Source organism: Ascochyta rabiei, chromosome 1 (genome assembly GCF_004011695.2).
Source record: "Ascochyta rabiei chromosome 1, complete sequence".
NCBI lineage: Eukaryota > Fungi > Ascomycota > Dothideomycetes > Pleosporales > Didymellaceae > Ascochyta > Ascochyta rabiei.
Window position 1 is genome coordinate 2323138 of NC_082405.1, and position 60948 is coordinate 2384085.

Below are 60948 nucleotides of genomic sequence, written 5' to 3' on the forward strand. Positions count from 1 at the left end.
TTTTTAGTCCCCCCCTTGTTTAGACTTTATGTTACAAGTATTCTCCCCACGCCGGGAGATACCTCAGCCAGGTCCTAGGCTAAGCCTAGGGACCTACCAGCCACACACGTATATAATATTCATAAACCTTAAGACTTATCTATTAAGGATTTGTCTTATCTCTTAAATATTACCCTATTATTTGTCCTATCTTGCTCTGCTCTATTACCTGCCTATAGTGCCCTTACAATTCAAATCCTTTATACTCCTCTTAGAACAGGCAGCTAATTAGTAGCAGAGAAGCGGGAAAAACCTAGCTATTATAATGGCAGGAGGACAACGTAACCTCTGCTTAACCACTAGCAACATAGAAGAGCTACCCCCTTGCAATAACCTTAGTTAGGAGCTGGACGCTTAATAACGTAATAATGCACTTAGGGTGTTGCTATTGCCTATAGAGCCACTACTTAACCCTTATATTAGGGGCAAGTTAGACGCTACAATAGCAGGCGTTACAACACTAGACGTCCTAACACTACGCTCCACACAACCCGCAATAGAGTTATTACAAGCTTCTATCCTGTTATTACTAGAAGCACTTAATAAGGCAGAACTGTCTAGTGCTACTAAGCAGGAGATTAAAATCTAGTAATAACAATTTAACTAGGCAGTTAAAACCCTGCAACAGACGCATGCTGGACAAGCACTAGGTAGCTAACACCTAGCGTTTAATAAGGCTAGTAGAATAATGCAAGTCCTTAATAATGTTTAGCCTAAGCTAAAACTTAGGACAGATAATAAGCCTCTATTAACCTAGCAGGTAGACTAGTAGATTAAGGATATAGACACAGCGTTCTAGTACACTTAAGTACTTAAAGACTCTGTAACCTGTACCTACTAGATTATAGGCACTATCTACTATAGTGTCTACTAGGAATTAATTTAACAATGTATTAATAAGGGATTAATCTAGACCTAGGCTAACCTCCGCGTAGAAGAGGAGCAGCTTGTCTAAGACCTAGTCTTTACACAGTATAAAAACTATAACAAGTACTTTAACTATAAGTAGAAGTCTAACAATTTAGTTAATACCTTCCTAATAAAGTTAAATAAGCAGGAGTCTCTACTGCCCTGTAACTTTATAAAGTTTAAAGACAGCAGTAACAACTATAAGTTTAAGATAGCATTTATGTAGAGCCTTACGCCCCCTACACTCTAATATAAAATCTAGCAGAACAGTAGTCTAGAACACATTACTAAGTACGCGGAGTTTAAACAGGCCCTCTAAAACGCAGAAACCTTAACAGTCCTCTTAAACTTAGGGTTGCAGACTAAAAGTAGCAGTAGAAACAAGAGACCTCTTTCTTTAGACGTTAGGAGAAAGTTTAAAAGGTATAACAGTTAGGCGTTAACCCCCACTAGGAGCAACACTAGGAAGCACCTAAGAGACCCCTAGCTAACAACTAGTGCTGCTAATTTATTAGGCAGAAGATGGAACCCTAAGGGAAACAACTATTAACAATCCTAAGGTTAACTACAGAACTAGGGATAACATACCTAGGGATACTAGCAGTAGGGCTATTAGAGAGGCCGCAGAGGCGGCTAACAACATTCTAGTAGCAAGCTAAACCTAGGAAATAGCAAGCTCTAGTTGCTAACCTGTCCTACCTGCAGCTAGGGTTAGAAACTAAGAGGAAACAAACCTGCATAATAGTTACAGTCTAGCTTAACAACGCTAACAGCAACCCTAGGACCCTCTAGGCTCTGTACAACTTAGGCTTAGAGCTAAACCTTATTACTAAGGATATAGCTAGGGACCTAGGGCTTAACCTAGCAGGCACTAACTAACAACTAAAGGCCGTAGTCCTAGACAACACAGAGCTGTCCTTAACTAACTAGTACTAGTTAACAGTAGTCTGCTACAACAGCAAAGGAGTACCTAAGACAATTAGACTAACTAAGTTCTAGTCTATATTATTTGTTAGGTACAACCTAGTCCTAGGTTACCTATAGCTAGCTAAGGTAGACCTGTATATCTGTTTCTTAGCAGGAACCTACAAGTAGTTTACTAACAACGCTAAGAGAGTCTAGCTATTAACAGCCGAACAATTATTTAGTAAACTAGGTCTAGGTAAGTAGCTATATCTGCTATATTCTAGAAGCCTAAAGATAGGCAGTCTAACGGACGCCTACTAGGCAGACGCCAGACAGGCGTTAGAAGCAGCCTATCTTGCTAAATAGTTAAGAATCATAGCAGTAGGACTTAACAGCAGCGCTATCCTAGATAATAACGCTCTAGATGTAGAAGAACTTAAGTACATGCCTAAACACCTCTATTATAAGTAGTTTGCCTTTAGTAAACAATAGATAAGCGTGCTAGCACCCTACTAGGAGTATAACTACTCTATTAAGATTAAGGATAGAGCTAAGGTTCCTAACCTCCTAATCTACAACCTGTCTCGCAGAGAGCTAGACATCCTCTAGGACTACCTTAAGACAGCACAGGAGAAGGGCTAGATCTGTCTAAGCAAGTTACTAGCAGGAGCTCCTATCCTGTTTGTCCTTAAGTTAGACAGCACTATAAGACTATGCGTTAACTATTAGAGATTAAATAGGGTAACTATTAAGAACTAGTACCCTCTACTGCTGGTTAGTAAGATAATAGACTACCTGTTAAAAGTAAAGGTCTTTACTAAGCTAGATCTACGTAACGCCTACTACAGGCTCTAGATTAAGGAAGGTAATAAGTAGAAGACTGCGTTTAAGACACAGTACGGTTATTTTAAATACCTAGTAATGCCTTTTAGCCTAGCAAACGCGCTAGCCACATTTTAATCCTACATCTACTAAGCCCTAGAAGGCCTACTAGATAGGACCTGCGTAGTCTACCTTAATAACATCCTTATCTACTCCTAGGACAAGAAGGACCACAACAAGCACGTTAAGGAGGTCCTAGATTGCCTAGTTAAGTAGGGGATGTTTGCGAAGGCCAGCAAGTGCGTCTTCTCCAGCAAGTTAGTAGAGTTTCTAGGATTTATTATTACACTAGACAGTGTAGTTATAGACCCTAAGAGGGTCTACACTATTACTAAATAGCTAGAGCTATTAAGCTATAAGGATATTTAGGTGTTCTTAGGCTTTACTAACTTCTATTAATAATTTATTTTTAACTACTTAGGAATTGTCTAACCGCTTATAGACTATATAACAGCCGCCTAGAACCTAACAGAGGACTAGGGGGTCCCTAGTCTAGAAAAAGGGAAGGTAAGACTAAAGAAAAGCTAAAAGGGACTAAAAAAATAGTACAAACTATAGCACTAGCTAGAGAAGGCCTGCACAGCGTTCCTTATAATTAGGGAGAAGTTTATAAAAGCCCTAGTGCTATAACACTTTAACCCTAATAAGCCTATTATTGTTCTTACAGATGCGTTAGACTTTGCTATAGCAGCTATCTTATTATAACCCTAGACATCTAAAGTAGTAACAGAGCAGCACTAGAAACTAGTAGCGTTCTAGAGCTAGAAGTTCTAAGGTCTATCTATTAGATAGCATACCTATAACAAGGAACTCTTAGTAATTATTAAAGCTTTTAGGCAGTAGAGGCATTACCTTAAACACGCCCCTGTAACAATCTAGGTACTCTTAGACTATAATAACCTAAGGTACTTTATAACAATAAAGGAGCTCTCTCTAAAACAAGCCTGTTAGGCGGAAGAGCTGGCAAGGTTTAACTTTAAAGTTAAATACAAGCTAGGACTAGAGAACGTAGTAGACAGTCCTTTAAGATGCCTAGATTACGCACAAGGTCTTAAGGTTAGGGAATAGTAAGCCCTTAGGGACGCTATACTACCTACCTTACAATAGAAGCTTTAGATCTAAATAATTTAAAAGTCTAGGGCTTAAAAAGATGTATAGGTAACATCTAGGAGTAATATACCTATAGAAGACCTAGCAGAGGTCTAACAACTGCCTAAAATTATCCCTAAGGAATTCTGCCAACATTAGATTAGCCTTAGAGACTTGTCTTCCTTAGCTCTTAACCCTCTATCTAATAGCTATTAGAGCTAGGGTCAATCTAAAGACACTAAAGCCAGAAGACCAGACTTTAACGTCGCAGAAGCTCTCCTTTGTAGCCTAGACAACAGAGTTAGTGCTCCTACACACCTTACAAACAAAGCTACGCAGAGAGATTCTGCTTACGCCTTAGAAACCCTAGAACTCCTAATAGATTTTATTAAGCAAGTCTAGCAACAGGACGCAGCATACCCTGCGAACTAGTTATTAACAGCCTAGACAGACAGCAAAGCAAAGAAGGGATAGCACTACTAGGAGGTTAACCCTAGTAGGACCTTACGCAGAAGTAGGAAAGTTTAGATTCCTAATAATATTACACTGCGCTAAACTATCCTTTTAAGGAATTATAATAACCCTATAGGAGGTTACTACAGTATAGATAAGACTGCTAAAGTACTTAAGAGAAAGCACTACTAGCTATAACTAATAAAGGACGTACATAAGTACATCTAAAGGTGTCCTACATGCTAACTACATAAGATTAGAAGGTATAAGCTGTAGGGATTGCTTACACTACTACTAGTGCTAAACACAGCCTAGCAGTACTTCTCCTTTAACTTTATAACAGACCTACTAAAGTTAACAGACGCTAAGGGGAATAAGTATAACTCTATACTAGTCCTTATAGACTACTTTAGTAAGTACGTTTAGTACCTACCCTATACTAAGATAATTACTACCTAACACCTAGCTAAGCTACTTATAGAGCAGAGCTTTTTAAAGTAAGAACTACTAGATACGTTGTTGTTAGATTAAGGTTTAGTGTTTACTAGTTAATTCTGGTCTAATATATGCTACTACCTTAAAATTAACCACTAATTAAGTATAGCTTTCTACCCCTAGACAGATAGGCAGATAGAGTAATAAAACTAGAAGTTAGAAACGTACCTCCGCATATACATAAACTACTAACAGGATAACTAGGTAGACCTCCTGCTATATGCTAAGTACGCCTATAACTCTAAAGCTTACTCTGCTTATAGAGAATCTCCTATAAAGGTTGCCTTTAGCACAGACCCTAAAGGATTTAACAGGATGCCTAATAAGCACTAGCTACAAAAACCCTAAACTGTCTAGGATAAGGACAAGGCGACACCAGAACTACGCTAGCAGGTTGCTAGCTACCTATTAAACTAGTATAAAATGTAGAAAATAGTAAAGGAGGCCTTAGAGTATGTATAAAAGGGCAACGCCTAGTAGTATAATACAAAACAGTCTAAACAACACTTTGCTAAGGGAGACTCTGTTCTCCTTTAGGCTAAGAACCTAATAACAAGTTATCCTTTAAAGAAGTTTAACGCTTAATACCTTAGGCTATTTGTAGTAATTAAGAAGGTAGGTAAGCTAGCATATAAGCTAAAGCTGCCCCTATCTATAGATAGAGTGCACCCAGTATTTAACGTATTACTTCTTAAGTACTAGAGGGAACCCCTTATAAGTAGTAGGTTCTAGCTAGGTCCTATTAGTATACTAGAAGACGTCTTACCTAGTAATAGGTTTAAAGTTAAAGGTATACTATTACACAGAGATACTACTACCTAGGGAAGGGAGTACAGGGTTAAGTAGCTAGGTTGGCTAAATAAAGAAGCCACCTAGGAACTACTTAAGAACCTTGACTACTGTAATAAGATCCTTTAGGATTATTACTAATACGCTTAGGCAGGTAATCTATTAAGAGTAGGCCGCCCTATAACTAACAGACTAGTGCAACTAAAGTAAAAGAGGGGACGTTCTTAGAAGTCCGCCTTATAAACCCTACTCTAAAATAGCTAATAGGAAAGTGAGGATAGATAGCCCTAGGACTTATGCAACTAGAGGCTAAAGGAGGCCTAGCGTCTATCTAATATATTACTAGCAAAGACTAGCACATTTATAGGAGAGGAGAGTTTTATTGTTATCTACTAGTCTGTTAAGAAGTATTACAGGAATAGAGGGTCTTTATAACTACAACTGCAGCTTAAGCAGCTCCTCTGCAACCCTTAGAAGGGCTTATCTCGTAGGAGGGGCTGTAATAACAACAACTACCTAGGGTAGGTTTAGTTAGAGACGACGAAAACCGCTTAAAAGGAGCTAACAGAGCCTAAACAGCAGAAGGCAGGTCAGTACTATAATAGTACTACCGCTTTTCTGCGTTGTAAGCACTACCTATCTTCTAGAAGTAATCCTTAATTATACTGTTAATTACAACGTTGTTAGGAAGCTTTACACTAACAGTTCTAATAGCAGCCTATAATAAGTTAGCTCTGTATAAGAAAGAGGAAGAGGAAAAACACCTATAATGTACTACTTAAGGTTGTACAACTAAGAAACCTAACAGGCTTAAGCATACTTAGTCTTGCTTAGACTAGACTTATTAATACAGTAACAAACTATAGTATTGTAGGCAACAAAGCTGTTATAATAAGCCTTAGCGTAGTTATAGGTAGTTTGCTAGTACACCTACGCCTAAGTAATTATGTTATTGTTAGTTGCCTAGTTACCTTAGGCAACTGTCTTATTATTTGTCTTACAGAGGGCACGCTTAATTAAGAAATTAAGCATGTTATAGGCATAATAGAAAACAGGGTTAATCTATAAAAGTTAGCAGGAGTAAACACTAGGAAAGCGCAGGAGATACCTTAACACACCTCCCTTCCTTTAATTAGACGCAGCAGGGGCATACACTAAAGTTGTCCTTACAAAGCCTATACCTACTAGGCTAACAAAAGACACAGATAAAGGATAAGATAGTGCTATTAGGGTTACTCTTAGATAAGGTAGTTAAGTGCGTAATGCTAGTACGGCACTAGTACTGTAAAAGCAACAGCTAAGGCTGTATACTCTTAGGCAGCTAGTAGATGTAGTTAGGTAGAGCCTTACAGGAGATATACGTTAGAGGGGGCATTATAGTGTAGAAGGTAAGGGCTAGAAGGTAGATATAGATAAAGGTGTAGGGATAATAAGGCACTGTAAGTAAGCAGATACAGTTCTTATATACGCTAAATTCCCTCTACCTAGCAGCTCTCTAGTAACAACCTAGCCTCTTACTACTCTCTTACCTGTTACAATCTACTACACAGGAAGACAATTCTTGTTATAAATATCTAGGCATAGGTCTATTAACTACTAGAAGGGTAACTAGTAATCTTACCTAAGATTTACGTTATAAACAAACGCTAGAGCCTAGACTATACTGCGTAAGGGTCTAGGTAAGGCACTAGGTATAGCAAGGCTAATAGCTTACTGTTACTGCCAGCATGCAGACAAGATCCCCTGTAAATAAGCAAATCCCAGGCTAGTTCGCGCAGGAACAGGGCTGCAGGGGCTGCTAGCGATCCTCTTGCAGACGTTACTAGTTAGGGACTTACTGCTCTAGCCTACAAGGCAGACAACGTCTAACCACTTACGCCTTTAGCAGCCTTAGCCTTAGGATTAAGGCACCTAATTACTTAGGAGATTGCGGAGAGCAAACAGCAGGCACGCCTAGGGCAACCCTTAGCCTAGTGCTAGGCGCCGCGTACGCTATGTAGGGAGTAAATAATGCCTCTTATATATTACCTATTTAGTATATAATTATTATACTCCCTATAGCCTTAGCTATATAGGTTTTAGAGCTAATAACTACTAAGGCGTTGTTTACAGTAACATCTAGCAGAAGCAACAGCTTACTAACCAGCAGCTAATAAAGGCACAAGGGAAGACTTAGCCTTAGCTAGTCTCTTACAAATAAGACTTATCTACCTAGCTGCGCAGCAACACTGCCCTAGTAGCTTACTAAGCAAACGTTAGGAGGATAGGATTACTAGCGTCTATTACGTGCTAAACAGCTTTCTATCCCTACAGACGCTAACTAATAGACCCCTACTAGCGCTGCATTTCTCCTACTAAGTTTTTCCCTCTACAGGAGGTTTTTCTAGAGCTTAATAATGTTGCTAGAGACCTCTCTACAGTTTAGGACAAACCTTTAAAGAGGGGGGGGCTATTGTTATAAGTATTCTCCCTACGCCAGGAGATACCTTAGCTAGGCCCTAGACTAAGCCTAGGGACCTACTAGCCACACACGTATATAATATTCACAAACCTTAAGACTTATCTATTAAGGATTTGTCTTATCTCTTAAATATTACCCTATTATTCGTCCCATCTTGCTCTGCTCCATTGCCTGCCTATAGTGCCCTTACACTTTAACCTTAACATCTTATTACGCAGTCTAAGCAGTCACTTTATAATTTTCTAGTATTATTTTAGCGCTTCTTTAGAAAGATTTGTGCTAATTTCCTAGGAATTTTCTAAGTTAGGGAATCTGTTCTACTTAATAAGGTATTCCTACTATCTATTGTCTAGTTACCTCCTGTTAAGGACTTTTTCTATATCCTACACCTTCTCTTCCCCTTTAACTATAGGTTCTTATATTAGTTTCTATATAATTAGAAGTTAACTTCTTAGTATATATAGGTCTAGCAGTAACACATGGAATACTAGATAGATCTCTTTTATTCCTAGCAGGTCTACTATGTATGTACTAGGGCTAATCTAGGCTATAATAGTCCTAGGTCCTAGGTATTTCTAGTCTAGCTTCTTTTTTAGGCGTACTGTCCTAATGTTTTTACTAGAAACTAGTACTTTGTCGCCTACTTTAAAGGGTGCTAGTAGTCGTTTCTTATCTAAGTGTTTCTTTTAATACTTATTTAACTTTTCTATGTTTACTTTACAGGTAGCCTGTAAGGCAATAACTCTAGCAGCTAATTCCTTTATAAGGGGAGATTCTCTACCTTTTAATGCTAAAGTAGGCTAATCTTTGCTCCTTAGATCTATACTATAACAGGCCTAGAAAGGTCTTATATTTATAGATGCGTAAATACTATTATTATACGCAAATTCTGTAATTAAAATCTATAGGGCCTAATTGTCTTATTCTAAAGTATAATAGCAACGTAGGTACTGTTTAAGAGTCTAATTTTACCTTTCTATTTGGCTATCTGTCTAGGGATAATAGGCCAACGTTAAGACTTGTCTTAAGTTTAAATAGTAGTTAAAGGTTTCCTACGTCTTTAAGTTTATTAGCAGCCCCTAATCTAAGATAATTTGTGCTGGCGCGCTGTGTAAGCAGATAATTTCTCTAATCTAGGTGTGTGCTAGGTCTTTTCTATCCTAATTAGCCCTAGCTAGTATGTAATGTAACATTTTAGTTAATTTGCATACTACTACTAGTATTAAGTTGTACACTAACCTAGCCACCTTACTAGAGGGTAGTTCTGTAATAAAGTCTATTATTACGTCCTCCTATAATTAGCTTAGTACTAGTAAAGGTTATAATAACCTGTACAGTTTATGTTAGGCAGTAGTTAATCTCCTATATACTAAGCAGTTGTAGTAGTAGTTAGATACATCCTTATTAATGCCCTTTTAGGTATATCTGTGCTAAATCTTCTCTAAGGTCCTTTATGCTCTAAAGTGTCCTAATATTAGGTTATTGTAACGTTCTTTAATAACTTACACTTTATCTTTTAGCCTTATAAGTAGGATACGCCTCTCCTTAGCTATATTATCTTTTTTTAGGTTATTTTGTCCTATTCTAACATTACTTAACTCTTTTTTAGTGCTAGAGAGTTTGTCTGTGTTGTCTAAGTCTGTTGTTAGCTCTGTATAACTGTTCTCTCTTAATTCTTCTCTTTTAAGGTCCCTTATGTCCTTTCTTCCTTTTACAGACAAATAAAGGGTTATAGCTGCTACTAGGAGAGCATTAGGGTTCCTTCTAGTTAGGATCTTCTAAAGCAGTTATATAAAAGCCTTATTATACTTTTATAAGGGGTCTTACACCTCTCTTATATAATTAGGATACTGTAAGGGTCTATCTGTAGGGTTTGTAGACCCTAGGTAATAAGTAATTACAAAGTTAAACTTAGATAACACTAAGTATGCCCTTACTTACTAATAGCTAAGAGTCTTTATCTCTATAAACTATTTTAGGTTTTAGTAATCTGTTAAGATCTTAAAGAAGGTACTGTCTAAGTATCTTTGCTAATGCTGTAGGCTCTAGACAATTGTAAGAAGCTCCTAGTTATAGGTATTATAGTTGTACTCTACTTAGATTAACTTCTTTAAATAGAAGTCTACAGGCCTCTATTAGGCTAGCTTCTCCTCCCTAGGGACTAGTTAACTAAGGATTCCTGAGATAGCGCCTCTAGAGGTATCTACTTTAATCCTAGTCTGTCTCCTAGGTATAAAATAAACTAAGATAGGTACATTAATAAATAAATCCTTTAGATTCTAGAAAGCTTATAGGGATTCTTTGCTTAGCTTAAGAGGCTACCTCTCCTTCTTCTTTATTGCTTAACTAGATTTAGCTAAATTTAGCCCTTTCTAGGTTAATTAGGTTAATAGTAAGGCTAATTTCGATAACCCTATAATAAACCTCTAGTAGTAGTTTATAAAGCCTATAAATACTTAGATATTGCAAACTGTGTGCAGGATTAGCTACTCTTAGATTGTTTTAACCATGTCTAGGTTAATGCCTACCCCTTTAGGTAAGACTATGTACCTAAGGTACTTAGTGCGTTAATAGTGCTATTTACACTTGTCTAAGCGTATATAGAGGTTTGCTTTGCAAAGCCTCTCTAAGACCTCCTTAACATGTCTAATGTAGTCTTCCTCTGTCTTAGAGTATACTAATATGTTGTCTAGATACATAATATAAGTTATATTAACTAATCCTATTAGTGCCTTGTTTATATAGGCCTAAAATTAGATAGGAGTATTTATAAGTCTAAACAGCATTACTGTGTACTTAAAATGTCTATACCTAGTTTAAAAAGTAGTCTTCTACTTATCCCCTTCCTTAATTTAGATACAGTAATACACCTTATATATATCTAGTTTAGTATAGAACTTAGCTTGCGCTAGTTATTCTAGTAACTCTTTAATTAGTAGTAATAGATAGCAGTTTTTAACTATTATCTTGTTTAGGCCTCTATAGTCTACACACAGTTGTAGGTTACTGTCTTTCTTCTTTAAAAAGAGAATAGGCGCCCTAGCTAGCCACCTTAAGTGTTGTATCTAGCCACGTTATAGATATTCTACTAGATACTTCCTAAGTATCTCTAATTCTGTTGCAGATAGTCTGTAGAACAGTTAGTAGAGGAAGTAGCTTCTTCTACAATATTAATTACTAGGTTATGCTCTCTATGCTCTAGTAGGACCTAAGCATTATCCTCTAATCCTAAGTGCGCATATTTACAATATACTTCTAGAATTAGGCCCTTTTTAGCAGATATTAGGTTGTGTATACCTACTTAGTTCACTATACACATATAAATATCTACTAAGAGACTTCTTATAGTGCGTTTAAACTCTTTAGTATCTTCTAACGCTATTTTCTCTAGTTTAGAAGAGTCCCTATACTTCTTCCTTTAGAAGAGTATACACTAGCTTAAATAGCTTAGCTTAGTGTTTGTCTAGTTAATCTAGGGTAATCTAAGGTATATCTTGTACCTTTATAGGTCTGTAACTACAAGAGGTATCTGTTAGACCTCCTGTCTTCTACATAAGTTAATAATAGATACTTTAGCTGTAGTTACCCTATAGATAGGTAATTCTGCTCTACCTATACCTTTAGCTACTATTTTATTTAATAGTATAACCTCTAGATCCTACTCCTTTACTAGAAGAACTAAAATTAAGTTTAGTTATAACCCTATATCTATTAAGGCTTCTATATTTTCTGTATTACCTATAGATACTTTAACTATAAGTAGGTATATATATTCTAGGTACACTACCTTATAAAGAGAGATATTCTCCTTCTTCTCCTTAGATAATTTAATATAGGCTACAAGAGAGGAGATTAGCTCTTAGGGCTCTTGTCTTTTCCTAACTTATCTAGAGTAGGGTCTTTCTAGTTTAACTTTAGCTTTAGGTAGTTAGGGCAGTAGTAACTAGTTTCTCTGCACTTAAGGTATGCGTTTTGTGTCTTATGTAGCACGTCTTAGCCCTTTTTGCCCTTTACTAGCTCCTTACAGAACTTCTTAGACTTAAATAACTTTTTTAGGGTTTTTATATTCCCTTCTAACCTAGAGTTACTAAATTAGCGCTTCTGTAGTCCTTTGTTAGTTATCTTGCCCTTAGCTAGAGTCTTCTTAGGTAGCTGTTAGCTATGCTAACCTAGTCTCTAGTTAATAATATTAGCTTGTTCCTCTACCTTTAGGATTGTGTCCCTTTAATTATAGGGGATAAGAAACAAGTCCTTTTATATGCTAGGGAGCAGTATAGTAATATATTCTAGGACTTAAAGCTCTAGTATATATAGGTTACCTAGCTCCTCCTATAGTAGACGTATAAAATCTAATAGATCTATAGGGGACTAAGATTTCTACTACTTATATTACTTTAAGGATTTATACGCTGCTTACTTATATTTAGCTAGCGTTTCTAGAGTATCTAGTATAATTCTTTTTAGCTCTTACTATGTTAGTTCTTAGGTTAGCTAATTACAGTAGTTAGTTGTGCAGTAGGCCTGCTACAACGTCTTTAGGTTCTCTAAGAGGTACCTTATACTAAAGTTAATCTTTTATTCCTCTATAAGGAAATTAACTAGGGATTAGAGGAAGTATCCCTTATAATCTCTCTCCTAATAGTTATATTTAGCGTAGTTACGCTTTATATACTTCTATAGGGGTTTAGGTTATAGAAGATTTATAGATAGGAAAGATTATAGTTTCTCTACCTCTTCTTGTACTTTTTAGAAGGATAGGATTATTACTAGATCTCCTTTATTATATTTATATCTAAGTTTATAAAAAGAAGAAAGTTCCTTATAGTCTTTTGTCTCTTACAACTATTTATATAAGTTTTCTAACTCTTATTATCAATTACCTACTTCTAGGCTATTCTAGCCTTCTTTAGCTAAAGCTGCCCTATAGATATAAATTCTAGGGTAAGATATACTGCCTAGAGGACCTATAGATCCTCTTAAGGCACTATAGACACTTAGTGTCTGTTAAGGTATCTTCTTATCTGTAGAGGGAGGTGTTACCTTACGCTCTACCAGCTCTCCTACAGGTAGGTTGTCTTAGTTCCTCTCTAAAGACAGTACGCCTAGATAATTTAGTTTAAGACTTATAATAGCTTAAGTCTATCTTTAATTATAATATAAGAGTAATTAGAATATAAAGAGTGTATAAAGTAATTATAAGGGAGGATAGGGTTAAAGAGGATAGCAGGTGTATTAAGGTACGTAGTATGTAGTAACAAGACTAATTGCTAGAGTATTAGTAATAACCTCTAACACCTTTATATAGTCTGGGCTGACTAGCCCTATAGTAGCTTGCTAAGACTAGCAGAGGTACCCCTAGGCCTAGCGCCTAACAGCTATTAGGTTATCCTTTTCTAATAATATAGGCGAACAAACACATAAGTAGGAGATTTACTAGACAAATAAAAAGTAGGTACCTAGACTTACCTTAGCTGTTATAGTAAACAGATTAGGTTACATATAAGGTTCTTTCTTAAAAGTCCTAAACTAATAGGGCTTTAGGAATTAGTTATAATAGCCTTAGATGCCTAAATGCTAGAGTAAGCGTAGTTAGGTGAATACAAACTATTAAGCAACAGCCTAATAGACTGCTAGGTAGTGCTAGGAGGTTGTTTAAAGTAAAGAGGCTTAGAGGCAAATACTAATAGGTCTCCTGTTAGAACAGACAATAGAGCTATAGAAGGGCAGAACAACAGATAGAGGCAGACGTAAGCTTAAGGGGACTAAGCTCTTAGGGTAGAGAAGATGTGTAGTAGAGTAAAAGTACAGGGTGAACTAGTAAGGGCTTAGAAGGCTATTAGGGTTTAGGTGCACGTAATTATTAGGGGTATTAACTAGCAATGGCTTAAAGGGCTATTAGGGATTAGAGGCATGTAATTGTTGGGAGGGTATATCAGATAATCTTAGCGAGCCATTAGGGCTTGCTATCGAAGACAACCACCTTCTTGCATTAGGCAATACTTTCACCTACAGCAGCTAGCTAAGAGGTAAATCCTTATGCGTCTAGCTTAAGGATAAACTTAGTTTTTATATCTTTCTTAGTCTAATTTATATTCTATTAATCTAGGGTATAATTAGCTTACGTGGGTTGCCCTGTGTATTAAGTGTGTAGTGTACTGTAAGGTGTGTTATATATAGCTGCAGCGCGTTATAGTGTAAGTGTTGCATCTTGTTAGATAGCCTAAAGCGCAAGCTGTATTACAGCTTCTCTTAAGGGCGTATATTAGTGTTGTTATTAAGGCATTACGTAGTAGGGTGGAGGTTTAGTGTGGTCTTGGCAGAGTGATCCGCTCGATCGTGTGATCCGCTCGACTGTGGAGTACGTTATCTAGGATAATCTGCTTATACAGGAGGGGGTAGTACAACGCACTAGTTGTTATGGGCTCAGACAAGGTCTGAGCCTTAAGCGAGTTGGGATGGTCACGTGCCCCACAGACATGTTAGAAGGACACGCAACGTGTTACCCCCTTAAGAGATACAATACCATATCGACCCCACCAAACACCAACTTTTCATAGTTAGAGAAAGGTCGATTTCTATCAATTTTTTATCCCAATATTACAAACATGCCTTCCTAACATCTATTTCTAGCGTCTGTTTTGTAGTGTAGGTGTTGGAACAGGCGCGCTGGCTATTGTAAGCTGAACAGAGTGGTTATCTGGTCTCAGTTGAGATGAAATCTCTGCAATAGCCTGTGCGTCTGAAGATGTAGACAGATTAAAGGCAACAGTAGACTCCTAGCTATAGCTATTGCCTGCCTAGCAATTGCTACACAGCTATTACTTTATTATAAATACCCCCTATTATAACTAGCTATACTAACCCCATATACCTAGACAAAATTAACTAAGCAACAGCTTAAACCTACTCCTAATACAAACACTATATTAATAAAACAACAGCTCTCTCCTTAGGCCTATAGATACCTACTGCCTTAGTAAAGTAGTAGGTCTATATGCCTAGCTACCACCTATACAAATACCCCTATTATAACTAGCTATACTAACCTCCTATACCTAGACAAAATTAACTAAGTAACAGCTTAAACACCCTAGTAGTCTATTACTAGCAATAGTAATAGACAAACAAACTCTTTACAACAAGAACAACAGCAACAATAACAACAATACAAAGACTGTCTACCGCAAAAGCAATAGCTAGCAATAGACAACAAACAATAACTGCTAGATTACCTACTTGTAGGATAGTTCTACACAACCCTGATTTAACAGGGCAACAGCTCTTCTTAACAACCTAGGGCACAGGCCCTTACTATTGGACTACAAGCACACATTTACTATCCCTTTAAACAAACACACTCCTTAAATTACTAGAGCAGCTTAACTGCTCTCGTCTTATATAGTCTTAGACTCACACAGAACGTTAAACTTATTAATTTATTAATTAATCAATCAACCATATCGACCCTTATTGCATCCTACCCTAAGGCTAGTCTATAACACTAGTCCTTCTAAAGGTTTCTGTCCAGACCTATACCTAACTTATCTCCAATTTAGTGCCTTTATATCCCGCTTCTATCCTACTTCCTACTTAGCACATTTAATTCTTTCTAGCACTTATAGGTCTAAAGATAAAAGGTATAACAGGTGTAGATAGTTAGTTTTTAAATATTCTTTTGTATAAGACCTATAGGAATAGAACAATTCTCTGTGTAACTATCCCAGTGCTCCCATACACCTTGTAGCGGATACCCACGCCTATTAGAGACTTCTATCATCCTGCGTCGTTACAGATGGCCCCTACCCCTACCCTACCTACCCTACCCAAGCCAAAGCCCTACCCTACCCCTACCCAACCCCCAACTTATATATATATTAAGGAGGTTTATTGGTTATATAATCTTGCTGAAAAAGCATCTAAGGTACATAGAAGAAGCTTAGTTTTAAAGGAGCGGCTTAGCTCTGGTGGCCAGCTCTACCAAGGTAAGAGCGGCTTAACACGGCTAATACGCTCTGACCGCAAACGAGCCTCGTATGTGGGTCCACACGCTCGCTTGCGCGACACTATGTTACCTATCATAGTGCTTCTATATACCTCGCAGCGAATACACACGCATTCTAGAGCCTTCTATTATCCTATGTTGTTACAGTTACTGCATTAGACAGCTATCTACTAGACAGAGTAGAGGTTAGACGGGTACAGGAGTTCCTTAGGAAAGTAGAAGGCGTAGAAGCGTAACTAAATAACTATCGTAAGACTATATTCTACTCAGTAGTGTATCTATATATATTTATATAAGAGAAGAGAAGTTTTCTCACTTAGCTACTGATAAGTGTCAAGTTCTTAACACCGCCTCTCTGTTCATTGCGCCTTACAAATACCGCCATTACTCACTCTGGAGTCTGAAAAGTAAGCACCGCGGGCCGGGATAGTGCTTGTTGCTACATCACGTCAGGCAGACTGCTGCGTGTCCATCAGCAGACTTCTCAGAGCCTGATGGAGCTTGATGGTGATGTCTGTGATTAAAAAAGTGCTAGCTGCTATCTCAACGTCCTGTGCTTCCTAGGCTAGAGCTGGCTAGCGACAGAGAGTAAACTGTGGGATGAGGGAATAGGCAAAGGGAGGAGAGGAGAGGAGAGGTGAGCGGGGTGATAGGGCTAGTTACCACATAGTGAATGAAATGGGTATTCATATATGTGGACTGTGGTCGCTCTTGGTTCTGTGGTATTGCTTACGTGGATGTAGCGGTATTGCTATACAGGGGTCTGTCGTGCTTGTAAGAGAGTGGAAGAGTGAGGGATAGTGGCCTGGCTTGATGCTGGATAGCGTTGCGTGACTATTGAACTTCTCTGTACATCATGCATTGCATCCTGTGGCGCTTTGTGCTGTTGCAGATATCGCAGTGGCTTGGAGAGAGTGGGGAGTTACTTTCTAGCGAGGATTATGTGGTGAAAATGGTCTGGAGAGAAAAGCGTATTTTGGCTAATGGCTATACATGGGGATGAGTCGGGTATTGGGCGGGAAGAGGAGGTCAATCTAACAGGCTCTCACCGATTGTGTAGAGGTTGTCGGAATCCGAAGTCGGCTGTGCGCATCATGCACGGATTGATGTGAAGCGAGAGAGCAGGGAGTCGATCCTGCTGGACAGGTTGCTTTCCCTTGGGTCCCTCACAGGAGTGGTGTGGGAATGGCCTCGATTTGCAGCGCAGCGCTTTTCGTCTCCAGAACCGAGGCGTCGCCGGCTGCGGAGAGGAAGAACTTCTGCCACTCGCCTATCCCCTCAATGAGTTCCGGCCCTTGAATTACCCAGCCTTGCGGTGAGTGGAGGCGCGCCCGCACGCCGTACGGAGCCAGGATTTTCAGCGCGCCGTGGCTGTTGGCTTCGTCAATGTCGAGCTCGACGCCGATGCGGCCCGTGACGGTCTCCAGCACGCATTTTATGTTGGTCAGGCCGGCAAGAACTGGCGCAACGCTGAAAGACTTCCAGCCTGGCGAGGTGGGCTGCAGGCCGGCTAGGTACCGCGGCATCAGCGAGACGGGCCATGTCGACCACCCGTGCATGAGCGATGTGTCGTGGCCATGCGGTGTCCCGTCTGGCTTCATGGCTTCCCAGTGGCCGCCGGAGTAGTTTGGACTTGCGGTGTCGGCCATTGGACCCCATACGCGTTCGAGTAGTTTGACGGCTTCTGCGCCCCGATCGCGAGATAGCAGGGCTTCAACTGCAAAGCCGGTGGCGTAGGGACTGGCGACGTTGGCTACGTCCCAATGACCGAGGCCGCGAAACGCGCGAGGTAAGCCCGAGTCTGGATCGATCAAGTGGTCGAGGTCGTCGCTGTGGTACGGCAGAAGATCCAGTGTTATGGCATGGGCCTTGATGTCCTGACAGATCCCGCTCGCTGGAAGGCTTTTGTCGAGGTGGTAGACGCCAGTGAAAGGATCGTAGAAGTTTCGCAACATGTTGACCTTCAGGCTTTGGGCTTGCACACTGTATTTGCCTTTGATGGCCGCGTCTGTGGACAAAGTCGTCATTGCCCGCAAAGCCTCGTAGTATGCGTTGTTGAGAGCGCTCGATGCTCCAAAGACTGGACCGCCGAGAGGGAACCAGTGCACTTGATATTGTCAGCTGCTGAAGGGGTCTAAATAAGAGGCCTGCTCACTGGAAAGAGGCGGTGGCGCAATCACCACTCCTTGGCTGACGAACTGTTCAGCGTACGACATGAGATTCTCTAATGGCTTCAAGCACCGCGACCGTATCTTCTCGTCGCCCGTATGCAGCCAGTAGTCTTTGATAGCAACGATCAGGAGCAGTGCGTACGATAGCGAGTAGAACGCATACGTTGGTGGCTCTTCCTTGGTGTCGTGAACGGGCGCTTGGATGGGGCACAGGTTCCCCAAATAGCCATCGGCAGTTTGGTGGCTGGTCAGTAGTTCGATGCTGCCGGCAATCGCCTTGAAAGACATTGTGGAGTGCGCAATCGAGCGACCCATAACGTAGAGGTCTCCGCCGAAGCATGCTCGATCGCGCTTTGCACCGTCTATTGTACAAGCCAGCGCATTAGTCCCGACTTGAAAGTCGACTAGTGTTCGCTGTTCATCCTTGCGTAGGAAGTCGTTCTCGTACAAAGCATTCCCTTGTGAATCGTGCACGCTGAGTTTGCGGTATCGGGAGACCCATTGGCAAGGACCGCCAAATGCGACGGATCCAGTGTTGTTTGGGCTTCCGCCGAGGATGGGTCTGATATCGAGGTTCTCAATAAAAGCAAGTTGCCGTCCTTGCACGGAAATAATAACAGTGCTTCCACGCGTGGCCGTTTCGACTTCGAGCCAGGCGTCCATATCCAGGTCGCCCAGTGCCCATCGCCCTTTCTCCGCAACAGGAAAGATTGTGGCCTCAGTCGAGAGCCCTTCACACGCGTACAGCACTCTCTCGACAACATCCAAACAGAAGATCAAGCCATTCGCGACCATGTGAACTGCCCAGCTCGCGCCACCGGACTCAATCTGAACTTGAAATCGCACTGTTTTGTCTGCCCAGCGTGTGCCAAATCGGCACGGCGCCCAGTGCTGGCCACGGACTCTGGTTCCTTCGTCGGTGACTTCCCAAGCGGAGGATGTCTCACCCTTGGCAACGGTACACCTATCCACAGTCCTGACACCGTCTTGCCAGATGCGATTCAGAAGCTCGCTCGAGCATGTGAACGTCGATCTTGGGGGCGCGCTGGGCCGGATGCGCTCAAACGCAATTTTGGTAAACGTGATTGATGCGTTTGCTGTAGTCAAAATGACCTTTTGGTATCTTTGCGATCGTTGGGCATATACCGCTCGAGTTGTCTGTGGGTTTGTTTCCGCAGGAACGGTCATGAAGGTATTCCGGTATGTGTCCATGGCATTGGAGAAGAGAAAGAATGGCCCGTCGCCTGCTTGCTATCAGCGCAGTTTACTCAATGTCTGAGTTCGCGTGTTTACCAGTATCATGATCAATGCCCTCAATGCCTTCGCTGTATATTATGTTTACCCCAATAGAGGTAGCACCAGAAGCACATGCAATCTCGAAAACGGGTATCCCTCCCTCACATCGTTGGTAGTCGAGGACAACTTCTGCCCGGGTTGAGATGTCTCCCTGGTTTTCAAGGGTGAAGCTTGACGCGTTTGACCCGAGTATTACACGTCCAGCGTGTCGCAAGATGCGCGCAGGTTCAACAAGAGGGTTCTCGAGCATCGTGATGTTCCGCTGTGTTCAGGAAGTCACTTGTCGCCGAGCTTCTGAGCGTGCGCTGTCAGACAATGATGCGCGAGGCATCCCCAACATCTTCAAGTCATCGACGCGACTCTGGCGGAACATTTGGTACACTAAAGCTCACGCGGTGCAAAAGGGACCCCCGGGCAATGTGTTGTACGAGGTGGACATTCAAGGTGGACGTTTAAGGTGGACATTCAAGGTGGACTTCAGCCGAGAGGGGCTAGCGTCGACCTGCCCCCGCTTTCTCTGTCCTACTTCAGGTGGACATTACCCGTCCACCCGCCATCAACTCCACGACTCATCCCTGAACAGAGTGCATCCGATGCCCAATGATGACGGTTCTGCGGCCAGCACCAGGACGCTATCTTGTCAGCAATGTTACAAGCGCTTTACTCGTCCCGAGAATCTGGCTCGGCACATGAAGACACGTGAGTCCTGTCGACGCAGAGGCAGTCGTTCATCGCTGATTGAGTTTTGGATGTAAGACGACTTGATCCAAAAATATCGCTGCCAGACATGTGGGAGGAATTTCACGCGGAGCGATCTCCGTAAGAAGCACGAGCTGTTACATCAACGGCCTACGTCGGCGAGAGGTATTTCGAAACCACACCAGCGGGGCCCAAGAGCTGCACCAACTTGCGGAGAGTCACTGTTGCCGCGGAACCAAAATCCTATTCCGGATCCATCACCTCTCGATGGCCAAAGAGCTACCGGTACGATGATTGAGGAGAACTTGCCAGATGCACGGCAACCAACAAACATCGGGCTTCACACCGAGCTTGACGAGATGCTTGTGCACAGTCCTTGGCCTAAGCCAGTAAGTCACTACGAGCCTTACTTTGACTACGCGACCTTCGCGAGGCCTTGGAACTACCACTTGGATCATACTGCAGACACCTCTGACTGGTTCTCATCTCAATTCTTCGCTGCGTTGCGTGAGACAGATCTTGCGTGCAGCCCACTTTTCCAGACATGGAATAACACCGGCTATGAACCTACAACCTTAGACATTATGGGAGCTTTGGACCGTGGCCACGATATGCTTCCGCCTAGTGTTACTGTGGACGAAGGCGCAATCTCGCTTCAGACTGGTGATGATCTGTTACAGAGCTCGCAGGTCAGACCACGACCAAACGAACGCCCAGAAAGTCTCCCAGGCCGTGCCTCCCGTGTCGCTTCGCCTCCAAATGAGTCTTCGCACGAGGATAGGCTACCGTTTGCGTGGGACCCTCGATCAAAACCAATCGCAAGAGCGAATCCAATCGTGCTTCCTATGAATGACCCAATCTTCGCAAGTATCAATCGGGCAGTAGAGATCTCTCAAACTACACTCTCACGAGTTAGCGCATTTTTGCGTCCTGCAAACCCTGTCAACGGCGAAGACATTTTCACCATGCCAGAGTTGCCTCTGGTAAACGTTTTCATCAGTTTGTTCTTCGGCAAGTTCCTTCCTCAAGTACCAGTCCTACACAAACCAACGATGAAAATCGAAGCGTTTCCGCCGGCACTTTTGTCCATCATCATTGTCATTGGTTCCTGTTACAGCCGTCTACGCCATACACGAAGGTTTGGTATCATTGTCTTCGATCGCACCCGACAGAATCTGTTGGCTTTGATAGAAGAAGATAATAGTCTCATGCGGGATCCTCTGTCCATCTACGCAGCTGCATTGGTATGCTACATGGGCCTCTGGTGTGGCAACAAACGTGCGTTCGAACTTTCCGAGGCTCTCCGTGCTGTAGTGGTAACGTACATCAGACGTCTACCAAACGACCATAATCAGCAGGTTCAGCCATTCCATGAGATGCGCCACACCACCACTCGTGGGCATACGAATTCTGTACCACACCTGGCACGCTCGAACCCATTGCAATCACAGTGGTCAGGCTGGGCAACACAGGAGAGCCACAAAAGATTACGTTGGTTTATATACATGATCGATTCGCAGTTTCCAGCTATTCTCGGCATGAATGGCATGATGACTACAGCAGACATCAGGAAGTGGGAGTGTCCATGCGACGAAGAGTTTTGGACGGTCGCAACTGCAAGGTCCTGGAAGAACAAATTAGGCTCTGCTTCTGAGCCATCCTGCCCTATATTCGGATCTCTCACTGCTTTGCTTCTATTGGCACCTGAACAACCAGTTGGAAACGAGTCCGTGGCGCTCCTACCCAGCGTAAACACATGGAGCGCCAACCTACTCATGACTGTGGCTATGTCAGAGGTGTTCCACTTTCAAGAAACTCTCGTAGTCATACGTACTTATGAGGAGCCGGAATGCTCGCAATCGACAATTTCATCGAGTTCATCGCATATGAGCTGTCATGTGGCGCATCTGCTTGGAATGCTGGAGCTTTGGAAACACTCATACGTTCTACCACACCAAACCCGTCGCCCAGACACCACTTCATCCCATTTGAAACACTGTTCTATGATCATGTATCACCTGGCACGGTTGTACTTGGTGTTTCCTATCTCCGACATCCAGGACTCTCTTGGGAGATCTGGACCTGCAGACGCTGAAGCAGCCAGAACTAAATTGTCCGCTTGGATCCATCAGTGCCCGGAACAAGCAGCGCGTGCTGTAGAAGACGCAGCGACATGTATAAGTCTCATTATGTGCAACGAGGGCGAAAGTGACCCGTACGATGTGATCGGTCTGTTCTTGTGTCACGTCGTCGTATGGTCGTTCGCGCATGCAGCATCCGCCCATCAGAAGGGTTTCATCCTCCGGCAACTGCAGGATAAACCGGGCGTGTCGCCCGCAGTCCTAGAAGTCATCCAGGCCGGATTCGCGCACGACGATTCTACCGATGACTCTGAAGTCGATGCGCCTCAATTGGTCTTCAGACACGCAATTCAGTCTTTAGTGCAACTAGGAACATGGGGTGCGTCATCGAACCTGGCATTGCTCCTGCATTTACATCCCGGGGCGGCCAGGTAAAGCCCGGAGAATGCGTCGTAGCATGATCACGACATTTACGTACACCTCCAACAAACATCTCATGTGAAGTTCAGTTTCCCACCGCTCAAGGGCTTTGTACTTGGGGAGGAGCGAGAATACAAACCCTAACAAACTCTCGTTGTGCGACAGCGAATGACCAATAAGATTGCAAGCATCACAAGGCATAACGATACCTTCTAGCGCAGTAAATCAGATGGTTCTTGTGGCAGACAATCTTGTGCCATGTGATTCAACGATCTCAACTGCAGCAAAGCTTTCTAGCCCTTAGCAATACTTAGCGCAGTGACGTCCACCCGAGATGAGCTTGTCAAAGTCCACCTTGTCCACCCAGGGCCACTAGATCAGCCACTCGGCTGTTTGGATCGTCGCTCGGTGCTAGAATACACTCCACGTAAGCGTCAACCCCAAATCAAACTTGACACTACCCCAGACTCTGTCTCTGTGAATTCAGCTTGGCATGATCGGGATCTCGTCGTTATATTGAGGCCCTGTCCCTTGACTTTGGCCTGATCAAGACAGCCCGCAGCACGATTCGACCAGTTGGCAGCTCGACCTCGCCTCTCTTCTTTGATCGCGAAATCTTTCCCTAATTACCACTATGAAGGACGAGCTAGAAAAGCAGGAAGCATCCAGCGCTACCATGATCGAAAATGTGGCGAATGACAGCGACCTACAGTTCGGCGAGGGCCTCGTCGAGAATGACCGGGACAGTTCACTATGGGCTTCAGCCATGTCGCACAAGCTTATTTTGGCCCATTCGATTGCTGCATTCTTAGCTGGAGGAGTTTTCGGGTACGACAGCGTTATCAACGGAGCATCCATCTCCATGCCGGCCTTTCTTCTCTACTTCGGCGAACATACTGCGACAGGATCTCTATTCGTGCCCTCGATCTGGGCGTCTATGTGGACTGCAATGTCTTACTTGCTCCAAGCCATTGGTGGCTTTGGTATCGGATTCGTTTCTGATCGAATCGGACGTAAATGGGCATGTGTCGGCGCCGCATGTATCTCAGTCGTAGGCGTTGGGGTTCAATTCGCCGCCACAAGCCGGGGCATGCTCTTGGGCGGGAAGATGATCAACGGTTTGGCCATAGGGTGTATCTTCGCATCCGCCACATCTTGGGCATCTGAGATCTCCCCACTCCGTCTTCGGGGTCCCATCCAGTCCGGTATCGTCCTCTTCATGGTGTTGATGCAAGCCCTTGGGCTGGTCACAATCCGACTTTACATTGAAAACATATCACCTTCGGCCTTCCGTAGTGTCTTTGCACTTCAGTGGATCTGGCCCGTCGCAGCAGGCTTAGCCTTCACTGTCATGCCCGAGTCCCCGATTTTCTTGGTGCAGAAGGGCAAGATCACTGCTGCTAAGAAAGCGTTGACTCGCCTTTACGGCTCTAATAACCATATCGACGCACGCCTTGCAGTGCTTTGCAAGCAAGTCGAGCAAGAGCGCTCGCAAGCCGAGGGCCATGGTAACGCAGGTTATCTTGAACTATTCCAGGGAACCAATTTCAAGCGAACATTCACTGTCCTCTGGCTCTTCCTTGCTGCTGGACTCAATGGCGCATCCTTGTTGTCTCAGAACACCTACTTTCTGATCATCGCTGGCCTCCCAGCAGTCCATGCGTTTGATGTAGGTATCGGTGGTTTCGGTCTAGCTATCATCGCAATCGTCTTCAGTTGGTTCTACATGGAGAAGTTTGGTCGTCGCTCGATCTGGCTTGCGGGCGTCGCTATCAACATCCTGGTCCTCGCGATTATTGGAAGTCTCTACTACTTAAAGTCGAACGGCAGTCTGTGGGCCGTCGCCATCTTGATGTAAGTTGCAGATTGATAGATCACTTGACAGTACTAATTCTTCTGTGATAGGAATGCACTCATTGCCTGGCAACTACTCACTATAACCTCGATCGGATGGGTCATTACCGCCGAAGTCTCTTCCTATCGTCTCCGAGCAAAGACACAGTCTATCGGTGTAATTTCGAACGCCACCGTCACTTGGCTCTTTACGTTTACAGTACCCTATATGTACAACACCGATGCTGGCAACCTAGGCAGCCGCGCTGGGTTCGTCTTCATGGGGAGCTCAGTGCTTCTGCTCATCGGATCGTGGTTCTTGGTACCGGATCTGCATGGATTCACAACGGACGAGGTCGATTGGTTGTATTCGCAGAACATCCCAGTCAGGAACTTTCAGCAGTATGCAGATGGGAGGGCGAAGCAGGGTGCAACAATGAGAACTGTTGCTACGGGTAAATGCTAAGTGTTGAAACTCAACCTGCATGGAACGACCCGGAACGTACTCCGCATCAATACTACGAGATTTGATGCATTTTTATTCGATTTATTGCCATAAGTATGTTATTTTATATTGCCCTCCGGGCTTGTCGTTGCTCCGAGACGAAGAATGGTGTTCGGCATGACAGTCTGGGAGCTCGTGTCTACACTAGCACTTCCCAATTTAGTAGAGCTACGAATACCCGCTTTACATCTACGTAGGAGCAGGCCTTAGCATTGAAGTTTCACTCATGTTTTGTTATCCAGACAGCACACCACTACGTACTTTTCTAAGCCAAGATGGTACTTATGTTGCTCCTTTCACTGATTGCCTGTATTACACTCGCTGCGTCTGGTGTAACCGTCTGTTCGCGGAGCATCAACATCAGCTACAACGTCAATTAGGTTTCAGACTTGGCAAGCTCCAAGGTGAAAGCGAACTGGGAACGGCACACTCAGGCTCAAGCTTTAATAGAATTGCGAAATCCGGCCATCTACAGGCTCAGCAACACTGCCTTCCCTGATAGCAGTATTCCAAAGCAATCGACCGCTCAAATCAGCAGAAATAGCGTTGCTTGCTCAATATAATCTTTCTTCAATTCCGGATGTAGATGGACCGAGATGCGTCACTGTCCATGAGTCGTTCAACAGCTTGTGCATCAATTCATGTCACTGTTGCCGCTGGCAGTTTCCGTTAATGTAATGATATGAGGATCGAATCACAATATAACCAGGGCGCCTTCATGCCACTTGGTTCATACAGCCATTGAGTGTGTCAAGCCAATGACATCTGCACGGTAGCATGTCACACAGCGGCAACGCTCGAAACCGCTTGACCATCTTGCGTCGAAATCAATCTGAACCACGCGGTCGAATTCAAACCCTCTCCTTGAGTAGAAATTGCAATGTGTGCGTCGACTCAGTCAGGGCCAGAGATGGCGAGCTATGGGCCTTAGAAGAGAAAGTCTCTGCTCGGATCTCCAAAGAAACAATATATAAGGCGATACCTCTGTTGCTAAATGAATCATAACGAACAAGATCAGAAACTGCTTCCAATAGCATCTAGCAGCAAAATGAAGACCTCCATCTTGCTTACTGCGGCAGCGCTCGTCTCCGGTACGAGCTCATAACAATTGATCGAGAGAATACTTATCAGAACGTCTAGGCATCCACGGCTGCTTCCTCACCGCCCATAGCTCTACCGTCGGAGATTGTCATGGGCGAAAGTCTGAGCCTAAGAATCATGGCGGCGCACGCCAGTTTGTCAACTGGTCCAAGGACGCCTGTAACATCAAGGGCGAGCTCTTGAACGGATGCACCGTCAATGTCAGCAGCACCAAAGGCTGTGGATCTGGTACATAAGCTCGATATGACGAGACAAGACAACGCTGACTGCTTACAGTGTCGTTCTCAATCTGGAAACCTGGAAGGTTCGCAAGGGGTTTCCAGGCTACTGAAGCCGAAATGTAAGTCAAACAATAGATGCCCGTCAGCTGAAAATGTGGATGTAGATTTACAAGAGCATTGTGGCAACGCAGGGGTCTCTGCATGTGCAAATTATGGTTCGCGAAGGGCATGTCAAGCCGACATCCCTGTATTTCACTTGCAACCACAATATGGAGCTTCCACGATCGTGTATAGACTTGCAGACACTCTTGCCTACAAAACGGAGATTCAGTTGTTAAATGTACCATTCTCATCTAGCTGTTGTGGAGAAAACCTCCCATTCCTTCACTGCCACCCCACCGAACTGACCGTTACTTCCCGATGCAACTATTAAAGCCCTCACTGACTTTGTATTGATCTGGGCAAACCCGAGTTCATCAGGACCGTCTGTCACTGTCGTTGGGTATGTGCTCTCAATTGCCACCCACGATCCACTATCCGACAAGTATTCCATGCGCCAACTAGCAGGTGGGGGTACGCCGATGTCTGAGCCATCAGGTTGATCTGCGAAAAATACCATACGAGTGCCGTTCAAAGCTAGAGTTGTGTTCCAGGTAAGCGTGAGTGTAGAATTCTGTGGTGACTGTTCGTCGGCGTAGGAACTCCAGTATTCCGGCGGAAGGGGGTTCGATGGAATCTTCTCATCGTTCACAGCAGCGATCCAGTACTGGATTGGTGTTGTGTTCGCAGAGCTAGCCTTTGCAAGTGGCGCAACGTTGCGTGTTGGACGAGATGGTCGTGGAGGACGGCGTGTTTGCACTACTTTGTTGATGCCCGGTGGGGTTTGCGCATCGTCAAAGGTCATCTCATCGAATGCGACGCTGCGTCGGAAGTTGCCACCCGTGTCCGCATCTGCGGTATGGTACACGAGGAACCAACTACCGTTAAACTCGACCGCGCCAGGGTGTGACGTTGTAGAAGACACGATGTCGAGCAGAACACCTCGAAATGTCCAGGGACCCAATGGTGAACTAGCTGTTCCATATGCAATACAGGCGTGGTAAGATGTAGGGGTACATGGGGAGTCCGGTCCAGCGTTGTTTGCAGCATACAGCATGTAGTACGTGCCATTGCGCTTCATGAGCCATGGCGCTTCGAAGAAACCAGTCAAGGTCGAAACAGTGGTGACCTCACCAATTGGAGTCACCATGTCGCTTTCGAACTGGTATCCACGAAGGTCTCCGAAGGTACCATAGTAGACGTAGATCTTTCCATCGTCATCCACTAAGATCGTGGGGTCGATGTTCTGGATATCGTTCCCTGGAGCAGGCTTGGATTGAGAGAGAACAGGTCCAGATGCATGTGCGTCCTTGAAAGGCCCTAGTGGACTGTCTGCAACAGCAACACCAATCGCGAACTTGTCTGCGTTGTTTGATTGAGCTTCGGTGACTGGCGCATACAGATAAAACCGTCCATCTGGCCCTTCCACAATCTGCGCAGCATAGGCTGTTCCAGGAGAAGCCCACGCAAAGACATCTTCAGGCTGAATAATCCCGGGGTAAAAGTCCCACTCTGAACCTGCAGGATCGGGCGTCGATGTAGAGACGAACATTTCCCATTCGTTGATGATGAAGCTGTTTTCATTTTCAGGTGCGGCATCGTGACCAGCCAGAATGTAGAGGGTGTTGTTAACAACTAGTGGGGCCGGGTCGGCAGAGAAGTACGATCCGTCAGCAAGGATTGGATTTCCTGTTGACCGTATTGGGATGGGTTGAGACCGCGCATTTACTCCCAAGCTATGCGACAGCAGGAGACTTGCTAGGAAATAGAACATGTTTGCGGTGAGGGAGACAACTCTGACAGCATGGGGCCAGTCCGCATTAATGGTGTTATTGGTGCCTGGCGAAGTGTACGCACTCACCCCGGATCTTTACGGCTACGATTAAAATTACTTCGTAGACAAGCGAGAAGTTCCGGATGGCCAGCTACAACTAGTTAACAGTGAAAGTGACAGGTTAGGTGAAAGATTAGGACAGCATGCAGGGCAAATCGTGACAACTACAGAAAACCAGCTAGTTATCTACCAGCCCGCTTTTATAGTCGTTGATGAATCAACCTTCCAGATTTGGGGTGGGTGCGTACATATCGCCAGGTGTTATATAGCAGCAAGAGTCAGTGGGGCATATGTAACAGCGCATGAAACATCTGTAATGTCGATCATAATGCGGGGGCACAAAAGCGACACTTATCATATGCGCAGCTGTAGCAATGGGAATCCTGCACCTGCCTTGTAGAGTTAGCGCATGTTTTAAGTCTCAAGGGAAGGAGCAGCCCATGGGACTTGGATACGAAGACTTGCAGTCACTCGCGCATCGCGCGTTGCGTCGACAGGTCTGGAAAGGCAGCTCAGTGTTGCTGCATTACTATGATAGGTTCGTTGTTTGATAAGCCGTGGGACTCTACCTCAATCATCGTTGAGCGCTGCAATGCAGTGAAGCTATCTTAAAACTGGTTTGTTTGCTTCTAGCAACTCCGCCAACTCGATTGGTTCCCTCTCTGCACGCTTGGAAATGTTCGCTGAAACTTCGGTAAAGTCTGGATACACTTTGTGACCGGAATTGCTGGCTCTCATATTATTGGTGACAGAGTCAATGACCGAGCGAGGCATATGCTTTAGCTATCTTTCATACCAAGCATCTTCGCTGATTTCCTGAACTTCGATTTCGCGACCGAGCGTGCGCCCAACAATCTCAATAGTCTCCCTTTAAGTATGAAGCTCTGGACCACAAAGCTGTACAACCCGATTACCTTCTGTCTCTGAAGCGAGGCTCGTTGAGCAGGGCACCGCAGGCTGTGTCGATATCTATTGGCGAGATGTAATCGAATTTGACATCAGGGTACAAGAGTTGGACAGCAGTACGTGGTATACCAGACTCTTTCAGTGCGACTTCGGTCTGAGGTTGCGCATGTTACCTCCATCCTCTGCTGGGCCTTTAACGCTACCAGAGGGCAGAATAATCATATGCTCGACTTCAGCTTTTCTCAAGGCATCGACAATACTACGCATGTTGTCTGCACTGTCGAAGATAGTGTACGCAAAGGCTGATGTTGCGCCGGATTGTTGTACTGCATGCTTAACAATGTCCGGTGATGAGAGGTCGGCTTGAAAGGGAGTGTAGTTCTTAGATTCCTTGTCAGACTCGCTCAAGCCAGGAATCATTTTGGTGGGGTCACGCAATACCAGCCAGACATGAGCACCACGTCTGGGTGCTTCGATGGCAGCCGCGCAACCTACAGCTCCAACACAGTACGGTACGATCTTGCGAAGTCATGTTCCACGAGTTGAAATGTCATAATGGGCTGTTAAATACTGAATGAGAAATGCTGAGCACATGCTGCTTGCCAGGCGCGGGCACGAAACTCAAGGATGTGGCGACATCCTTTTTAGCACTTAGTAAGACGTGCAGGAGATTGTCACGACCAGCAGCCCAGCATTTCAACGTGTCGAGCTTCAACCTCGAAACTCACACTCTGCCACGGTGTGTACCTGTACGAGGGGGGTGTCTGAACGGGATGGCATTACGAGTTAACCCACAGAAGCGCATCAGATTGTCTTAATTACTTAATAATCTACGTTAGTAACCAGACTCAAACATTCCTTAGAATGGTGTGCAGCCTTCCGAGGCTTTTGAGGCAGCCTTACGTTAATCTCTTATGGTTTTACAATACTTTTAGACATCTACCAATGTGATTCTAGCAGGAGTCCCCTCTCCTCCATTGTGGCCATCTAGTCACAGCTGTAACTAAGGCTGAAGCTCTCTAGAAGAAAACTATTTATTAATTGACTAGCAGTAACAACTTACTAGATTAGGCACTAGATAATCTTTTCTTCACTAGTACTCTTCTCTAAAACACATTTGTGTCTGTCAAGTAAAGGAGGCTAAGAAATGCAGCTCAGCTAGTCTCTAGTCAATGAGGGTACCAAATTTAAGTAGGCGGCTGGTTGATTTGGTAGGAGTAATATCACTGTAGATGCAAGACTAGACAGTCAGATGCGTGATTTAAAGGCTCTAAGAAGTAATATTCAGCTTCTGCTGTGCGTTAGAGCGTAGCGCATATTTTAACGCGCATTCAGTACAAGTGAGGTAATGACTAGGGGTCCTAGGAGCCATAGTAGACAGAGTGTTATAGTCGTGCGTTATCTGTTCTTAAAATTAGTGAAATTCATATGTTGTTTACACAGCTTCATGGAGCGTTCGATGATATTTGATTTCCCCTTGTCATGTCAGCCCGTTCAGGCACCCCCCCCCTGTAGATTCAAGACAGCAGCAAGCAGAGGCGCGGGCCGAGAGCCGTCATTCGTGCTCGCGGATTGTATCGGCCGATTGCACGTCTAAGTTCTAAAGGGAACGCTGTTCCATGATGTCATCATCAATAAAAGCTTGGAGAGCCGGTAGCGTTACAACGGCTATCATCTCCTATCGGCTCGTTAGACATGTTCACACCCGAAACTCGTCGTTTTACTAGCGGGACGTGGAATGAACTTTGGAAGTTACAACGCGTAATTTTACGGAAACACGTTTGAGGACCCTACTGCTTGGTGATGTCTTTGATGGTGTGACGAGCGAGAGATCGCCTTTTCCCGACATGAGGGCGTGTACTAAAAGCATTGAAGCGTCGCGTGCTAAATCACGTTTGGGCAGAAGAAAGTATTTTGTCTTCGCCTTGACGATCTTGCGCATGAGTTACTTAAGCTGCCTTTCAAGTATTGTAGCCCACGGTAAGCATTGGATAAGTGTTGCAGCCAAAAAGGTAGGTTTTGTGCGCACACTTACTTGCCTTGTTAGCTACGTTATACAGGCTTATTCTCTGCCGGAATAATAAGGATGTCCTTCTCATAGAACAGCGTCCAGATCCTACGGCGGCTTCCCTTTACTGCAGCAATTCTTGTCCTGTCGCTCCCTAATAGACCGAATGGCTTCTCCAATCTTCTCTTATACCACCGACTGTCTCATTCTACCTACAACACTGATCAAAGCTTGAGGTTCTAGACACCTAAGCTCTGCGACTGCCTCATCTTGCTTCACACACCCCTTTTGTCGAATTCCCGGTGCAGCCAGTCGGACGAGATTCGATGGTCGTGACTGGAAAGAGTCCGAGGGCCGGCGTTTGCCCAGTGTCCCTTACCTCTGCACGCAGACTTGCCCAGTCCTGGAAAACATTGCTCACGCAATTCATACACTCGAACCAGCTGATTCTCAGGAGAAATAACCCGGTCGTAATCCCGGCCTGGAGAAACCCAGTGCCGATTCCGCCGCCGATGGCAGTGCATCTGTACAAGATTCCACTCCCGGCTAGCAGCCGCAATCTAGCGGCCTCAGACGGCCCGCAGTTAGCCGACGGAGCGGATTTATTGCACAGTCCTGGTCTTGTGATGGCAAGCATAGGTGTTATTAAAACAGTGGGGTTGTTGTTATAGAGAGACACCAGGGCCGCTTTGCCAAATCCAAATTGGAATAAAAACCAAAACTACACACCCATGATTCACATCGAGCCTGAGCCACGCTCAAATAGAGACCTGGTGCAATCTGACACGCCGCGAAGCGGGTGGATGTTCGGTCACACTCTAGATCGGTCTCGAATGCAGAGAAAAAGCCCAGTGGGCAGCTACTATAGCTTCGAGAAGAACGGCGGTGACTTGTAACCTGTACATATGTTTGCAAGGTTCGTGAAACAAGGAACCGCGTCGTGAAAGTATGTTTTCCTGCTCACGGCAGCTTCGACGTGACGCAGATAGCGCAGCGTAGCATAGCTCTTTTGCCTCCACGATCGGTCTAGCAAAGCAAACAGCAGAGCGCTTTAGTGATGCCCACCGATTTCAGATGTCTCGTGGGCAGAAACGACAGGCTGACGAGGGGAAGGAAATGAAAGAACGTCCACTCCAGCCCCTGCCTTGAGAAACAACGACGCAAAATCCAGTTTGAACAGGGCCGCAATTGCGGCCAGGGCAGCAGAAAGAGTCGGCTAGCATGTATTGGCGTGCTGTTGACTGCCCAAGACGCGAGGAAATACAAGGCTGCTGTTCCCGAAACGAGTGAAGTTTTCACCCTCCCCCCGTGTCTGTCTCTCCACCACGACCCAAACCCCACGTCGCCCTGGAGCTCGAAGGTCAACCAGAGACGCTAAAGACGCTGGCAAATCACACTCGCAATCTTCGTCTCCCAGCTCCCCAACTGCTTACGCTCATCCTTCTTGTTTTTGAACCCTACCTCTAACACCGCACCACCGCTTGTGAAGTCATTGACACCGCATCCAGCCTCCCTATAAATACATCAATCAGCATCTTCGTCATCTATATGTGCGAACACGACAACACAACCTATCTTCCTGCGGAGTTACTTACTTATAGAAATCACACTTGAACCCCTCCTCGACGCTCAAGCTCCTGATGTTGCCGTCAAATCCGCCGAAGATATTGGAGATATCGGTACAGTAGGCATTTGCGGGAACAAAGGTGGAGTCGGCGTTGATGGTGGCCAGATCCGGGTGCTTGAAGAGCGTTGCGGCGCGGCCGTCGCTGCGGAGCTCGATGGGTGAGAGGGTAGTGGGCAGGGCGTTAACAATGCCTCCGACGGCTGAGAGGACGAGGATGGAAAGCTGCATGGTGGTAATTGATTTGAGTTGGTTGCGATGAGAGTTGGGTTGGGAGTAGGTGTGTCGGGAACAAGCTTATCAACAAAAAAAAAACCATAATTCAAGCCTTTGTTTGATTTGTTTGACAATTTTTAGCAACGGGCTTTTGTTTGATTGAGTTTTGAGCCCTAGTTAATTGGCTAATCTTGTTTGTTTGGTTGAGTGAACATTCTATGGTTGCTGACATTAGTAGTGTAGGTAAGGAAGCACGACAGGGGTGTTCGGCTGTATTATTCGGATGAATTACATTTATTGCTCAGTACTTTGTGTACCAACCCCTAGCATTAACAACTGCCTAGCATCTGTCCTTCATGCTCGCCACCAGCTCCTGAAGGTCCTCAGGGTTGATCAAATCCTAGGTGTAACGAGGCATCGTGCCTTGGTGTTGCAATGCTGCGGCACTATCCTACTAGGGGATAGCGCCACATGTGGCCACGGTGTGCAAAACCTACGCTCTAGGCGATTAGAGGACGACAAGTATTATTCTTACTATTGAATATACCTACTGCTATCCCTCCACTATCTCTCCTAGTGTAAAGCAAGTACTATTGCCTACAACTAGAACCTTACACTAGGCCTCCCGAATAATCCTCCTAAGTTTATCGTAAATGTACTGCCTATCAAAAGCTATATTAGGGTAGGAAGCCTCTATTAAGTCCTTTGTCTTATCCCACAGAGTCCTAGTAGGGGTTAGATCTGGTGAATAAGGAGGCCAGTAGATAGGCTTAACACTTCATTCCTACGCTTCTTTAATAGCTTGTCTACCACACAGGTAGGATCCAGCTCCTCTCCAGATTTCCGAATCACCCATCTCTTCTAGTGTCGTCCTCCTGTAACCTACGTCTTATTACTCTATAGTATTCTCTACCAGAGAATCTCTACTACTGCTAAGGCTCCTAGTTTATATGAAGCTTAGCCTACTTAAGACGCAGATCTATAATATTAGGACGGAGAGGTCGCTTTAAATAGGCTATGTAGCGTAAACAGCCTCTCCTCTGTAGGGCACGACAGACAACGTGCTTAGAGACCCCCTGTCAGACGCTAGCAAATGACTCTCAGCCATCGGCATGTGGCAGTGTCCTCCTCTGGCCAGGTATAGTAATAAATACTGTTCTGCCCAGGTGCTCACTATCTGAGTGAGCACTGATACCTTTTTGAGGTTGCCTAGCATGGTGGGGCAGAGCCGTGGCCTGATACCCCCTAGGTATTAAGGGGCTATAGTTTAGCTGGTAGTAGCTTATCTAACGCGTGCGTCGTGACGATTAGATGTAGGCCTTGAGATTGTCTACCTAAGCCTCTGTAAGGGTGTGTGGGCAACTAGATCGCCTCCTTAGGGTGACCTGTTTACTAGCAAGAGCGTAGCTAACTTGTCTCTCTGTAATACTAAGGAGGTTAGCAATGAACCTGTAGGTGTGGCTGGCCTAACAGGGAGTCTGTACCTGTAGAAGCTCATCTTATAATGAATACAGGGGAGGTGCCTAAACGGAGTAAAACTGTAAAAGTACGATTTGCTACAGCTATTGTGTCTCTTGTTCTAAAAGATCACTAGATGCTTAGTGCAAGTAGTTCGTATTTCTGCTCCATTTATGCAACCCCTTGTACTTGTAATAGTGCTAAGGTGTAGATAGCCCAGTATCAGCAGATAGCTAACAATTAGACATAATAGAAATGCCACGTAGATGCTTCTCGAGACAGGTTCACATTGTATTATATACAGAAATATTAAGGATTTAGTGTAATCTAATCAATAGAGCGATTCCGGATGACCCGGATGACCCGGATGATCCGGATGGCACCCCACACCTACACTACTTGTGCCAGACAGTTAGGGGTAGCCTTGGCTAAGTTGTGATCACGTGATCTCACGTAACTTTCTAGCCCCTTCATCCCCCCCCCCATTCCCCACATGACCCCATCTATCGGAAGAGTGGGGCCATGAGCTTTCTTTGTGTAACCCCGTGCCGAGCCCGAGTGAGGTGACATTCGTGAAGATAAAGAAGGGGGGTATATTGCGCCTGTTGGATTGTTTTGGTAGTAATAGTGATTCATTAGGTCTTCAATAAGCGTAAACACGTAAAAAAATCGCTCAAATGCCGTAGTGCTCGAGTCAGAACAGCTACACTCCGTCCAGATTCTGCTCGCCCTTCTTCACCAGTCTATCATCTCCTTCCTCTGTCGAAGCGGACTGACTCCCTTCACCGTTGGTTTCGCCACCTTCACCAGCTTGCGTTCCCTCGACGTCGTTTTCGTTGTTCACAGGTTCACCATTCACAGATTTATCCGCCAATTTTACAGCATCAATCTTTGGCGGCGCATCGACAGCGACAATAGATGAAAAACTCGGTGCAGGTATTGGCGTCGTTGCTTCTTTCACTGGTTTGACTGGCTCCGCCTGCTCGTCAGCGAGCTCTGGCGGAGGACTAGACGGCTGACTCTTCTGCTTCGGGGGCGCACTCGCTGGACTCGCATCTGGATCCGCTGTCGGAGCTGGCGCGGCTGCATTCGCTGGCCCAGATGCGTTTCCAGTTGCTGAGGGAGATGACTCGGGAGCAGAGATGACCTCTGGCTGGATGGGTCTTGCGCGCAGCGCGGCGTTTGCACCTTCGCCTACTGCGTTCATGTACATATCGGCTGAGCATCGTTAGGGCGACTGATTCGAACAGCTCTTCGAAAGGTAGTATGAGACGAATCAGAAGTAGCAATGTTTTGAGTCAAGAAAAATCTAGACTTACGGTCGTTCATAGTGTTACTTCTCACAGCCTTGTCCAGCAACCTCGTCAACCGCGCCACCTCACTTCGCACACTCACAGTATCTTCAATAGCAATCTCGTCGTAACCATGCACGCCCTGCTGGATGCCCAACCACATCACCTCGCTATTCTCCATCTCGTCCACTACCCGGTCAAGATCGTCTCTAAACATGCGAGCACGCATTGGCTGTCCTCTGCTCTTCAAGTACGCTACAAGACCAGCGATGATGGTGTTAAGAGCTCCAAAGACGGTGATGAGAATATGGCTAGATTCGGAAGCACCAAGGGCTGTCAAAGCTGCGCCAAGCACGACTTGAGTCAGGAGGAGTGTGTTGGAAAGCGCTGCGGTGAACAGGTATGTCGCGTTTTGTGTGTTGCGCTTGTGTACTGCGCGGCCGTAGAGGGTCCTCTTGAAATCCGACCGTCTTGGTATATCTTTGGGACCGTTGGAGGGCGGAACACCGACGAGAAGGCAGAATTGTTGATGGATGTCTTTTTTGCTGTTACTGCCATTGCCAATAAAGTCTGAGCTCAAGAAAGGAAGAGGATTTCCACCCAGAAGGGGTGTGCGCTCGGTGGGCGACATAGTAATCTGTGCTGCACTACAGGAGATAAGGCTGGGGGATCAACAGAGTTGGGGAGTGAGCAAAGATCAAGCGATTCCGCGATTCAAGGTTGGGGGTGGAGTTGAGATGAGGAAGCTACTCGCGGCGTAGTGTGCAGACTAGTGTTAGTTTCCGCTTTGGCGGATGAAAGCTTCGCGGTCTAGTTCGAGTTGTTTGCACAAATTATGCAGCGGCAGAGACCCTGGAAGCGTGTGCATTTTCACCGCCGAGATGGATGAGGCCAAGTGCAAATTTGGTCATTTGGCAGTCGAGTCTCGTGGACGATGTGTGGATGATGTCGGTGATGCAAGGGGCACGCAGCATGGCTCTTCCTGCTTTTGCAAATGATCGTGGAGAGGTCATTGAGTTACACGAGGCTAAGACAACAGGTCATATCGAGAGTCGCAAATGCGAACTTGTAAGCAATTGGTATACAAAAACAAAGATAGAACAATGCCCATGATAGGCGATCCGTGTCTCTAGAAAAGCGCCGCGAAGATGCAAGAGAAAAGGACTGCAGGCGGAAATCGTGGGTATTACGTGTCGATATGCCAAACGCCGTTGCGTAAATCAAGATGCGGTTGGAAAGTAGTGTAATGTAAACGCTCCGAGAATATGCACACTCTCAGCTTAAGTCTGCTTCAGGCTGCACTTCCAGCCCGCGCAGCCGCTGAGCCAGGAGACCTGCAGCAGGCGGAGAAGCAGGACTTCCCATAGGTGAGAAAGCATTACCTCCGTACCCAATATCGCCTTTATTGAGCTTTTCGAACGTCGCTTCCTGGTGGACGATGGAGTTTCCAACACCTGGCGGTGGCGATGCAAGAGGTGACCTGAAAGGGCTCTTTGGATCGATGTCCATCCGCTCCCTCGAGACCGGCCGCGACTCGATTGCCGCAAGTCGTGTGAAGTTGAAAGGAATAGGCTGCATGAGTGGAATGCCTGCACCGTAGTCGCCGGATGATGGCGAACTCAGTGAACCCCCAGTGAACCGGACAGCAGGGGGCGGTAATTGAGGGTTCTGCGGAAGACCATCCATCTGATCGTACATCTGCTGGGAGCGGGACAGGGGCCAGGCTGGGCTTCGGCGGCGGTAAGCTGTCTCGGTAACAAGGGACACCTCGTGTGACGGTGTATGCTGTACAGTTGTTGGTTCGCGTGCGGGCCTGTAAGTGCTATACTTTGGCTCAGGCTGTTGTATTTCATTTCGCAGCTTCTCCTTTCCATCCGGCACACGATTGGCAAAGACGACTCGAATGCTTTTGTACAAGTAGTAACGACCTTTTCCAGTACAGCATATATGTAGGTGGACTAGATACCGCAGGATTGGGCGGTCCCTGGGGTCATCCGAATTGCTGAGTGCAGCTTCAGGCCGATCGGTTCCAAAGTTCTTACGGAAAGACAAGGGCATGTCTATGATAGGTCCTGCTGAATAGCTTCGCTGGCGGATAAACGTCTTCTGACCGGGCTCCATATCCGACACATCGTACGGTACGAGAAACAGTTTTACTGCAGTCCTGTTGGGATTTTTCAAAACGATTTGCAGCTGACCTTCGGCAGGTATGCGATAGCAGCCACCAGGCGGTGCTTTTGGTGATGTTGACCTTCGTTTCTTCTTTTCTTTGCGCCGTAGACCTGCCCTACCGATGTCGTCGGCATGTTCTTCGTCGAGTTGTAATCGGAGATCGAAGCTATTATGATCTGGCGCTGAGGGAGTATGGTGCCTTCTGCGCTTGCTAGACTCTTGGCTCTCTGAAGGGGGAGGCAGCGAGTGTTCCAAGTCAATCAGACCAACGTAAGGACTGGGCTCGTTATCAGAGATCCTGCCGTTGCCGGTATTGTAGCTGTAAAAGACTGCAGGAAACGGCACCGTCACGTGTGGTGGACATTTCAGGCTCGGTTTGCACTGCCCTCGTCCGAGTACTCCAATCTTAGCAACAAAGTCCAACGGTCGTGAAGGTGTCGTTGACATGCGACCGCGAAGGATCGACTCCTCGTACGAACCGACCATGGGCGCGTGATGCAGGGGCGATGCATCTGATGTTATGGAGGGTCGTCGGGCGGCAAAGGGCGTTTGAGGGCTGGAGTGTGGTTCGATATGAGTGAGAGATGTAACGGATCGCCGGGGCTGATGTGCCTGGTAGGGTGTTGTCCCACCGTGCCTTAAATGGCGTGCTGCGGGGGTACCAGTGGTAGATCTAGCTTGTTGCGTTGTCTGGTATGGTTGGAATGAGTCAGGTGAGAAGGTGTGTCGTCGATTGCTGCGATCAGGGCTTCTAGAGCCGCGTCTGGAGCTCGGTCGCGAAGAAGAGTCGAGGTCCGTGTTGTTGACTTGTTGCACAAGAGGACTTGTGGGTGGCATCAACGTGAACGAGGTTGATGGCGACTGCGAGATGGCTCGAGCACGCGACACCGGAGGAGGATCGTAGCTGAGCGCATTATGGAAAGGGTGATGAGCTGTGTTTCGGGGCGGCGGGACAGCTGCCACTGGGAATGAGCGATCCCAGGGAACGACAGGTGATGTTGCGAGAAAGGCAGGAGGCGCTTGGCCAGTGCCTACGCATGCGCTCCTCTCGCGGAAGTCTCCAGCGTGCAGAGCTGACCGAGGCCGCGCAATTTCTAGGCCGGCCGACACGTGGTCAACTGGGTGCTCGGGAGTCGTTTCACGTGGCGCTTGACGGTCGGCAGAAGGGGTGGCAGGCGTCTTTGGGCGATCTTGGGACGATGGTCGTGAAGAGTATCGACAGTGATTGTGGGAACTAGTCTGCTGTATAGTTTCAGCTTATGAACTGTAAACTCGACTTGTCTTCTGGCAATCGACATTCTTGAAGGAAAAGATGGTGTCTCACGTCCTGGCCAAGCTGCCACAGGGGACTCTTCACTCTCTTGATTCTCTCCATCAGCTCGTTTCGGTCGCGTGAACGTGGTCTTGTTTCATGGCTGGCTGACTCGCAAATCATGCCTGAGCCTGTGGCACCATGCGCACGCAAGCTGTCTAGGGGCGCTACATGATGAGTAGGCGTTGATTCACCTCCTCTTTGAGCTTTGTCTGACGACATCTGGCGTGATGCGGACTGCTGGGGCGGACTCTCATGGGGATCATGAAATATCGGCATATTTGAAACGAGGTATCGGTGGGGACAACATAGGTACAACAATCGACGGGACTTCAACAGTGGTGGTGAGGTGACGAGGGTGTGACAGGCGTGACGAGGAGCGTGGAGCACTGAGATGGCAGGGAGGAGCAAGTGGTTGGAGCACCTGCTGGCCCGCTGAATGACACAAGAAACGAAAACCCAGTTCAAAGTCAAAGGAGGCGCTGCGCTGGCTCCAGTACCGGTAGCCGCCTCACCGTGCGCACGCCGCTCCAACGTCGAGACGAGAGGCTGTGGAGGTTCCGGCGCAAGGTGCAAGGTGCGAGGTGCGGAGGTGATGGCGGCAAGGGTCTTGGAGGATGACGCGCTGTGATGCTCGACAAAGAGGAGCTCGGCTGCCTGTCGATGAGTTCGCATCGGCGCAGAAGCTACATAGTAGAGCGTGGGCCAGCGGCCAGACCGGCCAAACCGGCTTTCGGGCGGCCGTCAGGCGCAGCGGGAAGGTCACGCGACGAGAAACAGGCCCTGCGACGGAGAAGGAAGAAAGCGCACGCTCAGCCCTCTGAGCTCTCGACCTTCCTGTGCCGTATTCCTGTCATGGTCCACAGAGCGGGCGCGTCGTGGGGCTCTGGCCTTATCGATTACCGACCGTGCCAAGGCTGCAGAATTCCGTCTGGGTCGCGCTTTCCTCGCCCTTGCCAGTCCACGACGCGTGCGGGAATAGAAGAACGAGACTGCAAGCATGGCAGAGAAACGAGCCCGCGACGGCGATGCAGCCAGGGCCGTGAAGAAGCAGAAGAAGGGCTTCCAGATTGGGCCTGCAAATTTGCCCGATAGCACCCACAGGCGCAAAGGTACACATCCCAGCTGGGCAGCTGAACGCATGTGAGAAACTAACCATCTTGCAGTGAAGAAGATCAAGGAGGACATCATCTACAAAGCCAAGCTCAAGAAACAATATGCCAAGATCAAGTCACGAGAGGCGCAGGCGGAAGATGCACCGCGCAAATCTGTCTACGAGCGTGAAGCTGAAGTCGCCGCCGACACCGACGAGCCTACCGCACCGGTGCCAGAACCCACGCTTGAGCCTCATCCAGACCGGGTCAAGATGCTTGAGGAGCCTGAGAAAGAGCCTGTGGTATCCTCTTTCGATCGGCGACAGAGGCGACCGCGGTCGCAGCCTTTCCAGAAAGAGGCTGAGGTTGCACGCAAGAAGAAGGACGAAGCAGAAGCACGGCAGAAGGCGAGGGAAGATGCAGACAGGGAGCGCACCAAGAAGATCGCAGAGCGTGAGCGTTTCAGAAAGGCAATGGCCAAGGCCCGAGGAGGTCCTAACGGACAGAGGAAGCTAGGACGAGAGAGCCAGGTCCTACTGGAAAAGGCGCAGCGGCTGATGGGCAAATCTTGAGGCCAACACACCAGCGCGCCTGCACACGCAGAATCAGTAGGGAGCAGCTTGCGCACACGCTGCGCGATCGAGCACAAGGGAGAAACATGCGCGACACCAGGCACGTTGGCACCGAAGCATCGCGTCACGCGTCCCCGCCTTACAACGACGAAGCCTGTGCATGCTCAATACTCCCTCGATACAAGTCCCTGGATTGGACGCATGGACCCAGTTACATCTGGCATGCGAGTAAGGTCACACAACCGTCACCGCTGTATACTCCACCTCGGCAGCGCTTGCTCGCCCTGTCTGCTGCTTCAGGTCACATGCACATTTTAATCCATCATCAGAAACTGGTGCACTGCCGGACTACGCCACCGGTAAGAGCTGTCATGCGAGCGATGGACATTGTCTAATAGCCTACAACAACACAAATTGGTCTTGTTCAGCTCCACTGTTTGTACCTGCAGCTTAACAGATCACTACACTTGACCATCCTTGGCATGGCGCTACATAAGCTCTTGCCCTCCTAGCTTCATTGCATCAAAGCATTATACACGCCACAAGTCACACATTTCTTTGTCTTTCCCTCGAGGTGTTGCATTTTGTCGCTTACTTCCCACACCTATGTTACAGCAGCTTACGTGCGCGGCTCATCTCGAGTCGCACGACCTTGGTCTACACCGACCTTTTGTGTACGCCATGAACTTCGAACCCTCACTAGCAAACATAACAATGCTCGTCGATGCTGGTGTTGGGCCGGTCCAGACATTCATCACTTCGCCAGCTCTGTCTCGTAGATCTTCGCTGTGGCACCATAAGCTGACGGTGCTTCTCGGACATACCGCCTCCAGCCTTGCATCAAGCCGCACCGGTGAATGATCTATTCTTCTCATAGCTGGTCACTTGCAGACCCCTCGGGCTAAGATCTGGGTCCGTAAGTTGGTACCTCACAGGTACCGGGCTAAGTGTCCGTACGTCCGCTGCAACACATCATCGTGGTATCCAATGGCTGCCAGGCATTTTCACGGCCACCATTCGAACAAACACGATACCATTGGAGCTTATTGGTGGTTGACTGCTCTTTGACGTATGTGATGCTTCACCGGCGAACTGAAAAAGCCGCGTGTCCACACGATAGGCAGCGTTTATCATCTGTAATATTTGAATCAGTATTGAGCAGTAAGTTGGCCTATATCAGTCATCGGCCAGGCTGACAGATCTACCCTTTTATTTTGGACTGTAGGATACCCGCAAGTTCGATACTGCCACACTCTGAAAATCGTTCTCTTCCCCCTGCTGACCCACTTCGTTCTCACCAAAGGTTCTTTTTGGACACCAGTGCTTGATAAAATTGGTAAACTCAAGCAAATATCATGACAAACTCAGAACGACAACCCCGAAGATGGTCATTAGCAGAAGACCAGATCTTACGCGAACAAGTCGAAGTTCAACAAACAGAAGGTGGAGGGAAAGATTGGTGTCGAGTTGCATCAGCACTCCCAGGGAGGACAAACAAAGACTGCCGTAAGAGGTGGCACAATTCAGTCGCCGAAGGCTTGAATAAGGGCCAGTGGTCAAGGCCAGAAGATCAACTCCTCCTCAATGGTGTCCACCAATACGGTTCACAGTGGACAAAAGTCGCCACCTGTGTCTCTTCACGCAGTGCCGACCAGTGTGCAAAGCGCTGGCAGCAATCGCTCGACCCGCGTCTTGACCGCAGTGAGTGGCGAGAGGACGAGGATCTAGTACTCATCACGGCTGTGAATCGCCTTGGACGACATTGGAAGGATATACAACAGCAACACCTCCCATACCGGTCGAAGAATTGCGTCAAGAACCGCTACTCAGTACTCTCACGCCGAATGGCTACCAAGTTGGTTCTGTATGATGACGGTCTTGAGAGTTCATCTTCTGACCCAGGTACGCCCCCCCAGACGGAAGCCGAGATGCCCCTAGGACATACGCCTATGATACTCATACACCAAAACCAACAGGCACCATACATGCAGGGCTCAGTTCTCGATACCAGCGGTGACGAGCTGTCATGGACATGGTCAGGGCTGAGCAACCCAAACGTTTTGATGACCCCGAGGCACCACGAGTCACTCAATATGCACACCTGGCCCACGCAGTACAGTGGAGGAGACAACTCCCTACACCCCACAAACCATAGCGGCTGGTACGATGCTCAAACAAACACAGCTTCCCAGTATCCAGCGCAGTATTCCAGCACCTCTTACCCGTCCACCCAAGGCCACATGACCTCACCTCGGCAAACGCATGTACCTCCATCGCATTTCTATGCATCTACATTTCCTCCCAACACGCCATCGACCAGACAACCAACCTCAACCGCAAACATACCATGGTCCGGCTACCGATACAGAGACACGGCGCCTTTTGGCTAGCACGTCTTCATGTCAACGTGCACAGTAGAGCAGGGTTCTTGAGATATCGATGTACTGCCCGCATCTTTGTGTAAAAACAGCACATGGATTGAATATCTAGTTTGAAGTGGCTTTGATGCTTTTGGCGATTGTATTGGAAGCTGTTCAATCCCTCATGTCGTCTTGAGTACTCCCCTCGCCCCCCAACACCTCCTTGTAAACAAGGCCGTCGCTCTGATGGCTAGGTTGCTGAATTCAGTTTTGTCCATCACCGGAAGCGCAATACACGACCGCATTTGAGTCGCTGTGCTCCTGAAGTCCAGCGCATCGATTGGAGGTGTGAACATGGCGTGTGGGTTTGAACGAGGATGTCTGTGTTCCTGTGGCCAGTAGTCCCAAGCAGTGAAATATTCCGAATATACGACGGGCCTGCTCTGTGAATCTACGGCTATTTTGGCGTCGAGGCTGGTGCGCGCTGGCTTGCTGCTTCGGCTCATGCTGGTCTTGGGGTCTTGGGGCGTCGTTCTGCTCCGCGCGTTCTGGGCGTGTGGCGTATGGTCGCGGGGAAGTGCGCATCCTGCTGCACAAGACGTCGAGAGTCGCGTTGGGGAAGTTACAGACAGCTAGGCTGTGCGAGATCGACCCTGTGCGTGATCGTAGGTATGTCTGAAGACATCAACATAAGAGTGGTTCTTGAAAAGAATGCAGCTGGCATATCTCAAAATACTGTGACAATTGCTGAGGAAACAGAAAATCTGGTGATGGCGAGAGTGACGTTTGTAGTGCAACTACTTGAAAGACGTATAGATGTAACGTGGTGGTATTGTCGTTGCTCGCAACAGGGATGATGTATCGTAAGAAAACATGCCGTTTAGGAGTGCATTCGAGTCGAAGGATCAGCAGCCCAGAATTCGGCAGGTACCAGGGGGATACTGTACTGAGAACGAAACAGAGCATGTAAGCCCAACAATGCGGCGTAATGAATACCTTGCAAAAATCCACATAAACCCGGTTCCGAGTGCCTGAAAGTGTCGTGACTTGGTAGGTGTGCGGATGAGTTGCTGTGCTGTGGCTTCTTGTTGTGTACACTCAGGGATACTCGTAACATGTAGGTTGGAAATGCTGGTATCCAATCCGCTCCATCTGTCTGGGTGGTCATGGGAATGTATGTGGTCATCTGCAAACGCCTGTGCGAGGGGAGGGGGATTGGCGGCTGTCGTTGAGCGGTTTCATTCTTTCGGGATGCATGCAGACAGAGAGTACATTAAAATTCCACCCAGAAGTCGCGGTATTGCAGAGGAATTTCGATAGCTTTAGTCAATTCACGCATCTTCTACGTGTAAAACGAAATATACGGTGTTAACAACCATTCCTTTCATTCACAAATGCGGATAGTGACTTTGCATTCAGTGGAATATGCACTTATAGCACTTGGGCGACAGAATCAGAAGAAAGCTGGTGTTCGATTCCTGTGACAGTCGCACTAGGTGTGCGAAAAGGTGGCTGAGGCTGACATGCAGTAGTGCCGGAAGCACAGCCCCCGAAGTCCTTCAGCCTGATCATATGAACTCAACTTCAATCATGTCATGATTCTGTCACATCTTGTTGCTCTCCATGACCCTATAACTCCTTGATTCTACAAGATGGAATCACCGTCCTTTGACCACCTGCATGTTGACGTCAATGATGAGCAAGATCCACTACCAAAGAGATATCGGTCCCGATCAAGCGGCTACATCGACCACCTGGAGGAGCAGGCAAGGTGGGACAGACGCGACCGCGAGCATCAACTGAAGCGGTATCGAGAGTCGAAAAAATCACCTTGGACGAATCATGGCAGTACTTCTCAGCGCCTTGTAGTTCCGGTCTTCGAGACAGCTAGGGGACGGGGGCCTGGACGTCGTGGATCCAATGGAACGCAACGCAATGAGTCGCCACGAGCCTTTCATGAAGAAGAAGTTCGTCCCGGTACAAGACAGATGAGGAACAGCGATCTCAATCAAGGAGGATCCGCACCTCCACCACCCCCGCCACCACCTCAAATGTCATCTCGGCCAATGTCGCAGATATATGGTGGCATAGGATATGTTCCAATCTATATCCCTCCAGCAGCCCCTGTACAGCCATCCGACCTCGTGTCGAAAGCAGAAAAATCTAGGATCAAGGTAGCGATCCTGGACACCGGGCTCGAAAATACCACATCAGACCAAAATGACGACAAGGATGACCATGGAACGATGCTACGTGAATTTATGTCACCACAACCACCCAAAGAATCGGATCAAATACCCACGATGTAGGACATCTGGAGACTGGGAACAAATATGGTCCCAATCTAGGCTACGATGACATTCTGTAAGAATCCACTGTTACCTGCACTAGTATTCTACTGTTAACATATATAGCGAACCTGCACTAAATTCAGATCTGCTCTTACTGTCACCTCGCAGCGCACGTTCATCATTGACAGGTCCTTCACTGTCTACACCAGCTACTCTACGATGTCCTGTGGAGAGTTGCGACTCTGAATTCCATGGCACTTATCGTAAGGGTAACCTTACTGAACACGTAAGGAGAGCGCACACAGAATTTGCCTTCAAATATCAGTGCAAATCACCCGGTTGTGAGAAGCTCTACAAACGCCAGGATGGTCTTTTGAGACATCACATGAGGAAACACCCTGAGCTTGCTGTCGCTCCCGTGCCTACACGATGGCAATTCGAGCTGTCTCCTAAGAAGGACCAAGAGCTTGATCCGATACCCCAGAACGATGTTTTAGATAGGGATATGCCATTGGAGATGTCGAAGGTCGTGGAGGTTATCGAAAAACTAACGGCCATTGGGGTGCCAGACTCTCTATTCGCACCCTCAGGGGGTAAACAAAACTCAGGCAACGTGATAACAACTGAAGAACAAGATTTGCAGGGCTATCGCGACGAACACGATCCTCAATCAATTGTGCAAGCGGCGGCCCCATCTGATCTTGAAGCCTGGCTATCGTGGTCCGAAGATACGAGGGAGATATCCTCGTCGCCCAGCAATTTGGACAGTAACTCACAGGGATTTCCCTGGCATGAGAAAGACTTCGATTCTCATGCCGATGAGATAGCATCTGTTGATAATTCAGTGCAACCTTTCAAGGGCAAAAGCTCAATCTGGGACAGCAGCATCTGGGGGTCATCGAAGAAGAATAAGACTGCGAGAGAGGACAAAGCCCGTGAGAAGAAAGAAGAGAAGTACCATCTAGAACAAGAGGTCAAAGAAGCGGAGGAAGTGGCAGAGCTCTCTCAGGATCAACTCCCCTCAGCTTATGAGAAGGAAGATGATAGCGTTTCTGTGGACTCATCTTATGCTGCCTCAGTCTTCTCCATCGCATCTCTCGCGTCTGCTGCAACCGATCTATCGCAAGCCAGTGGCTACTCCGCAGTCCAGATCGCCACTGCTACCAGAGAACTCATCAATATTTTCCAAGAGGACAAGTTTTTGGTTCCCCTCTACCAGAGTGCTATGCTTAGTACCTCGATAGGACCGGACAGACTGCTGAGAAATCTGCGCAGGCTATTCAAGTCATACGCAAAAGACCTGGGAGAAGAAGCCGAGGAGCGGCTCGATTTCCTGGCATCGCGACTCGTTGCCTTGAGGGCTCGAGATCTTGCTCAGTCCATTGTACGAAAATTCCAGCCTGAGCAGTCCATGTCGCAGAATAACACGGCACACCATGAAAAGTCTGATGATGAGTCTTCTGATGAAGAGCTTGGGTCAAGCTCTGTGAACGACAGTCATTTTGATGACACCAGGATATTCCGGGAATTTTTGGTCAGAAGTACTGCTTTCGCAACCCTTTGCACACAGATACAGTCTTTTGTATTGTCCAGGTCTTACGAACCTGCCACGGCAGAACCAAGGGACTCAGCTCAAGGCCCAAAAGTGGCAACATGTGCTCCATCGACAAAGGGCCTAGAAGAGGTAGATTCCAAAACGTGGCGTAGGTGGAGTAGCGACGTAGCTCAGACTGTTGATGCGATCTTCATTCATGATACACAACTTGTTTGCAGTCTTCTGACCCAGCTAGCTTTTGATGCTTTTTCTCTGGTCACAGATAGAGCGTTTATCGCCACCGGGCTTCTGGAGCCTCCTCTATCCCCTGGATTCATCCGTTTGCGATGGGATTGCGTACGCCTTCCGATTAGATCACACTGTCATGATTCAGAATCATTGCTGACTCAAAACCAGGGTTGCGGCGAGAATATATTCAGTGATATCAAGGAGCTTCAGAAGGGCGGCATCCGAGAGCTTGCTGCTCGTATGCAAGATTCGACAGGGGTGAAGGTAGTCCCATCATCTTACAACCAACGCTCGGGCAATCAGCAGTACAGCATACCGGTTCACTTAAAATGGTTTAGGAGCACACCCACTTCATCTCAAACTGGTCGAAGAAAGACCACCCGCCTCTCTTCCGATCAGTCCTCTACAACAGCCTCGACAACCACTTGTGCAGCCAATCAAGGAAGCAAGCCTCATAAGCCTATGCTCCACCTGATGGCTTGTGTCCATGATGGACGTTCCGGAATGATCCTCCAACAAGACCGTATCGAAGAGCTGTTCACAGATTGCGCCCTGATACAATTTTTGCGAACCCAATACCGAAAACGTCGTAGTCGGCTTCGCACTATACTCTCTCTGAAGCGCGTGCAGGGCATCTTTTTCGTCAAGTTCCATCTTCCCATGGGCAGTAGCGTAATAATCCGACCACACGGAGTATCATGCATTCCTCTCGACAGTATATCGAGTAGCTCAGCCACCACAATGTGCGAGTGTCTTCCACCCAAAGCTAGAGTTGAACCCATTAACACTGCGGAATACCAATGTTATCCAGTTCCGCCAAAGACCTTCCCACCTGTGCCGCCAGAGTACCTACGGTCACTCTTCACGTGTCACAAGGAACCGCACCCAATGAGCACGTGGATTATACAACAGCTTCCAAAACGGAAGTGGGGTGAGCTGTTTGGGCAACCGGATCAGCCAGCTGAGGGTTGGGGTATCTATTACAAGGAGGGTTGGGATCCTGGTATGATAGCTATCTTTGTGTTTCTACTGTTACTGGCGAGTTTACTATTCGGTATCCTGTGGACGGCATTGAGATCTGATATCCAAGGAGCGTTTGGGGTTGCGTCTTGGATAGTCGCTATTGGTGGAGCTCTGCTGGCTGTGATTGTCACGCAAGTGGACAACATGTGAGGAAGGGGGTACTGCTTGTCGTTTCGAGGCAGCCAGTGTCTGACCATGGAAGAAGACTCTATGAACTAGTCGGTGCAGGCTGCTTGCTAAGGATGTGTAACCTTGCAAGGCACAGATATCAAGGCCGAAATACAGTACGATTTTGTATATCAATGGGTTCATCGACCACAAAAACCCTATTTCATCATCACGCCATCGTGAAGACAAGCTATGTTTCTGAAAATGACCAAAGCACACTCCAAAAGAAAGCTGCCAAACAAGAAACAACGCGGGAGCAAAAGAGACCAAACCAGGTCGTCCAACCAGCACGATCTTACACTCTCTCACGCAACAGGGAAAACAAGACGGGGCATAACGCCACACAACGTAGCGCGTCAAGCAAACTACAAGCTTTACAATTCTTTTCCAGCCTCAACGACGTATCTCACGATCAAGTGCTTTAAGCTTTAAGTACAGCCTCATCCTTGACACTGTCATCCTTTGAATTCCTCCGCAACAGCAGCAGTGGCCAGCTATCAGATCTCAATGAATCTGCGAACAGCATGGCCTCAATATCTCATCAAGTAAGCACAAGGGTCAGTTCGGCTATTAAATTCTCGAGGTAGTAGACGGTGCTTGTCGCGAGTGTTGGGTGTGTTGGATGTGTTACAGTGGAGACAGGGCAGGCCTCTCAAAGTCCTTGGAGGATTTGCTCTGTGTAAGGCTGTTAGTTTCGTGTCATCAGCAACTCATTGAAGCCAATGGCGTAAAAGAAGTGATATAATTTCCGTGATCAGAGTCTCCTACTCTTGCGCAAAGGTGTCGACGGTCGTGCTACTGATGGCGGAGCCGGACGGCGAGGGAGATTCATCGGCTGACCCTGACCCGGAGCTGGTCTGGGTCTCGTAGGAGATTCCGGTAGCGCATCGGAGTCCGAGTTCCCGTCGTCTTCCGGAAAGGGCTCAGAATCGCTGACATTGGACGTATTGGGTGAAGAAACCGATCCAATAACGTAGGCTTGCACCTTGACAGCCTTCTTGATATTTTTTTTTTCAGCGCCTTCATTCGAATCTCGAAGTTGTCCTTGAAGGTCTTCCCTATTCCGCTCTGCAGCCCCACATACGTCTTTGCGTCCTCCCAGTCTGTGTCAAGGACATGGAAAAGCCCAATCAAGAGATTTTGCATGGCCTCAGTGCGCACTTTGACGAAACTGTTAATCTAAGTTGACCATCTAGTAGCTAACTTAAGGGATTTGTATTGTTCACCAGGAGCATCTTTTAGGGCTCGGTTGTTCTTCTGCTTGAACCACCAGTCGTCTATGTCCCTCACAAACGCATCATTGCCATCTGCATCAATCTTGGCGAGTCTGTCTTGAATGCGTAGGGAAAGGGTTTTGAAATACTTGGCAACATCTGAAGAGTTCAGATACTAGGGATGTCAGCCTGAGCTTGTGGCAATGGAGACATTCAGCTTACCTCGATGAGCAAAACGATCTCTCTTAGTTCATGTATTTTTCGGTGCAGTGAATAATTTGGGAAGTCGACTGGTGACATGACGTTATGTTCTCTGACGCTAAAAAGAGGGGCTTTCTTGTTATTCAAACGTCCAGGAAGAAGTAGCATTTCTCCTTTATGAAACTCCCCACCTGGGAATACTGAGAGTAGGTTGGTCACTATAATAGTCTTGTTAGCATGTATTGTTCCAAAAAGCAGCGGACCAGCTAAAAACCAAACTGTCTCCTGTTGTGTCGGATTCCCTAAAGTCTTGCGCTATTACAAAGAGACTGTGCCTGGTCTTCGCCGTTGAACTACACTCACCTGCGTTTTTTTTTGTCAGGCCATCTCTTGGGCCAAAAGATTAAGGGAACTGTATTGACCTTGGGCTGCAGCCTTTCCTTTAGGGCTGGAGATCCATGACGCGGGGATCTCGCTCCTCCTGATATCGGCATCCCTATTTTTAGATTCTGAAGCTGTCCTTGTAGCAGCTCGATCTGTGCATCCATGACATGTTCCGTCTGCCAAATGTCTTTGGTGCCGGCTTTCCCTGACGGCTTTTCGGGCGTATGAAGATTCTCTATTTTTTTCGCAGGGTATTTCAACTTGCCAAATGTACAATTGTTGAGACAAGGATCGGGTTCCACCGTTTTGTAGGCAATAATAATCTTTCCCCAAAAACCTCCACCTTGTTCGATTGCGTCGCCACTACTGGGATAGTCCGGAAAGTCCATGTCTACTTTGGTTCTACACACCTGCATATGAAATTTACCCGAAACATGCGGTTTGACATAGTCGTCATCGCCGTCATTATCAGGTCTGTTCTTGAGCTTCGGTGCTTTGGGTGTTTTCGGGGGCTTTGACGTTTTGCGTTTTTTTGGTGGAGAATTGCCCTCACTATCGATGTTCTTGATTTCATCTCTTGCATCCTCTGAACCACATTTTCCCAATTTGTAGACCCTGAATTTACCCTTCTTAGAAGGAGCTGGTGTCACAGGATCGGTGCCTTTGCCAGGAGCTGGGCTGGGGGGGGGGGGGGGCTACCCTTGCCCTTCCCATCTTTGTCTTTGTCCGGAGCACCAGGAGTGTTTGATTTAGCATTTCCCTTTCCCACAGGAGTTTGGGGGACAGGAACGACGACGGGGGCTTTTGGAGGCGTAACGCCTCCTTTCTTTGGAGGTGCACGACGTCCAAGGCCGCGACCAAGCTTGACTTCTGCCCTGGGATGTTGATGATAGCCGGCAGCTTCGGATCCTGGATTGTAAATATCTCTTGAAGCTTCGATGCAAAAGGTAGCCGGGAGGCCATCTACGCTTTGATGGAGTTCAGCCAGCCCGAACCATAAGAGAACTTGTGAGGTGCGCATGATCATATAAGTAGAAAAAGTATGGTGATTTGAAGGGTGAAGCAAGAAGCGAATGTGGGACACCATGACCTGGCCAGCAGGTAAACATGGTATGAGTAGGACTGAATGTTTTGAAACACTTAGAAGCGTGCTGCGAATGATTGTAAGAAGAGTAGTGATTAAGCAGATTGTGATGCTACATAGCAGCATATATACACATATATAGAACTAGTGATCGTTCTGAAGCTTAAGACTCAGCCTCGAAATTACAGTCGGAAGTTGAACTTCGGTAGGCATGTTCGTGCAAGGTGAATTTGAGGAAACAATCCTGCCCGTGCTTGTTGTCAAATGAACGCTCGGGGGAAACTAACGATTTCAGGATTCTAGCCATTACTTCTGTATCGGCAGGTCAGCATGTAGAAAAGCGATGTCTATACCACTACGAATCCCCGTACATTCTAGAGTTCCTGCGGAGTTTGGGCATGTCTCGATACATACAACTTGGACCTACTGCAAACAAGCATGGTTTGATCTTGACGCACCGCGATGTGCAAGCAAGTATCCAACCAGCTACGTTTCGATGGAAACGAGATCAAAGCACATGTTAGCTACATCTACAATAATGACGCACAATGCAGATTTGTAACAACATAGGGGGGTGAGGCGCGGCAAGTGGCACAGCGCGCTAATCCCCGACGTGGTAGCCCACAATGGCTAGCCTGTCTTCCACGCCTCGCAGTATGTGACGATATATAATCCCCGCGGAGCCCGAACTTGGGTCAACCCGTTGTGTCTCCCATCTCACCCTTCCCCCAGTGCTGAACAGTTGAATGACAGACGGACAGGCATTCGAACCTCATTCTACAATCATCGTTCCAACACCCAGGGACTGTCATGTCAATTTACCCAATGAGATCATCCACCAGATTATCCACGGGTACAGAGAAATTGGAGAATGCACTTGTCTATGACGTTTTTCAGCAATGAAACGCAATTGGCAGACTGTTGTAGAAGACTGCATATGGCGTTATCTACACCTAAGGCCGCAGGAGATTGGATGCTTTAGTTCAGCGTTCCGTGGAAATCCCAGGCGCAGACAGGTGCTGCGAAGACTGAGTATCCAATTTGAGAGTTATTTTGCACGGGAAGAGCCAAAGATAGAGGAACAACAGCGCCGACGAAGATAGCGATGAGGCATCGTATTATGCTCGTGGTGCGAAGTCTGTCCCCGTGGGGAGTGCAAGTCGGACACGACCACCTTTACTGGCGATGGGACGCTTCTAGCGGAACATACCGACAGCAGCTTTTCTCCTATGCGTCTTACTGCTGCTCAGAATGAGCATGCGCGCTTTTTTCGCGAGGTCAAAGCAATTTGGGAAGAGCTGGCTAGCTGGGGAGACGACCTGCGCGTTGAAGTAGTCTTTTTCAATGTGGCAGGGTTCTCGGTGTACAAGTTTGTTGGCCCGGACGTGTGCAGCGAAGATTTTAGCACGTTGCTGGATTTTTCTAGCCTTCCTAAGTCACCCTTGCTTCCGTCTGTAAAGTCGCTGTGGGTCCGGGAGGAAACTAACGAGGAAATCGACCTCTGGCCGACGAAAGTGACGTGCAGTGTTGCGAGTTCACTACCTACGCTCGAGTGCCTGAAGACCGTAGGCGTAGATTACGAGGTACAGTGGCCGATGGCTAGAAGGAGTCTTCGTCGCAGTAAGTGTAGTCTGCTGATGCTGCCAGAGTGCACATTGTGCTAACTCATTCCAAGCGCTCGCAGAACAAATATCGAGGCTTCCCGCATCTCTGAAAACTCTATATATTTGTCTCCGATATGGAGGCATCGAAAACCATGAAGTGCAACCACCCAATCTCTTAGGAGGTAATTTGGATTCTCTGTCGAGATCCATACAACACGTCTCGACTCATCTGACTACACTCACTCTGTTCTAGGACTATGATGCGCCTGCCACTTCTCGTGTCGCAAGCTGGCCCAACCTTCGAATCCTTGACATTAGCACCGGCCTTGAAAGACCATCCGGGGATTATTGGCTCCGTCCCGCCGCAAGTTATCCTGAGCACTAGCTGTACGACAGGCACGATCTCGAAACTTTGTGCCCAGACTATGACAATGAAGAGGATTTGGAAAGGTACTGAGCAGTAGGCGCATGGCCGGTGCGGCGATTCCTCACGCGGCCCGAACCCGCGTTTTTTGACGAACTGGCTGTTAGTATGGCTCGTGCGGTATCGAGTATGCCGAAACTTGAATACCTGGACTTAGAGTTCAATGCTTCGCATCAGGGAGCTCTCAAGCCTGATGTCACCAACTATAATCAGGCTCCTACCCGCTATGGTGGCTTTCGGCCCCACTTGCACCAGTACGAGGGCTGGACGTTCTACTTCTGCGCGTCTAACGAGGCGAAGTTTGCCTCAAAGTATTCTAGACCGTATTGGTTCGAGCACAAACCTGGGTTAGATCGCACGGATATAGAGCGACCGCGCACTGAGTGGGTGTTTCAGTGCCCACATGGCCATTTGGAATGGGAAGAGCCTGAGGTAGCAAAGGTGTTGTGGCGTGAGAAGTGCCCACATATTGATTTCGACGTCGTGGCTCTTGACGGCGTCGGTACATCGTGGGAGAGACGAAGAAATGGGAACCTGGTGCCTCTGTTGGGAAAGGGATTTGCAACAAAATTTCCAGAGATGCAAGACTTGGATGAGATACCAGAAGGACTCGAGTAGGGTTGCAGACTTTTTGGTCAATTGGAAGATGTTAGACGAGGTCAAGCGCGCCGTCAAACTGAGAGTCGTGCGGACGTGGCTAGGTCTAGAATCAGCGTACACTAGTCAAACTACAGCTGTAGCTAGTCAAAGTACTGATGACCTAGCTCTGTGTCAAGAAGTCAGCGACAGAACGTGCTCTCCATTGAGGTTACAAAGGCTACTGTGTCGTGCAATTGAAAAGCACCAATTCTCATCTCTTACCGTCAACGTGCAGGTTTATGGAAGTGCGGTTCCGGAGGGCATATATCGAATCGATCGATTAGCTGTTTAGGCGTAGCGATTGATTTCAAAAGCTTAGCTCCTACCGGTACCTCCTTGCGCAAGCGCGTGCGGTTGAGAGCGACGCTGACATTGATTGTTAGCAACCCTGACATTAATCTTAATCAACGAGCTCCGAGCGTCTTTTCATTTGATATGCGAAACTTGCGACGGGTTGAAGATGAATGTGAACATAGTTGTACGCTACGCTGCGCCCCCGGTGTGCAGCTAATAGCAGGCGCGGAGCCTGGCGCGGGATGACATCGCAAGGTTGATACCTACCTACCCCACCTTTCAAGCATCTCACCCTTGACCAGCACAAGCTGCACCACAAATACAACGAGCAACGAATCTCTCTGAGGCGAAATCGGCAGGCGGCCGTGTTGGAGGTGACTTCGGATATCCTGCACTACCTTGCGAGCTTTGCAACGATCTTCAGAAGAAAGATCAAGATGACGTGCGGCTAGGCTTTGATTGTACTGCAATCGAGCTCAGCTTCTCAGCGTATGAGAATTGCTGCCCTTCATGCTTGGTCACTATCGAAGCGGTACTGCAGTCGCAGAAGCTATCGAAGGAGGCGTTGGTGCGTGATGTCTGAAGGATTTACGCGAGGTGCTGTGGAAGTCGAGGAGCGCATCGCGATACCCTGACCCTGGAGATTTACTTCGCCGATGATAGGCCTAAATTGTCTTTGGAGCTCTACAGCCTTGAGTTCACGGTATGTCACTTCCCTTCTACGTAGAGGTGGTAAGGTTTGTACGAATTGTACTAACACAACATTCCTAGTCTGGGAGGCTGTACTGCCACGATCGCGAGTGAGTGGCCATCCTCAATCAGCTCAGGCCCTGCGATGGGTTACTTCACTTATCGATCACTGCGATGTTGCTCATGAAATGTGCAAAAATGGTCGTGCAGCGCCACTGCCGAAACGTATACTCGCAATTGGGAGCGATGAACATACCGCTTCTTATGACGTTCGACTCACCGGACCCACAGACGGCTTTTCAGCGTCATATGAAGCACTGTCGCATTTCTGGGGACACAGTCGATCATGTTTGACAACGGAAGATTCGTTCTGCGATAGGACGAAAGGCATTGAGTGGGCAACCTTTCCTGCATCCTTCCAGGATGCCATCAAAATGGCGCCGTTACTCAAAGTCAAATATATTTGGATCGATTCCTTGTGCATCAAACAAGACGACCTAGAAGATTGGAATACGAAGTCTGCAAAGATGGCTGACATCTACCAAGGAGCATACATCACGCTCTCGGCTACTGCATCCTCTGGAGATGCTTATGGATGTTTTGCTTTCACACCTCAAAGCCTTAATGATGTTGAGATCCAGCTTCCTGATGGTCTCAGACCCATCAAGATCGCTGTCTACAAGGCTGTCATACACTGGGATGAGGACACTCCAAGGGCCATGCGCGATCGGTTTCTCCTCATGACTAGGGGTTGGGCCTATCAAGAAAGACTGCTATCTCGTCGAGTGTTACATTTAATCAAGACTGAGTTGGTCTGGGAGTGCCGAAGCCTGGTGACTTGTGAATGCAAATGGCTCAGTCAGCGCTCGAGTCCGGGAGGGAACTTTGAGCAATCACTCGAGGCACGGAAGGGTGAGCAACGCGCCAATACCGGACACCAGCTTCAACTCAACCAGACCTCGGAAGACTGGTTAATCATAGAGTGGATACAAAACGCCACTAACGAAAAGGAACAGGAAAGAATGAGACGGTCAAAGAAACTATCGCAGAAGGACAAGCCGCCGAAAGAAAGACGACGGAGGAGAAAGCGGCCTTTTGCACCACAAACAGAGCGGTCAGAAGCACTTTCATGGTTTGACTTCTTCACAATCACGGTCGAGGAATGGGGCAACCCAAAAGCTGATAAGCTAGCCAACAAACTAGCTACATATCTTGCAGACGTCAGGGAGTGCGCTGATTACGGGCTCCATTTCCATCGAGTTATCGAGACATATTCGGGACTTCGCCTGACCAAACGTTCTGACCGCCTCATCGCGTTGTCTGGCGTTTGTAATTTCGTTCAAGGTATTCGCGGAAAATACGCAGCAGGTCTGTGGAAACATTCGCTTTGTTTCGATCTGCTGTGGCGGGTTGAGCGACTGGACGTCGACGTGGTCGAGAACGACGATAGCGCTTCGTATCATGGGCAATCATGGTCTTGGGTCTCGGTCAACTGTACCGTTGTGTATTGGACTGTCATCATCGATTCATCGATGCCACACGACTGCTTCGATTTACCAGTCAAGAAGAAGACGGACGACAGTATGCACAGTTCACGAAGACAACTTGCTTTGCACGGAGTATCTCAAATGATTCCGTGCACATCAAGCTAGCCGGAAACAGTCCCTTTGGCAACGTGGAAACCGCCTTTATCACTGGGTAGGCCTCGATGGCGCCTGCCCGCCTTGTCTACGTCCGCGACTCATCTGGCCTTGCCTCGACCCAGTATAAGCTCGCTCTCAGTTTAGAGGTTGCTTTTCATGCAGACTACATACTCTTAAACAACGGACTAAAGACTTTAGAGGAGGATATCCAGCCCGCTTTCTTACTCATACATCCTCTAGTTGCGCGCTTCCTGACCGAGGTGCACTTTTCCAACCCCAAACCGCAGGTTCCTCAGTATCGAAGAGTAGGAATCGCCAGGTCTTCTGAAAACACGATCAGGTATTATAAGATTGTTTGGTAAGAGCTTCGAAGGTGGAACTTTTCTTTCCTATCTGATCTTGCCACGCGGGGTTTTCAACACACTGCTGCACGGGCAGCACTCGAAACCCACGAATTACCAATATAACACAGCCTCTTTGGGTCAGAATAAGACTCGTTTATTTTGGGAATTATTGCGGCCAGACGAACATCAGTTAAGACATACCTGGCAGTGACAGTAAGAGCCGTCAAGAATAAGGTCCAGGCAAGGAACTGGGCCCAAAGTGATTGGATTACTCATCGCCTTCGGTTCCATAGTCCGGCAAAGCATGAATCTTGTGTTAGTTGCCCTATCGATAATCGTAGGTCTCTTGCTCATATGAGAGTCCTCTGGCTACTACGTTGGTGGGGGACAACTGCCAATCCAATGTTCGCATTGCGCCACGAAATTATAGTTAGGTTTTTTTCGACCGCCTATCAACACAGGATAGGCGCCGGCACACATTTCGTCCGTGAATGGTTTATCAACGATGCACTAAGAGAGTTAACACCTTTGTCTGCTACAGTATTAAGCGAAATGTTTCTTACTGCGTTCAAGTTCTCTTTTGCATTGTAGCAGAAACTATTGCTCTTGATATTACACAGTTGGCCTGCGACTCTAATTTCGGGTTTGTTGAAATTACGGCAATTACATAACCATGCAGTGACAACACTAGGACCGCTATATTGTAATTTTGAAATTAGGTTATGTGTAAGAGGAGGGTGTATAAGGTATCGTACATGAGCATAGCAGTAAGCAATTGGAAAGATTTCATCTTTATAGGTGCGGCGGATAACAGCGTTGATGAAAGAGGTGATAATTTGAAAAAATTTTAAAATGATTCTTCTAGAGATTAAACAATTGTAGAGCCTCCTGCTTTAAATATAGTTGGATGTAGATGCCTTTTAAATACGTAAGATTTCCCAATAAATGAACTATTTGTGATTAAAGCACCGAAATTATGTCCGATAGGTTGGGTTTAGTCTACCGCATCTTCTGTTGAACATGTCTTGGCCTAGGCTTCTTTAAGGCAAACCTCCGAGCCAGTTAGATAACGATTGGGTAACAGTGCGGGGCTCTGCATATGCTAAGATATTAGAATCTTATTAGGATGCGTCTGTCTAGTAAATCAGTACTGTAGTAACATTAATATGCCCTATTGTAGCTTATTTTTGATACCTTACCTTTCCCTATAGCGATTTTTAGCTCAATTTGTTGCCTATCCGCCTCTGCCACCCACCCATAGTAAGCAGAGTTGTCAACAAACAAATTTGATCGCCTGTTTGATACCATCTTGGGCGTGCACGTTGCATACCGCTATCCGTGGAGCTGTGCAAGTCCCAGCCCTTGGTCTGTTCACGAATCAAAACGTCGATCAATTTTGTTTGTTGACAACTCTGATAGTAAGGCTTAACGGAGTTAATTTCCAGCTCTCTAACTACTCCCTACTAGGTCAACGATAGTCTGTATTCTATACCTTAAAGCTCACAAGCGTCTAGATTGCTACAACGTTGCCAAACAACAGAGTATACCTTGTTAACCTTAAATCAGCCGCTGTTTAGGCAATTGTGGGTTGCAACTAAGGATAGGGGTAAGCTGGGGTGGCTAATATAGGTATTGTTGTACTTACAAACAATCTCACAATTATTTGCAACTATTTTTAGCTCGCTATTTTAGTGGTATTTAATACTATTGTGATGCTGGAGAGTGACTGTAGGAGTGTCGTTGAGCAGTGGGTCACCGCTAGCGATCTAATTAGCCCTCGGCGTTTACCTAAAGAAGCCTAGGCCAAGACATGTTCAACAGAAGATGCGGTATAAGCATTAATGAAAATCCACGCTCTCTCAGATGAGGCTCCTTCCTTAATCGGTAATTGCACAGCTTTTACTGCAAATCAGAATCAGATGTAATTATGATGTTACTTTTTGGCAAGGTCCCTTTTTAGTGATGAAAAGCGTTTCAGTTTGGATCACGCAATTATTTAGACAATACTACCGTAGGAATCCGTTTCTCTGGCCGAACACTAGCAGGCTACGAGACGAAGCGAAACTTTATGATTAATTGGTCAACAGTGATCCCTACTGGAGAGGCAGCACCAGGTCTCTCTACGTTTTACCCCCGTTTGGTCAAAGAAACGAAACTTTACGGCGGTATTTACTGGTATTCCGGATCATCTGGATATCTAGATCACGCAGGTCTTGAGATTATTAGTGCCTGGCGAAATGTACGAACCACCCCGGATCTTCATGGCTACGATTAAAACTACTTCACAGATGAGCAAGAGGTTCTAACTGACTAAGTATAGTTAGTTAACAATAAAAGTGAAAGGTTAGATAACAGACTGGGATAGCATGTAGGGCAAAACGTGACAACTACAGGAAATTATCTAGTGATCTATCGGCCCGCGTTCATGGTCTGTGTCAACAAATTAACGTTTTAGATTTAGGGTAGCGGCGTACATTTTGTCAGGCACAATACTAAGATATCTAGACCATGTGCGATAATCTTAGGCAATTTTTTAATCCTTTTTCTAGTACGGAGGAGCATTTCAAAAGTCTTTCCCCCCCCCCTGGTCAACGCACGGGGTAGTGTCAGGGGTAGTAGGCCCGATAGATTCAATCTAACTCAATCAGTCCTACGTACATCTCTGCCCTCCTTATACTTATTACCTCTATCTAACTTAATAATCTTCTAGATATAGATTAGGATACGCTTAATCTAGCACTAAATCTTCTCTTAAGGTAGCTTATCCTAACACTGTTTCTATACCTAAATAGCCTAAGGTCTACTCTTTAGTGCTCCTTTCTTTATTATATATCTCTTTATCTAGAACTAACAAGGCTTAATAGTATTTAGATCCAGTAAGTTACTATACTAAAGTAGCTATGCTATGTGCTTCTAGCTATATACTACTCTTTGTATATAGTAGTTATAAGCAGGTGCTTTATCCTCCTAAACTAGTATACTAGGCCTCTCTTTTATACACTCCTTTATAAAAGGAATTAGCTTAGGCTTTATAATAGTTAACTAGTACTGCTACTAGTCTATCCCTAAGCCCTTGCCTTATAATAGCTTGCCAGTCTTCTAATTCTATCTCTATTAAGGTTTCTTACTAGGCTTTATACGTATACTAAGCCTCTCTATACCTGTTATAAGCTTCTACCTCTCTTTTATTAAAGGCTCTATCTCTTAGTTTAACTTATTAATCTTCTTTATAGCCTCTTCCTTCTCTTACTTTATCTTAGGTGTCTAGCAGTAATAAGGACCTTTCTTCTTATACGTAAAGTAACCCTAGAACATAAACTTAGAGTATCCTTTCTATCTCTCTTAAATACAGCTCTTAATAACAGCCTTATCTACCTTTCTCTAGACTCTGTATCCTCTACGTTAATAAAGGAGAACTACAGCAGTCTTATTACTCTAGATAACGTTCTTCTAATCCTTAATAGTCTAATCTTTATGCTTAAGACACTAAGCTAACCTCTCCTTCCTTATCTGTTTTGTTAACCTAGGTTTCCTTATTAGTTTAGTCTTCTTGTAGCCTGCTTTTCTAAGTACTCTCCACACTGTAGAGGCTAAGATATTTAGGCTATCTTAACTAAGATTACTAGCAATATTAGCATAGGTCTTCTCTCTGCTATAATAATCCTGTCTTATAAGGTTTACAACCTTCTTAAAGGCCTATTGCTGTTTTAAAGGCCTCCTAGATTGCGCTCTATCTTTAACATGCTTATTCTCTAGTTAAATAGGTCTAACAGCAGGATTAAAGCCTTTCTTAATTACTTATAAGTAGATTAAGTTAATTATACACTTCTTAACACTAGTTAAGAATATAATCTCTTAATTTG

At 46.5% G+C, this 60948-nt stretch overlaps 12 protein-coding genes across 12 annotated transcripts, besides 41 other annotated features; 5 read left to right on the forward strand and 7 right to left on the reverse strand.

Moving 5' to 3' along the window:
* Positions 1 to 29: part of a mobile genetic element that runs on past the window's edge.
* Positions 26 to 29: a direct repeat.
* Positions 29 to 6996: a mobile genetic element.
* Positions 30 to 234: a long terminal repeat.
* Positions 30 to 8215: a mobile genetic element.
* Positions 136 to 181: a tandem repeat.
* Positions 1019 to 1060: a tandem repeat.
* Positions 7190 to 7730: a dispersed repeat.
* Positions 7733 to 8214: a mobile genetic element.
* Positions 8013 to 8215: a long terminal repeat.
* Positions 8122 to 8167: a tandem repeat.
* Positions 8210 to 13397: a mobile genetic element.
* Positions 8216 to 8219: a direct repeat.
* Positions 10607 to 10719: a mobile genetic element.
* Positions 10940 to 11058: a mobile genetic element.
* Positions 10940 to 11061: a mobile genetic element.
* Positions 10943 to 11061: a mobile genetic element.
* Positions 13326 to 13927: a dispersed repeat.
* Positions 13821 to 14034: a dispersed repeat.
* Positions 14030 to 14354: a mobile genetic element.
* Positions 14041 to 14392: a dispersed repeat.
* Positions 14389 to 14556: a dispersed repeat.
* Positions 14437 to 14557: a mobile genetic element.
* Positions 14558 to 14562: 5 nt separating this feature from the next.
* Positions 14563 to 15280: a dispersed repeat.
* Positions 15159 to 15244: a tandem repeat.
* Positions 15281 to 15308: 28 nt separating the features above from the next.
* Positions 15309 to 15474: a mobile genetic element.
* Positions 15454 to 15478: a tandem repeat.
* Positions 15478 to 15533: a mobile genetic element.
* Positions 15534 to 15755: 222 nt separating this feature from the next.
* Positions 15756 to 15814: a dispersed repeat.
* A 6-nt stretch (positions 15815 to 15820) lies between these two features.
* Positions 15821 to 15881: a tandem repeat.
* Positions 15882 to 16112: 231 nt separating this feature from the next.
* Positions 16113 to 16171: a dispersed repeat.
* A 1020-nt stretch (positions 16172 to 17191) lies between these two features.
* EKO05_0000690 (uncharacterized protein) lies at positions 17192 to 19742 on the reverse strand (the record flags this gene model as incomplete). The annotated part of the gene is made up of 3 exons (XM_038937024.1): positions 17192 to 18132; positions 18181 to 19440; positions 19490 to 19742. The coding sequence occupies 3 exons, from the start codon at positions 19740 to 19742 to the stop codon at positions 17192 to 17194; spliced, it is 2454 nt and encodes an 817-aa protein (XP_038803231.1).
* Positions 19743 to 20085: 343 nt separating this feature from the next.
* EKO05_0000691 (uncharacterized protein) lies at positions 20086 to 22707 on the forward strand (the record flags this gene model as incomplete). Its single annotated transcript, XM_038944767.2, has 2 exons — positions 20086 to 20191; positions 20249 to 22707. The coding sequence occupies 2 exons, from the start codon at positions 20086 to 20088 to the stop codon at positions 22705 to 22707; spliced, it is 2565 nt and encodes an 854-aa protein (XP_038803232.2).
* Positions 22708 to 23326: 619 nt separating this feature from the next.
* On the forward strand, positions 23327 to 24991 carry EKO05_0000692 (uncharacterized protein; the record flags this gene model as incomplete). The annotated part of the gene is made up of 2 exons (XM_038936873.1): positions 23327 to 24546; positions 24598 to 24991. The coding sequence occupies 2 exons, from the start codon at positions 23327 to 23329 to the stop codon at positions 24989 to 24991; spliced, it is 1614 nt and encodes a 537-aa protein (XP_038803233.1).
* Positions 24992 to 26701: 1710 nt separating this feature from the next.
* Positions 26702 to 28225, reverse strand: EKO05_0000693 (uncharacterized protein; the record flags this gene model as incomplete). The annotated part of the gene is made up of 1 exon (XM_038944768.1): positions 26702 to 28225. One exon carries the CDS (start codon positions 28223 to 28225, stop codon positions 26702 to 26704), a length of 1524 nt encoding a protein of 507 aa, XP_038803235.1.
* Positions 28226 to 29329: 1104 nt separating this feature from the next.
* On the reverse strand, positions 29330 to 29611 carry EKO05_0000694 (uncharacterized protein; the record flags this gene model as incomplete). The annotated part of the gene is made up of 1 exon (XM_038944769.1): positions 29330 to 29611. The coding sequence occupies one exon, from the start codon at positions 29609 to 29611 to the stop codon at positions 29330 to 29332; it is 282 nt and encodes a 93-aa protein (XP_038803236.1).
* A 2962-nt stretch (positions 29612 to 32573) lies between these two features.
* Positions 32574 to 33054, reverse strand: EKO05_0000695 (uncharacterized protein; the record flags this gene model as incomplete). Its single annotated transcript, XM_038936687.1, has 2 exons — positions 32574 to 32712; positions 32795 to 33054. The coding sequence occupies 2 exons, from the start codon at positions 33052 to 33054 to the stop codon at positions 32574 to 32576; spliced, it is 399 nt and encodes a 132-aa protein (XP_038803237.1).
* Positions 33055 to 33255: 201 nt separating this feature from the next.
* Positions 33256 to 33444: a mobile genetic element.
* Positions 33445 to 33655: 211 nt separating this feature from the next.
* Positions 33656 to 33819: a mobile genetic element.
* A 3-nt stretch (positions 33820 to 33822) lies between these two features.
* Positions 33823 to 34117: a mobile genetic element.
* Positions 34118 to 34141: 24 nt separating this feature from the next.
* Positions 34142 to 34276: a dispersed repeat.
* Positions 34269 to 34544: a mobile genetic element.
* A 208-nt stretch (positions 34545 to 34752) lies between these two features.
* Positions 34753 to 34905: a dispersed repeat.
* Positions 34906 to 35200: 295 nt separating this feature from the next.
* EKO05_0000696 (uncharacterized protein) lies at positions 35201 to 36420 on the reverse strand (the record flags this gene model as incomplete). The annotated part of the gene is made up of 2 exons (XM_038937029.1): positions 35201 to 35715; positions 35817 to 36420. 2 exons carry the CDS (start codon positions 36418 to 36420, stop codon positions 35201 to 35203), a joined length of 1119 nt encoding a protein of 372 aa, XP_038803238.1.
* Positions 36421 to 37064: 644 nt separating this feature from the next.
* EKO05_0000697 (uncharacterized protein) lies at positions 37065 to 39948 on the reverse strand (the record flags this gene model as incomplete). Its single annotated transcript, XM_038936447.1, has 2 exons — positions 37065 to 39203; positions 39286 to 39948. 2 exons carry the CDS (start codon positions 39946 to 39948, stop codon positions 37065 to 37067), a joined length of 2802 nt encoding a protein of 933 aa, XP_038803239.1.
* Positions 39836 to 39880: a tandem repeat.
* Positions 39949 to 40273: 325 nt separating the features above from the next.
* EKO05_0000698 (uncharacterized protein) lies at positions 40274 to 40939 on the forward strand (the record flags this gene model as incomplete). The annotated part of the gene is made up of 2 exons (XM_038936744.1): positions 40274 to 40385; positions 40440 to 40939. 2 exons carry the CDS (start codon positions 40274 to 40276, stop codon positions 40937 to 40939), a joined length of 612 nt encoding a protein of 203 aa, XP_038803240.1.
* Positions 40742 to 40791: a tandem repeat.
* Positions 40940 to 45321: 4382 nt separating the features above from the next.
* Positions 45322 to 45346: a tandem repeat.
* Positions 45347 to 45975: 629 nt separating this feature from the next.
* On the forward strand, positions 45976 to 48546 carry EKO05_0000699 (uncharacterized protein; the record flags this gene model as incomplete). The annotated part of the gene is made up of 2 exons (XM_038936569.2): positions 45976 to 47481; positions 47542 to 48546. 2 exons carry the CDS (start codon positions 45976 to 45978, stop codon positions 48544 to 48546), a joined length of 2511 nt encoding a protein of 836 aa, XP_038803242.2.
* Positions 48547 to 55286: 6740 nt separating this feature from the next.
* EKO05_0000700 (uncharacterized protein) lies at positions 55287 to 56750 on the forward strand (the record flags this gene model as incomplete). Its single annotated transcript, XM_038944771.2, has 1 exon — positions 55287 to 56750. One exon carries the CDS (start codon positions 55287 to 55289, stop codon positions 56748 to 56750), a length of 1464 nt encoding a protein of 487 aa, XP_038803245.2.
* Positions 56751 to 57457: 707 nt separating this feature from the next.
* Positions 57458 to 57875, reverse strand: EKO05_0000701 (uncharacterized protein; the record flags this gene model as incomplete). Its single annotated transcript, XM_059635478.1, has 3 exons — positions 57458 to 57595; positions 57649 to 57781; positions 57841 to 57875. 3 exons carry the CDS (start codon positions 57873 to 57875, stop codon positions 57458 to 57460), a joined length of 306 nt encoding a protein of 101 aa, XP_059491461.1.
* Positions 57876 to 59634: 1759 nt separating this feature from the next.
* Positions 59635 to 60948: part of a mobile genetic element that runs on past the window's edge.